The sequence below is a fragment of the Suncus etruscus genome, chromosome 2 (genome assembly GCF_024139225.1).
Source record: "Suncus etruscus isolate mSunEtr1 chromosome 2, mSunEtr1.pri.cur, whole genome shotgun sequence".
Taxonomy (NCBI): Eukaryota; Metazoa; Chordata; class Mammalia; order Eulipotyphla; family Soricidae; genus Suncus; species Suncus etruscus.
In genome coordinates this window covers 156,741,794-156,813,882 of record NC_064849.1, presented here as the reverse complement: position 1 = coordinate 156,813,882, position 72,089 = coordinate 156,741,794, and the positions used below count along the sequence as shown (strand labels likewise).

General features: G+C 35.4%; 1 protein-coding gene, 2 non-coding genes and 1 pseudogene across 3 annotated transcripts; 2 read left to right on the top strand and 2 right to left on the bottom strand.

Moving 5' to 3' along the window:
• Nucleotides 1–17,683: 17,683 nt before the first annotated feature.
• Nucleotides 17,684–17,815, top strand: LOC126002565 (small nucleolar RNA SNORA51). The gene has a single exon (XR_007493251.1). It is a non-coding gene; the product is annotated as a small nucleolar RNA SNORA51 (small nucleolar RNA).
• A 21,618-nt stretch (nt 17,816–39,433) lies between these two features.
• FAM174A (family with sequence similarity 174 member A) lies at nt 39,434–62,795 on the bottom strand. Its single transcript, XM_049769096.1, has 3 exons — nt 62,428–62,795; nt 49,169–49,303; nt 39,434–39,941 (listed from the first exon to the last, which is right to left on the bottom strand). Exons 1-3 carry the CDS (start codon nt 62,793–62,795, stop codon nt 39,938–39,940), a joined length of 507 nt encoding a protein of 168 aa, XP_049625053.1. The 3' UTR covers nt 39,434–39,937.
• On the top strand, nt 51,127–51,233 carry LOC126003066 (U6 spliceosomal RNA). The gene has a single exon (XR_007493610.1). It is a non-coding gene; the product is annotated as a U6 spliceosomal RNA (small nuclear RNA).
• Nucleotides 62,796–66,083: 3,288 nt separating the features above from the next.
• On the bottom strand, nt 66,084–66,200 carry LOC126002826 (uncharacterized; annotated as a pseudogene).
• Between the last annotated feature and the right edge of the window lie 5,889 nt (nt 66,201–72,089).

Sequence of the window (72,089 nt, the reverse complement as noted above, 5' to 3'; positions counted from 1 at the left end):
AAGACATAGATACAGAATGATCTTTCTCACTCACCCTTCATAAGAATATGGCCACTATGTGTGTGGTGGGGAATAGGTCAGGAAAGAAATGTTTAAAACTACAATAGGGGAAAGTGGTCACTTTGGATGCTGACTGGATGCTGAAAGAAATAAAGTAAAATACACATAGACCTTTTAGTAACAGCATTGTAAACAACTATGATTAATAAGAAAAAAATGAACCTGCCATAGAGGCAGTTTGGAAGTTGAAAGGGAAACTGGGGATATTGGTGGAGGATAGTGAACACTGGTGAAGTGATTGATGTTAGAACATTGTAAACCTGACTCTATTTAAAAAATAAGTTCTCCCTTATAAATAAAACTTAAAGATACACAAGAAGATAACAACAAAGGGTCAAAGGCAGCAGAAACAGAAAACCGATCTGCAGAAAGAATTTGTGAGGACTGTCAGGGGTAGCTGAAAAGTACCTTCATGACGTTGAGTTGAGAAACAGGTACCCTGATTGGTGTGATGTTGGGATTACATCAAAAGCATCATTATTGTAACTCAGAGTACTTTAATCAATAAAGATAAAAAAAGTTAAAAAAATTAAAATATGTTTTAAGGTGTTTAAGGTTAAGGAGGCTATGTTTTGAAATTTTGGATATTTATATTTCACATTGTGATCAGATCCTCCATGAGCAGTACTTTTTAAAATGCCTTATTTCTGATGTCGATTCTGCAAAAGAAAAATAGCCTCATTTCATGGTCACTGGGGCACAAACAAGAACAGACCTCACTCCGCCTCTGCACAGAGTACCCTGAACACTGCCAGGTATGAAAAGAAACAAAACTAACACACATTAAATGAAAAGTCCTTTGGTTCTATTCATCTGCTTTAGTTTTTTTTGTTTTGTTTTGTTTTGTTTTTTAAGAAATAACGGTTCAGGCTTGCCCTCTCAAGCCTGTGTTTTCTCTTGAACATAGAGTTCCTTTCCTCTCCCCTTACATAATTCTTAGAAAATTTCTTTCATAAAATTTATTTTGCTTTACCCAAATATAAAAAAGAAAGGCTGATCAGTTGAGGTTTTCATTGTAACACTGAATATAAGACTGATTCTATAAACAAATTAATTTCTTGGGAATTTAGTAGTGGAAATATTTTAGGAAAATTTAGAAGCTTGTGAAGAATGTTGAGAACTTCAGAGAGATCTTGGCAGAAGATAGAGTGACACAATCCGACCTTAGGAAGCATCTTCCTAGGATGCTGCCCAGGCTTTATTAACACAGAGTGATGGCAACAGACTTGGGCACTCTCGTCCATTAGAACTTCAGCAAAGCCATCAGAAACTTGTTTCATCCTTTGAACCATTCCCTCAAAATTCAAATTTCACAAACAATTGTCTAATAGATCTTTGAGAAGCAGAACCATTAGGTTACATTGATTAGGATGCATTAAAAGGCATTTATTGAGAGAGCCATATGCAATTATAGAGGCTAAAATGTCCCATGATTTGCTCTCTACAAAATTGACATATCAAGTTAATGCCATATCATGTCAAAAGTCCTTAGAATCAGTTCAAGAGCAGTAAATCTAATCTTTCAATTTAAGAGAAAAGAAGTGAAAAGGTTAAATTCCTCCTTTCTTCACCTTTTTGTTCTATTCATACCCTCTACAAATTGAATGATACAGGTCCACATTGGCAAGAATCACGTGTCCAAAATATATTAATTCAACTAATAATTTCTAGGATTGGAGTAAGAATGTAGCAGGTAGGACATTTGACTTGAATGTAGCCAACCAGGATGCTGGGGACTCCATATGTTTTTCTAAGCCAACCAGAACTGATCCTTGAGCACACAGTCAGGAGTGATCCCTGAGCACCACCAGGTTTGCCCCCCAAAAAAACTAAGAATAAATCAAATGGTAATTTTATTTGTAAGAACTCTCACAGACACACTCAAAAATAATGTTTAATTTAGACACCCTTTAATCCAATAAGGAAAAGAATGACAGATTTGAAACCACAAGCTAGTACTATAAATATGTACTAAAGTGAGATTCCCTGAGTTCTCTACTCTTGAAAACTTGCTTCATGTTTTTCTACATTGAAAATACACAGCATAGGACTATATCTAATATGTTTGCATATAATTTCCAACTAAAACATTTTACCTAGGCAATAACATGAATATGGCTATAATTTATACAGCTAATTAATATTTTACAAAGCCGATTTATTTGTATGTAAAATTTAAAATTAGAATGAAGTGAAACTACTCAGCAACAGATATTGAAATATTTCAATAACAGCTTTTGGAAGAATCTTGAAGTTAGAGACTGTGGAGGACAAAACAGTGACCTTTATAGAGGAAAAAAGAAAAGGGGAATTTCTATGTTCCAGCAAAAAAGTTGCTGAGTACAAGGAGAAAGCAATCAACAAAAAAAGACTAAGACATATAATATGTGAAATCGTTTTAAATGTAGTTTTCAGAACCTAAATAATAAAATTCCGTATAGGAAAATGGAAGGAAATATTCATTTCTACATATTTACAAAGTAGGGAGGAAATACTGCTTTGGCTCCCACATGACAATACACTCAGAGCTATGATTTGAAAGAAGAAACATAATCAAGGGCAAAGAATTTTCCTTCCATATTCAACTGTAGTACAGTCACTCTCTGAGAAACTTTTTCTAAACTAGAAGAATAGCAATCAGGTTTATGTTAGTTCATATTTATAACTACATTGGCATATTATGAACACATTTTTTTAAAAACTGGCAAAAATAAAAAGTAGTAGAAAATTATTCATTAATGGTCTTGAAGAGCTTCACAGTCTGGTATATTCCAATGGTATCAAGTATCCTTAAGTAACACATTTAAATCATTAATTTATTCCCCCTGTTCCTGTCACTTCATGTATAGAAAAAAAAAGATGTGTTTAATAAGTATTAGTAAACTAGAAAAATAATTGTATAAAATAACTACTTCAGGTTTTATAAATTTTTATTCTTTTGGAGAATTGATTCTGATTTATGTAGAAAACATTTTGCTTAACTTTATAAGTCCAGAGAAAAAATTTTAAATATAATTAATAATGCTGTGTTAGTTATAAGGAAACATGATGAATATTTCAGAATATACATAACTTCCAATTGTAGCCATATATAATTGTATAGGCTATATACTCTGCAAATATTCTCATCTGAAAAGAGAAAGAAGAGTTTGATCTGATTGCTATTGAAAAACTGCATGGAATATTCCCCCCCAAAAAAACACATTATTTTATCAACTCCATAATATCAAACTCAATTTATTCTTTTGTAAATATATAAATATTTATAAATATATGGAGGTATAAATCACCATTAATAAAACTGAGCATACAAAAGTATTGCTAATAAGCTGGATTTTGTGGAATGTTTTGTTTATAAAGAAGTAATATAAGGGAACTGGAACAATAGTACAGTGCAGGCGGTTAACCCAGGTTCAATTCTTGGAATCTCAAATCTCAAAAAATGGCTTAAACTCACAAGGAGGAGTGATCTCTGAGCTTAGAACAAAGAGTAAGCTCTAAGACCCCCACTAAAGTAATAAAAATACTCTTTTTACATGAGTATTTCATTAAGTAATATTCCTATGCATCATCAATTCCTCAAAAAAATCTAAAGATAATAAACATCTTAGCTTGATAAGATAACGTGTGTGTGTGTGTGTGTGTGTGTGTGTGTGTGTGTGTGTGTGTGTCTCCAGTATTCAAGGTTACTCCAGGCCTCTGGTCTCAGAAATAATTCCTGGCAGGCTCAGGGATGTGATGCCAGAGATCAAACCCGGGTCAGCAGCGTGCAAAGCAAACACCCTACTCTCTGTGCTCTAGTATAGCAACTCAGTGATATACATAAAGACCATATGTGCTCAGGGACTGCTCCTGACTCAGGAAAAAAGAGGAATAAAATCTGAGCTGGTAATGTACAAGTCAAGCACCATACCACTATATTATCACCTAACCCCATGTTGATTTTTAATTAATAAGTATATGCTGCCATTTTACTCTAGCTCTACATATTTGTATATTTGTGCCAGATTCATTTGTGCAGAATAATCGGATATATGTTTATATATAACTATATGTTATATATTTATGTTCATATAAACATATATAAAAATGACTACAGCTCAAGTAAAGGGTTGAATTAAAACAATCTTTTTATTTATACAGCTCTTGATTATAGCTACATACAAATATTTTTATTACCTAATTCAAATTATTAGCAACTGTCATATTGTTCATTCAACTTAGCATAAAGTAATTCCATAGATTAATACAAAATATTAATTTAATCCTGAGTTATATTTCAATCTGCACAAGTTCTATATGTACAGTGTGGGCCTTTTAATTTCTACATAATTTTTCTTTGTTTTCCATATATTTTATTCTTTTTTCTTTTTCCCCCGTCCCTCATATATTTTGTTCCTCTTCTATATTTTTGCTTTCTTCACTTTTATCCTCCAATTAATCTCTAATTTTGAACATTGTTAAACATGGAAAACATGAAATTTTTTGTAGCAATAACATAAGTTATAGTTTTCTGATGGAAACATATTTTAGTATAACTATTCTAAATAACAGCAATGCATATTTTTCAATCAAACATTAAACTAAAAATAGAGTGGGTGAAGGACAAATAACTATGAGTAACAGAATTTCAAATTTGATCATTTTGAATGAATGATATTCCTTGGAAAGTAGATCTGTGTCAGAAAATTTCTTCTCAGACTTTGAAACCTACTCAGACTACACAGCTGATAAACCTGATAAACCTTGAAAATCAAGTCCTCTCAATTCCAGAAGAATGATGTTAGCATTATCATCATCACTGAACTTCTCAAAAGCAAAATGGGGCCTTCAATAAGCAGGGGCCTTCAGTTACAAATATATGGTGTCAAAATGTTAGCTAAAAATCCTGATACTAGAATTTTTATTGCTGGTGATTATATGGGAAATGGAAAGAGCATATCTTGATTTTCTTATAAGTGGTTAAGCGTACACTACTGATGACATCATTACAATATATAACTTATTATCTGAGTGAGTATGACAGAGAAGTAACTGATGGGGAAGAAACTCCAAAATGTGTATGCTTTAGCAAGTTATTTTTTGGGAAAACATTGTATTTTAAATCAAAGGAAGCAGATCATGCAGTTAAATTTACCAGATAGTTATTATTGCAGAATTTATTAATAGATATTGTTTTTCTTTAGTGTTTCTTCTAATAAAGATGTTAACTGTATTTTCTGGCATATAAGATGACTTTTTTTAACCCATGAAAAATTTCTTAAAAATTGAGAGTCACTGGTATACAGCATGCTGAAACTTATTCCAGCTTCAGGGACGAGTGATCTCCCCACTCTTACTGCCATATCCCATCCAGCTGCCAGGTGTCATCATTCAGCTGAGTACTGCATCCTATCCAGGCACTGGGTGTCATCTCTGGTATGGGTCTTTCCGGCACTCAGTACTCTGTTCAACTTTTATGGGATACAGAGGAGGCACTCTGTCTCCCTCTAGCTGTCCTATTAATCATTGCACCCCAGCCAGCTGCTCTTGGAGGAGCCCCCTCTCCCTGTTCTCAATGTAGATCACAATTGAAAACTCACAGTCACTCAATACAAATGACAAGTGTAAAATGATTGTTGGCACTCCAAAATCTAGCTTTATTAAACATATACTGTTAACCTTTGAGACTTCTACTCTTTTATTCCTTACATGTTATTAAATTTCCATTTGCTGTGCATTAAAAGAGAGGTAGTCTTATATGGACCTGTTTAATAGACATGTTCTCAGTTCTTGTCCTTATATTTGACAAATCAGAGCATCTATATGTCCGCATCCCATCTCTTTTCATTTTTGATATTCAAGACTCTAAACTCCATTGTTATTATTTCCAAATCCCTTTTTTTTTAGTCTCCTATGATAGCATCTTTTCTTCTGTCTTCTGAAAGAGTGATTTAGGGTTCAGTCCTGGGGTCTCTTTTTGTTTGTTCTTATTATTTTCTAATCTTTTTCTAAATGCTCTTTGGTCTCATAGCTTCACATGTCATCTATATTCTGATAACTATTCAGAGCACATCTTCACCTTGTCCTCATCCCTGAGCTTTGCACACCTATGTACCACACAGGGATCTGAAACATAATAACTGTGAATACAAACTTGTGATTTCTCACTATCCAAAATGTGCTTCTTCACTTTTCATCATTTTATATCACAGCAGTTGTATTACTTAAGTTGTACTAGTTTCCTGTGATTAAAGCATTATTCTCCAAAAATGCTATTTACTTCATTTTTCATACTGATATATTATAAAAATGATATTTCAAAACAACTTTCCAATGCTGAAGAGAAATTGGTGTATTTTCAAATAATGTGTATATAGTTAGATCTTTCTAAAAAGATCTTTATTTCATCTTTTTTACATCTAATATATTTCTCTTAGTTGTAGAATAATAAACATTTTATTAGTACTAGCCAAAATTTATATGCATCAACTTAAAATTTGGTTAAAATTTTTTACCTCATACTGTCTCTGATTTTTTTAATTTTGAAATTTCTCTAACATTTATTAGGTTTGTTCTCTCTCTCACTTCTCTCCTTGATCTCTTGATTTTGAAGCCATGTCTGGCTATGCTAAGGGCTTACTCATAGTTTTTTCTCAGGAATTACCTCATATGGTGCATGCAAAGCAAGCGACTTATCTGACTTTATTATTTTTCTGATTCCTGAAATTTTTCAAGTATCATTTAGATAGTCATGTCTTAGAATTTTTGTTAGTATTTTTCATGTTATATTTTTCTAAATCGTACTTTCTTTGCAAATTTATTAAAGTGTTTCAAGTTTGTAGAATAATTTTCAAGTTCTTAGAATTAAATTCATTGTCTAGGAAAAGGATTAATATCTCTTCTTTTCTAGGGATATGTCTAGAAATCATATCCCTTATTTTTTTTAAATTTTGTTCATATTCCTTATTTTCTCCTCTGAATATTAAAAAAACCTATGAATTTATTTTGAGCATAGTTTTGAACAGGGTTCATAATTTTGAAATTTAAGATTAATAACTTTTCAAGTAAGTTATAGATTTTGTTGTCATTTCTCTTTGACTAAAACATTTTTACAGTAATTTAATTTTTTAGATGGACTAATTTTGGTAATTTTAAAAACACTTTTATTGGGGCTGGAGTGATAGCACAGTGATAGGGCACTTGCCTTGCACAAGGCTTCCCAGGCCAGACCTGGGTTCGATCCCTGGCATCCCAGATGGTCCCCTGAGCCAGGAGCAATTTCTGAGTGCATAGCCAGAAGTAACCCCTGAAAGTCACAGGGTGTGGTTCAAAAAAATCTCTACTATATTTAATTATCCAATATAGCCCACATTGCCTATACAATAATTTCTTTTTAATTAATATCTTTATTTAAACACCTTACTTACAAATATGATTGTACTTGGGTTTCAGTCATGTAAAGAATGCCCCTCTTCACTGGTGCATCATTCCCACCACCAATGTCTCCAATCTCCCTCCTCCCCAACCCACCCCCACCTGTACTTGAGACAGGCTTTCCACTTCCCTCATTCATTCACATTGTTGTGATAGTTCTCAGTGTAGTTATTTCTCTAACTGCACTCACCACTCTTTGTGATGAGCTTCATATCGTGAGCTGGACCTTCCAGCCTGCCCTCTTGTCTGTCTCTGAGGATTTATACAATAATTTTGTACTAAAATGTATTGAAGTTAGATCTTTCACTTGATTTCCATAACTGGATTATGTAACAATTCCTGTCAGCACTATAAAATTTATATTTATTGTTCATCTTTTGAATTCTCATAGATATTATTAATTTGTTACCCACTTGAAAATGGGTATGAAATATTTATTATAGCATTCAAGGTGTTGGGAATATAAGTACTAGAGTACTAGAGATATTTAAGTCTCTTTTCTTGAAAAAAAAATCACTCTACTGAAGCAATTTTGATGATCACATATTGAAATAAGTGAGATGAAAACTAAGCAAGTTAAGCAAATCAGTATCCTAAGACTTGAGAGAATATTCCAAGTCTACAGGCCCTCCTGGAATTTAGGTGAGGAGGTTGTGTGAGAGTGACTAAAAAATAAATCAGAAATATCTTTAGCTTTACACAAAATATCATTTGTAAATTTAAAGTATGTTGGTGACATGCTAACATTTTTTTTTTACTTTTGGGGGCCATACGTGGCAGTCTCATGGCTTACTCCTGGCTTTGTGTTCAGAGAGGAGAGCAACCCAAACTATTCCAACAGTTTTTGCAGGTAAGGCTTAAATTCCTCTTCACAATGCATTTGGGAACATGAACGTCCCGCAAGCTGATGACTGAGAAAGAATGGGCCACAGGCTGATGGTACTTTATTCCTTCCAACAATGCTTACATAGGGGAAGAGGAACTGGGATGCCTGAGGGTAACATTCCATAGAATAGCTTGGGGGAAGATAAGGCACTTGGGAGAAGGTAAGCAGGAACAATTGTTCTGGGATTCTCCAAAATAAATAGTTCTACAGGGGCTCCATCTGCCAAGCTTTTGGGGAATAGTATCACAGCAGGCTTCAAATTGGTAACAAAATAATTTTTATGCAGTTTCCCTTGAGAGGTCTTCAATATATTTCCATATTGAGAATATGCTTTTGTTCTTATGTGAATTATCTTTTCCATCCTTCACTTTTTCCTATTGACTGGCTTTAGTACATAGCTTTGATTTGGTTGAGTATTTTGAATAATGTTCTTAAAACTAATCTTTTTATTACTGTTTTATACCTAAAATCTAATATTTTTCTCAGTCTCTAACTTTTACATTGATTTTCTATTTGGAGCTTATCCTGCTAAAAAATTGGAAATTCAACAAGAAAATAAAAAATAAGGGTAACTATTAAAGAGTACTTATTTCAAAGAGAGAAAACTAAGTAAAGTGTTAGCTAAATCTAAAACAAATATGTTATCTCTTTCTATCCTATAACAACCTGGAAGTATAGACAAAAGTTTTTCAATTTTGCAGATTAATAAATTGAGGATCAAAGTTTAAGTAATATTTCTGGAATTAAAAACATATCTGAGTAGCTTAAATGCTCCTTCATTGCCATATATGAAAAAATTGCTGCAAATATATTCAATACTATCCTTTGAGCCTTTTACACAATATATTCTATATAACTAAATTTTGCTGACCTGCAATCTTTTATAAATAATAATTAGCTAGTATCTATTCATAAATAAACATAGTTTAGATTAAACATATAAATTTTTTCTTTTGCTCTAGATAGTGAAAAGGGAAATCAACAACTAGTTACACCAGCCTCCACTGCTGTAACTCATGGAACTTAAAGGTCAAGTTTTGTAACCAGAATTCTGTAATTTTCTATGTTTATACCTGTTTTTTTTTTGGTATCTAACCCTTTTTGTCCTAAAAAGGAAGTTTATATCAACCCTAAACTCATGCCCTTATAAGGAACCTGTATTACCTTAGCAGATCTCATGCCCTTATAAGAAACATGTATTACCTTAGAGTGTCTCAAGCGAATATTATGACCTTATAAACAAATCATCTTTACCCCCTTTACCCCCTCCCCTTCTTATGGTATATAAGGATGAACAAAGAAAGCCCTGTAGTCCTTTGCCTCTATTTGGTTCTGAACGAGCATTGGACCCTGGCTGGCCAGAATAAAGAATTCACTTGAGCTTTTGCCTGAGTGACTGTCTCTTCATTTCTCTGCTTCGGAGAAGCATCTGGACTTCTGAGCCTTACATTTTTGACGAACCAGCCAAGAGTCCTTGATCTGTCCTGAGTGGAGTGGTGAACCAACGACTCGGTGGGTTCTAAGCAGTGTGTCTTGTGTTGTTGATCGTGATTTGATGTGTGTTGGAAATAGCAGTGTGTCTTGTGTTGTTGGTCGTGATTTGATGTGTGTTGGAAATAGCAGTGTGTCTTGTGTTGTTGGTTGTGATTTGATGTGTGTTGAAAATAGAAATAGGGAAATGGTAGTGTATGTGACTAAGGGCTTAAAAGTTCACACTTGGGGCCCAGAGAGATAGCACAGCAGTGTTTGCCTTGCAAGCAGCCGATCCAGGACCAAAGGTGGTTGGTTCGAATCCCGGTGTCCCATAAGGTCCCCCGTGCCTGCCAGGAGCTACTTCTGAGCAGACAGCCAGGAGTAACCCCTGAGCACTGCCGGGTGTGGCCCAAAAAAACAAAAACAAACAAAAAAAAAGTTCACACTCAACGTGGATTCTGGGTGGTAGTGAACTGACGAGTTCAAAAACTATAGGTCACAACCCTGTAGGCGCCCCAGGAGTTCGAATTTGCCACAGCGGGAAGATGTTCCTGGGCTGCCATGTGAACCCTATTTCTTTTAATTGAAAATCTTTGTCTGTGATTCTGTGTTCCATGTTTTCTTTGTCTGATTTAAACATAAAGGGAAACTCTAAGAAAAAAAATGCTACCTCTCCTTAGGCCAAAAAATTGTGTATTAAACCGGCTTTGTTATTCTAGGGACATGGCAGAGGGTGATGGAGGTCGTAAACTCCAGATTTCTCAATGGCCATCGGGGATAAATTTTCCCTGGAGAATTTCTGGACTTTGCAATCGCCCAGCTTTTCTGCCATGTGTTAAGGCCAGAAAGAAACGGGGCTAACTGGCTGCTTTTTGGCTGAAGAAAAAAAAAAGGTGTTTTTTTTTTAACTCCCCAGCCTGGAGTTTATCTGAAAAAGGAATTCACCCAGCCCCCAGGGCAACGGCTATTGTCCTCCAGACTCACCTGGCTGGAAAATGTGGGTGTAGACAAAATAATTCCAGTGGGTCCTTTACATATCAAAGAAAGAATTTAGTTAATGGTTTGAAAGAAAGAGAAAATATATTTTTGAGCGTTTAAATTTCTAACTTAAAAGTTTCTTAATATGAACAATTGGGTGAAAAATGTTGCAAATTATTATGGTTGGCCTTTTTAAAGCAATATTGTTAATTTTGTGAATGTATGTTATTTTTACAGTATCTCAATTCCATGTCGAACTTATCTCACCAAACTTAATGGTGGGTTTTAAGGTAGCTTTAATGTGAAAATTTTGATGGTACTAGATTGGAAATATCTAAAAGAAAAAAAATCAATATAACTGTGTTAAATATCTTTAATAAGTGCCATAAAAATAATTTGTTCCCACTAGGTGCAAGAAAGCTCAGCAAAGTGGTTCCAAATTGGCAGTAAACAATTTAAAGCTTCTGTTCCTCGGGCCCAAGTGCTCGGGTCTAGGCTGTTAACATGAGCTAATCCTAAAAAAAGGCTTGCTCTAAGTTGGGTACACATGGTGGTCATTGGCAGCAGACTGCACCAGAGGATGAGTGAAAACGTTAGAAAGAGAAGGGGCCAAAAAAAAAAATAGCATGGAGGTAGGGCGTTTGCCTTGCATGCAGAAAGAAAAGTGGCTGATGTAAAAAGTTTAAAGATGTGCAAAAGGAATGTATACTATGAAAAATCTGTATAAACAAACTAAATGATTATTATTAATATGCCTTTAGGTTAACATAAAAAGTGTAAATATTTTTAAGCATGTTATAGTGTTTTCATGCTATTGAGTGGAGAATGGGGTAATAAAAATCTTATGAACATCTAAAAATAATAATAACAGCTATTTTTAAGAAAAATAGTCAAGAATTTAAAAAGAATCATTAATGTTCAGTTTAAAAGTTTTTGAAAATTGGTGGTTGTTAATTATAAATTCTTTAAAAGTCTAAATCTGTCAGAAGTAGTGAGCATTCTTCCTGGTATTCAGAATTAATTTGTGTAACGTAAATTGCTGGTGCCTTCTGCCTATAAACTGAAGCCAGAAGACTAAGTAAACTTCTATTTTCCATATGGTTAAATAATATTTGCCTTTTCTCTTTTTCTAGAACCTTTCAGTACCATTTTATGTCACGGCATCATGTTGCTTTGCACAAGATACAAGCAGATGGCCTTCCTCTCTGCATGAGGAGTGATCCCCATGCAGACAGGAAATCTTAAAATTAGTAAAGGGACCCCAAAGCACTCTTTCAGAGGAATAATTGGAGTTGAGGTGGTGTGACAAGCAGGCATCCTTAAGTGTTTGGCTGTAAAGGCCAGAAAGATACCAAAATGAATGGCCTGATTAAGAAATTGCAGATTTCCTAGAAGATTCTGAAGCAGCACTAACTGGCCACAGCCTGTGGGTCCTGCTCTCACCCTCCACCCTCAGTCTCAAGAGAAAAGGATTCAAGGTCAGTCTCTTCCAAATATGAAGAGAAGTGGAACAGACAGGCCACCTCCGGAAGTTCCTGCAAGAGGGTTAGATGCCCACAGCCACCCTCAAGATCATCATGCTAAACTGACCAACTCATCATCCAAACGTGAGTGACTGTGATATGATAAACCTGCTATGTCTACAACCTATCCTCAGAAAAGCTCTGTAAGTAGTGGGGGTGCCCCAGATGAAAATTTCTCCAACAATGCTGTATATTGTGCAAAAGGAAAAAGCCAAAAGTTATTCAAATATCTGGTAAGGTACAAGGTAAAGGTAAAGAGAAAAACTATTTTTGTAGCTAATTAAAATTTTAGTGGGCCTAAATTAAAACCAACTTCTTTGAAGTAACTTATGTGAAAATGTTCTTACTGGTTGTATTAGACCAAATCATAAATTGCAAATGCAAGCATTAGTCTGACTAAAGTAACTCAAAGCTGTGTTTATTAATAATGATATGATTCTTTAATTACTGGTGTTTAATTTGTGCTATCATTACAACAATAAGGACAGCTGTGCCATTCAAGTTGTTCCATTTACTGCTCTAGGGACTTATTGGGTTAAGTAATATTTCCCTACCTAATTAATCTGATTCTTTTCAGGTATTAAGACTGTAGAAGTAAACCAGTTAACTGCTCATTTAGAAAAATATGAGATTTCACCTTATCTAGAAATTGAAACTACAGTCCCTTGCCAGCCTGAAGTAGCTACAGAAAATTGATCTTCAACCACATTCCCTTTAATGACTTCTAGGGTGATGAAATCTCTAGAAAAAAATATGAAGCAGAATGGTCATCAGAAAAAGCTACCAGGGAAATATGGGGAAAAGAAAGGCCACAGAAATTCATAAGCCAAGTTGACAATTAAAAATAACATTGTGCCTATCTATCCCAGAGATTAAAGCAGATAGCAAAAATAAACCAACCCTAACATTTAACAAAGATAGGTAGTATAAGGAAAGGAGCAAAATTATGCTTCCCTTGGTAATGTTCAGAGTAAAAAAATTATTACTAGATATGAAATTTCTTCATCTCTGTCTAACCCAGTGCAGGAAAGTCAACTGAAGTTAGGGCTCTATTGTTCTCTCTACCCCAACAGTCCTTTAAGTTGCAAGATTTAAGAAAAGAAAGCAGAAACCTCCTTATCTTCATGGTGAAAATCACATCCTGAATAAGAAGAAAGCCCTGAAGATACAGCTAAGTCAGCTCATAGGACCAAAACAGAATGCAGACAGTCCTGGTCTTCCTATAGCAGCGACCATAACTGCACAGTAACTAGCAAGAATAACACCCTCTTACCCAGACTATGGATAAGGGGGATTGTGGGCCTGGCCACTGGGGGAGCAGGGCTAGCAATATCAATAGACAGGTATAACAGACTCTCACAACAGTTAATTTCAGATGTGGAGATAGTATATAAATCTATTAGTGATCTACAGAACAAGCTTGATTCCTTGGCAGAAGTGGTATTACAAAACAGGCGAGGGTTAGATTTAATCTTGGCAGAGAAAGGAGGGCTTAGCATGGCTTTGCAAGAAAAATGTTGTTTTTATACTAACAAATTGGAAGTAGTGTGGGACAGAATCAGACACCATCAAGAGGAGCTGGCCAAAAGAAGAAAGGAGCTATTAGACGGTCCCTTATGGTCTTTATGTGGTGGGATTCTCCCCTATCTAATATCCCTTCTGGGGCCCCTTTTGGGCTTCTTACTTCTGATAGCCTCCGGGCCATGCATAATCAATCACCTCACTACATTCATTTGGGCTCAGGTTGGGGAAGTCAAGCTCATGGTATTATGCCAACAGTACCAAGAATTAGCTCATGAAGACAATTCTGACCAGGAATATCAGGAGATGGAGGCCCCCTATCACACTGACTTCTAGGATTAGAAGCCTTACTATAAGAAGTAGGGATTGAAAAAGGGAAATCAACAACTAGTTACACCAGCCCCCACTGCTGTAACTCATGGAACTTAAAGGTCAGGTTTTGTAACCAGAATTCTGTAATTTTTTATGCTTATACCTGATTTTTGTATCTAACCCTTTTTGTCCTAAAAAGGAAGTTTACACCAACCCTAAGCTCATGCCCTTATAAGGAACCTGTATTTCCTTAGCGGATGTCATGCCCTTATAAGGAATCTGTATTTCCTTAGAGTGTCTCAAGCGAATGTTATGACCTTATAAGGGAGTCATCCCTACCCCTTATCCCCCCTCCCCTTCTTATGGTATATAAGGATGAACAAAGAAAGCCACGTGGTCCTTTGCCTGTGTTCAGTTCTGAACGAGCAGTGGACCCTGGCCGGCCAAAATAAAGAACCCACTTGAGCTTTTGCCTGAGTGACTGTCTCTTCATTTCTCTGCATCGAAGCAGCATCTGGACTACCGAGCCTTACAATAGCTATTAAATGACCACACACAATGATATGCACAAAAATTAAACATCCTTGTAAATAATTGAAAGTTAGTACAATAAGTCATGTAATATTACAAAAAATATTAATGTGTATTAAAATGTGATGTTCTAAAGGCAAATTTTGAAAGAATTTTCTTATAAAACAAATAGGTATAAAGAAGGAAGCTTGTACTACTATATTATCTATTTAAACATATGTGTTAAAAGACTTACTAATGCAAAGAAATTACTTTTGGTGTGCCATTATTTTCCTTAAAAATTAGTTAGACCTTGTAAATGTAATAATACTATAACTGAGGCCCTGCCTTATATCCTTATAGTATCTGAGTAGGACTGGAAAAGTGGTATGAATTCTCTAAGGATTTACTTAGATGCCGCTCATCTTATTTCTTTATTATTTTTGCCCATTCATAATTTCTCTATAATATTCTTTAAACATAGCCCACTGAAATATTCTACAGATTATTTTTCCTTCTGGTAATAAATTCCTCAATATCCACTAATATTTTTTTCAATACCTTAAAAATATTTTATACTCAAATTCTTGTCAGCATCAGTTTCAGGGAAAATTTTTCTCAGATACTTGATAGTAATAACTGTTCTAAAAATTAGATTTTTCTGGATAAAATTTTGAAATGGACATATTCTAGATACTTAAATAGTGTCAGGGAAATCAGAACTTAATAGTTATATTAGATGAGGCTATTTTAATACTGCAATATTTTTCTTACTCTGGTAAATTAGATATGATATAGGTGAAATATGGGAGTGCTGACCATTCAGCTGTGGAGGTGGTAAGAATGATGGTATTAAAAATTTATAAGACTTTAAAATCAAATGATTATTTAAGTAATAAAGCAAAAGACTTAATCTGGTTAATTTAGGCCATGGTGTGAAAAAGCCTATAAAGATTTTTTTGTAATTTGCATCAGATAGATTGGTTAGAAAATCAATATCCAAATAAAGTATTACTGTAACAGAAGTACAGCAAAGGCTGAACAAGGTGACTAAACAAAGTCAAGATCCTCTTATAAAATTTTATGAGAAACTGAGTCTTATAAATAAAATGCCTGGAAATGGATTATAATGTGAATCATATTAAATACTCAGACCTCTGAACATAATTATGTATTTTGCCTAGATAACATGCAGGGAGAACTCTGCAATATCATCATGACAAGTGCATATACTAATGAGTCCCTCAAGACTTCCCTAAAAGTCCCTCAAGATTTCTCCAAAAAGACTTCTTCTAAATTAAATTATAAGCCTAATTGTACCAAATACTAATACTCTAAGGCCAGAAGAATATAGAGCTCTAAAGTCATTAGATGCAAAATCCTAATTAAAAATAATCCAGGTTAAAATCAGAAACATAGCATTCTATTTAGCAGCATAGCATGCAGAGTCTAGATAATATATGAAATCATGGCTAAAATTTAAGTCTTATTATGTTCAATGTTCATGAATATAATCTATGGTCATTTTTCTAGGTTCTTAAAGAATAACTGGAGAGTATGTGCTAAGCCATTGACTGAACTCTTATGAGTTTTTATATTACTCCTTGACAGTTGGATAATGACTATAATTATAAAAAAGCTAAGAGAAGAGCATTGACCTCTTCCTTCTGAGATTAACACAATGCAAACAAACAAAACAGAAGCAATCTGAGATCCAAACTAGAATGCCAATTTTATACAAGTTTATGTTAGTGGTTTCCATCATATCCTTTTTTCCATTCCCATGTATGGCCTGAGCAAAAAAAAAATCAGATGTACTCATCAGATCATAACAGACTACCATGAATTTATTTAGGTGCTGTGATAAATATAGTTTCTTTGCTAAAACACACTCACATTATTTTGACCCTCATATGCAGCTATTATTTTGACAAAGACTTGTTCTTGATTCTATAAGGAAGGAGATGAAAAACGTATTTTACTTACTATATAGTATAGAATACATTTGTGGTCTTAGAGTTTTCTGATAACATAATACAGTCTCAAAGGAAATAAATTATCAGAATATTTCACAAAATATAATATAGTCAGAAATGAGAAGCAAAATTAGCTTGTATTCTGAGTGAATTGGAAAAGCACATGTAAATCTGTAAGAAGTAAAACCTTAATAATGACAGAAAATTTGAAAACAGAAAAGAATTCTTACTGAAGGAATAAAGTGGAAAGATTACCATTGATAAAGATTCTAATTTTTTAGTAGGCTAGGATATGCAACTATATTCTTCTCCTCCAAAGTATAAAGTAAATTATTGTACCATTTACCTGTTTTTACTAAATAAATAAAACTGATGTGTGAATGGTGTCTTGAGGGTTTGGAGGCAATGCATACCACTCTAGTACATGCTGATTTAGCCCTCTTATAAAATTATTTATTACATAATCCACGATATGCCACTAATTTCTGTGGCTTTGAATTCAAATTTTCTAATATTTAAAATATTGCCAAACATTCAGGAATATGGATTGACTCAAAAAAAGATAATGCCAAATTCTCATTTCTAAATATATATATGTTTTTTATTAGAGATAAGTGCATTAATATACAATTAATATATATAATTGTACATAATGGGCTTTAACTTGATAAAACAAAACAAGGTAATTGTTAAACATATAAATTTCAGAGAAGCCATAAAAGGGGAAATGTTAGTAGGGGGTAATTGAAATCATGGTAAAAAGTCAAGCATAAGTGAGCAAACATATTAAGAAATTGGTTCAGCTCAAAATCAATACATACTGAATTTAACAAGGATGATTACATTTTCACCTCAGTAATGTTTGGCTGTGTCATACACGGAAAAGGAAAAATAAGTAGTAAGATTACCCAACTAAATATTGGCAGTGTGAAACTAGAGGGACACTAATACAAGGAATAAAAGATGAAGTTGAAGTCAGTTAAGTATGGATTAAAGTTAAGTTTGGATTAAGAAGTGCCAATAAATAAGGCCTCCTAATTCTTACCACAGCTGTGTTCTTTACACTGACTGTATAGAAAGAGGCGGTACAATAAATGCACCCCATATACACCTCAACCCAGGCCCTTTGCCTGGTCTGTATTGAGAATTGGAGGACAAAAATAAAAAGAAAGATAAAAAGTGCCATTAACATAGAAAGTAAATTATGATTTTGAGCATCACTCACAATAAATAAATAAATAAATATCACTGTAAAATGCACTTTAAGGATTAAAAGACAGAAAATAAATATTTATATTTTTAAATTATTTCATTTATTTATTTATTTTGGTTTGGGGGCCACACCCAGTGATGCTAAGGTGTTAAACTGAGAAGCTTCTTCACCTCAAAAGAAATAGCACCCAGAATACAAGAGACACCCACTGAGTGGGAGAAACTATTCACCCAACACAAATCAGATAAGAGGCTAATATTCAAAATATTTACTTACAATATTCAAAACTTTACAAGAAAAAAACATCTAATCCGATAAAAAAAATGGGGAGAAAAAATGAACAGATGCTTTGATAAAAAAGAAATACAAATGGCCAAAAGTCACATGAAAAAGTGCTCCTCGTCACTAATCATCAGGGAGATGCAAATCAAAACAAGGATGAGATACCACCTCACACCACAGAGATTGGTGAACATCACAAAGAATGAGAACAATCAGTGCTGGCGGGGATGTGGAGAGAAAGGAACTCTCATCCACTGCTGGTGGGAATGCTGGCTAGTCCAACCTCTATGGAAAGCGATATGGAGATTCCTCCAAAATCTGGAAATTGAGCTATTATTCGACCCAGCTATTCCACTCCTAGGGATATACCCTAAGAACACAAGAATACAATACAAAAACACCTTCCTCACACCTATATTTATTGCAGCACTATTCACAATAGCCAGGCCCTTGGAAACAACCAAGATGTCCTTCAACAGACAAATGGCTAAAGAGACAGTCGTACATATACACAATGGAATATTATGCAGCAGTCAGGAGTATGAAGTCATGAAATTTTCCTATACATGGATGTACATGGAATCTATCATGCTGAGTGAAATAAGTCAGAGGAAGAGAGAGAGACACAGAATAGTCTCACTCATCTATGGGTTTTAAGAAAAATAAAAGTCATTTTTGCAACAATCCTCAGAGACAATGAGAGGAGGGCTGGAACTTCCAGTTCACTTCATGAAGCTCACCACAAAGAGTGGTGAGTGCAGTTATAGAAATAACTATACAGAGAACTACCACAATCATGTGAATGAATGAGGGAACTGGAAAGCCTGTTTAGAGTACAGGTGTGGGTGGGATGGGATGGAGGGAGATCTGGAACATTGATGATGGGGATGTTGCACTGGTGAAGGGGCTGTTCTTTACATGGCTGAAACCTAATCACAATCATATATGTAATCATGATGTTTAAATAAAGGAAAAATGTCAAAAAAAAAAGAAAACGCTAGCCTAGGATGGAGCACGGTTCAATCTTCTGGCATCCCATATGGTCCCCACAAGCCAGGAGCGATTTCTGAGCACATAGCCAGGAGTAACCCCTGAGCATTAAACAGGTGTGGCCTTCCACAAATCAAACAATAAAAAAGCAAAGTATTTAAGCATACTTTAGAATTAATTTTAATGTATTTATGTATTTTCTACTAATGCCAGTTTATTAAGACTCATTATTATAGAGGAAAGTAAATTAAATATATATGACACTAAAGTATTTTCACAGAATTTATAAATAAACTATAATCTCTTCACATAGTGGCACTTTGTGAGCTAATTATAACAATGTTAGTAACAAATAATCAAATATAAAATTAAGAAAATATTTGTATCACTGATGCCAATACTGTATTGCTAAAATTAATGTAATTTTAAATTTGAATAATGTAATTGTTAAAATTTATATGTATGTACAAATAGTATTCAAAAAGCAGCTTTCAACTATTCTTCGTTATTTATGTATTTATTTGTCTCTTTTTTGTTTGTCCATACCCAGAGACTCTTGAGGTTAACTCCTGGTTTTGTGTTCAGAAATGACTCCTGGCAGGCTCTGGGACCATATGGGAAGTTGGGAATCAAACCCTGGTTGGCTGCATACAAGACAAAAGCCTGACCCGCTGTGCTACTTCTCAGAACCCTATTAATTTATGTTTAATAAAATAATCAACTATCTTTAAATCATGAACAAACTTAAAAGTTGTTTTTCTATAATAACAGTTAATAAATCAATAGCACAAACATGAAAGAGCCTAAGATCTCAGCATTTATTTATTTATTTATTTGTAAAAGATAAGACAGTGGTCTTGAAATAACTTATGTGGCAGCTTGGTTGCTTAGAAAGTTACAAATATGTCATGATCTGTTTATGCATTTAAGGAAATTAGTTAATGTGCTTTTAAGGGGTGATGACAATCCCCCATAGTGGCAGTTGGATTGGGACATGAACCCTGCAACTGACAACTGACACAAACTATAAAAATGAGACTCCCTAGGCATCCAAAACCCTGCAACTGACAACTGACACAAACTATAAAAATGAGACTCCCTAGGCATCCAAAAACTACAGAGGCTCGGCTGGGCTCAGAGTACTCCGCATGCCAGGATTTCTGGGTGTCTTTGCCTGGTATGTTGGGGGCTCTGGGCAGGACAGCTAGCCACAGGTCCCCTGGGCTGAACACCTAGTCCAGGGGACCAAGGTCCCCCCAATCCTGGTGGGTCTTCAAGGCCACACCTGGTTAATTGGGCCCTGGGGGGAGGGGGGCAGAAATTCCTCCCTAGGCATCCAAAAACTACAGAGGCTCGGCTGGGCTCAGAGTACTCCGCATGCCAGGATTTCTGGGTGTCTTTGCCTGGTATGTTGGGGGCTCTGGGCAGGGCAGCTAGCCACAGGCCCCCTGGGCTGAACACCTAGTCCAGGGGACCAAGGTCCCCCCAATCCTGGTGGGTCTTCAAGGCCACACCTGGTTAATTGGGCCCTGGGGGGAGGGGGGCAGAAATTCCTCCCTAGGCATCCAAAAACTTCAGAACCGCGCGGGGGCTTATGCCCCCGCGCGTACTTCATATATTTCATGTTTTCAGAATATTTCTTATTCTTATGTTATGTTTTGCATATATAGAATGTTCACTTTGTATTCTACCCTTTCCCACACCCATACAAAACTCTTTTTTACTCCTTAACTCTCTAACCCCCTCTCAAACATCACTAACCTACATTACTCTTTTTAACTTCAGTAGTGTACAATCCTAATCACAGTCCAAAGCTGTCCATTGTGTGTGACAACCCCAAACTATTTCAAGATACATAAAATGGACACGTATTTCTTTAGAATATTTTGTGGTTTTTTTCGGACAGCTATAATTCTTACTAAATTTTGTCTTATACAGTGATGATTCTAACCACTTTTTATCTTCTCTTTTTGAGCTGTTTAACAAGGAATTTTGGTGGAAGAGTCCCCCAGTTTAATGCTTATGATTGAACCATGTCATGGGAATCATTGGAATTGTTCTTATGGCCCCCATATGCGCCAATAACACCACGTGGCATTGCTTTTGTATTTGCATAGGCACATTAAAATGGGAAAATACTATACATACAAATAAGATCCTATTTAATAGAAATTGGAACACACAAATCTTGTAGTGCAGAGAGACCTTACACCCTGAACATTGACATAACGACCTGGCACAGACCTCAGAAGAAAGGGCATAATCCATTCTCCCCTGAACCAGGGAAGCCATCCACGAAACATCCAGGCTGGTCTATAACATCACCTGGAAGCAATCCTCTACCACGGAAGACCTACACTGCTCAGACTTTGACCTGCTCAAAAGAGACTTCCCTTAACATTGAGAAGACTTAACAATGACAATGACCTGCTTACAGGACAGGGCTCCCTGCGTTGCCCTCTGATTGTGAGGTGAAAGGAGAGGATGCTCCACATCCTGACTTCAATGTAAGATATGCAGATTCCAGGATCTTTAATACAGAAACATGATACCAACAACAGAGACAGTGTGAAAAATAAAAGTGTGTTGGCACTACAGACAATGTATTGGATTGGACGATCTAGCTTGCCTGAAGCCTAGACTTGGTCTTGTGCCAGGAAACTTCAGGGGTCGGGTCTCTTTGTACTTAGGCCAAGGTTATTTCTTTCCATGTCCCTCATATTTTGGTGGGCCTATGCAAACAATTGCCACTCTAACACCATTTTTACTGTGCTCCTTTGACTCTAATCCTTAAAAAGAACTCACTTAAAATTTGAGGTTAACGTAAGCTAATATGCATGTATATGGAAATGTAAGAAAATACTATGCCTGTAATGTTTAAGGAGTTACGTAAGTTTTATGGCTTTACATTGCTTTGTGTACTGTTAAGAAATATTATAATGTGTTACAATCTGGGGACTTGAGGGACAAAGCAATTGTACATGGATTCTGTCTTATTTATCTTAATGTTCTTTGGCTGAAATTTCAAAGTTAAGATATCAGCGAGGGGACTTCTGAGAATTATGTTATGGGTGATTGTCCTTCCACTGTAACTTTACCTTGTCCTCTTTCTTTGCACCCTTGTTCTCATAATTAAAAATAGAAAAAAAAATAAAAGAAGGCAAAAAAAAAAATATGGAGAGGGCAGATTTTCAGGAAGGAGCTGCAGCCTCTTCCTGAGCTGCTGCCTGATGCCAGAGAAAAGTGACCCCCATCACTCCCCATGACTGGCACTCTGCTTTATGGGGCCTGAGAGCAGAACCAAATGGACTGACAAACAGACACATTTAAATCAGTGGAACAGAACAGACCTCAGCTTGGCCTTCCCGGAGCACAGTCCCACCTAATATATTATTGACAAGGCCAACTTTCATCAAGACATTCTGGCCTGCTGGGTAATAAATGTGCATCGCCCGCTCTTTATCACCCATTACCTCATTAAAATAATTGTCTTAAAAAAAAAATGAGACTCTGGCAGTTATTGGGGGGCCCAGGGAATAGACCTGAGGAGAACCTGGTGTGGAGGCACAGGCTCCCTGGACCTGGGTTAGAGATAAAGTATTGGAGAGATGCTGCCTGCTCTGCTTCTAATTCCTCATTCTCCTCTTCTCTGTCTCTGTCTCTCTCTCGAATCTAGACCTACAGGTCTCCCCTAACACCACTCTTGCTACATTCCCTGAGTGATCCCTCAACCCATCCTCTAGCCAGGTGCGCTGGCCCTTGCAACCTAGTAGATTTGTGACTTTTGCAATGTACAATCTGCTAAACAACTATGGTTCTCTATGAGAAAGTCTTTTCTTATAATTTTCTTTTTAAAAAATAGAACAATACTTTCTGATTATGATACCCCAGGGATGGGTGGAATTCCTATTGTTGTCAGTCCTTAAAAATAAGTTATTATTTATACTTATAATTTCCAAAACTGTCATTATCCAAAAATTGTTTTACATGTATTTACAAAGACTGATTAGCAAAAACAAGGATGACAAATGACAAATTCCTTGTATAGCTATATAACAAGTAAAAATCACTTCCCAGTAATATTAAATATATGTGATAAAAGTGTAAAGAAAATCAAAGTGGTGTCCAGGATTCAGCACCCTCCTCCCAACTATTTCTAATGACATAAAAGGGACATGCATATCTCCTTTGAATATTGTAGGTATATTCCCTCAACTGCTAAAACTATTATTGAATATCCCCTTAGACGGTGACAATTGTGTCCACTGTCTTATGTTAAATTGTTTATTTTCCTCACTTTTTATCTTTTCTTCTCTTTGTGAACTGTTCAATAGGCAAAAAAAAGTGTAAAGAAAATAGAGAGAATTCAGATTTTTTCAAGGTATTTACGTGTGATGCTATTTCCGATCTTTTATTTTTCTTTGTTTTGTTTTTGGGCCACACCCATTGACGCTCTGGTTACTCCTGGCTATGCACTCAGAAATTGCTCCAGGAATACCCCTGATTCAATATCACTATATACTTAAAATATTACTGTGAAAGATTTTTAAATCACTTTGGTCAAAATAAACATTGTAATAAAAAGAAATTTCTCCAGGCTTGGGGGACCATATGGGACGCTGGGGGATTGAACCGTAGCCCATCCTAGGCTAGCAGGCAGACGCCTTACAGCTTGCACCACCACTCCGGCCCAATGCTTCAGATCTTAAAGCATATTAGAAATACCCTGAGTAGAAAAATTAGTCAAATATAGCTATGCAAAAATAAACATGAAGTATGTGTGCTCACCTACATGCTACATTAAGGGAGAAGGAATTTCTCAAAATAAAGAAAACTTTTAATGTTTTAAGACAACTTGTTTAATGAGTGCTATAAGGAAGATACAGCTAAAAGGAAAAGGGATATGCTGACAGTGCACCTTTTTATGCACTTTTAAAAGTAGTACTTTTTTTGTGAAGACATATAAAGGACATATTGTTGTGGTTTTGACCCACATTTGGCGGTGTTCGTGGATTTCTCCTGGCACTCTGCTCAAGGAGCAATCTTGGCTGCGCTTGGGGGATAATTTGTGGCTCTGGGGATCACCAGCTGGGTTGGCTGGTAGAACGCAAGCACCCTTCCATCTGTAATCTCTCTGGCCCCTGAGAACATTTAAAATCAAGAGCTGAATATTTAATTCTCTTGAAGAGACTAAATCAATTTGGTTAGTTAACTGATTAGCATTTAGGATATAAGCTAAATTTTATTCTATTTTTTCATTTCAGTATTTCTCAATTTTGAGAAATGTATACATTAAGTGCTCATTGATGAATTATGCTCTATGTTCATATATATATATCAAATCATCATAAGATAATGTAATGGAAAAATTTGTTTATATGTAAAATACATTTCCATATAGGTATGAGATCATAAGAGACATGTGATTAACATGTAAATTGATGTTCTATTGAGATTAAGCAAATGAACTAAGCAAGACTTAGTTAAAAGGGAATAGTAAATGGGTTGAATGAAACATAAAATGCACCACTTAGGCAGCGCCATTTTAATTGGATCTAAATTGTAACTATACCTGATTAGCTAAGTAAAAACCCTATGATGAAAATCTGCAAATGGCTCATTTGCTTATGACCGTTTCATTAATTTATTTCTTCTTTGTTCCCCTCTTCCTGTGAGATCCCCTCAAGAGAGTTGATCTTTAAAATTTGTGTCCTTTCCAAGTGGCTTACTAAAACTTATGCCTTTTGCAATCAGTTTCATCTCACACGTTAAACACTAGCTATCATCTGATAATCTAACTGTATTTCTGAGTCTGTGTCTCTCTTTGATTTTCTGACTGATGTTTCTGATTCTCCGAAACTGTGATAGCTAGGGCCAAAGAGAGACAGTACAGCAGTAAAGGCACTTGCCTTGCATACAACTTTCCTGGCACAGAATATGGTCCTCTGAGCATTATTACCATGAGTGATCCCTAGAGTAGAACCAGAAATACAACTTGAGCCTTGTTGCTGTGTGTGAGCCCAAAACAAAAAAGTAAGACTAGACAAAACAAAACAAAATAGTGATGTCTGTTATACCTACCAAGCTTAAAAAATCAAGAAGACTCTGGATAAAAGCCACAGTATAGCATGTAGCAGACCTAGTTCAATTGCCTGCACTCTCTATGGTTCTCTGAACACTTCAGGAATGATCCCTGAGCATAGAGCTAATAGTAATCCCTGAGTACTACTAATTTTAGCCAAACAAATAACCAAATAAAAAACAAAAACACACACCCAAAATCTAGAAATTAAGTACTGGTAATTCTTTTAGGCTAATTCTACATATGTTAAATACAATATCATGCCTCCCTTCTCTAAAGCAAAACACATCGAATATATAATTTTATTTTATGTATAGTGTCTTCAATTTATACACACTATTTTTATTTGATGATAGTTAAAAAGAATATCTAGCATATTATACTTTTCCTGTATAAAGGCAATTTTCTGTATAAATTTTCCAGTTTTAAACATGTGCATGCAGCCTTTTAATAAATGGTTGATTTTCTAAATTGGCATTTTCCCTATTATCCAATTCCACTTTACCTTCAAAATTGTCTATACAACTTTTATTCATTTTTTTTATAATCAGGTTTGTATTTTCTATAAGTGTATTTGGGGCAGGTCTGCCAATTGGTTCTCAGTAGGCAAAATATCCTCACCCATGATGGTCCACTAGCAGAGCTCAATAAAATGGATCATATCAAATTAAAAAGCAAAATAAATTAGCAGACAAAGAAGACATCATTTTAAATGGGAGAAAATATTTATGCACCACAATACAAGTTCTAATATCCTACATACATAAAGAACAAAGAAAGAACAAATACTTGAAGTATGCATGTACACATAAGCGTAAACAAAAATGTCATGGGAAAGACATAAGATTGCACAGTGATTTGCAATACTGTTACTGAAAGAGTATCATGCATATTACTTTATCACCTTTCAGCTCTCATTTCTTATCAAGAATAATCAATTTCAATAGTCATGGTCATAAAGTCCCTTCTCTACTCTATAACTGCACTCCCAACTATTTGTGGCTATTTTCCTACCATGGACTGGTCTCCATTGTATGACTAAAAATTATGAAAAACTTTATAACTGTTTTGTACGGTAATTGAATTAAGTTTTTTAATTTTTGAGGGGTCTAGATAATAGTATAGCCAGTAAATGCTACCCTTGTATGTGTCCAGCCTGGGCTGGATCCCTAGCATTACATTTGATCACCTGAGTGCAGAACCTGGAGTAACTCCTACTTATTGCTGGGTGTGGCCCAAAATAAAAAACAAAAATTATATGGTTTTATGTAACTTACATTTCCTTGGGTCATCATTCTGCATTTTAAATAATTTAAATAATATCAAGGCATTGTTTTACATATATAAGAAAGCAAGCAAGCAAGAAAGAGAAAGAAAAGAAAAAAGGAAGAAAGAAAGAGAAAGAAAAGAAAAAAGGAAGAAAGAAAGAGGAAAAGAGGAAGAGAGAAAAAGAAAAAGAAAGAAAGCAGGCACAAGGAGAAAATGATCATTAATGAATATTTCTAAGGCAATGAAATCAAGACAATATTGTATCAACTCACCACTGTGAGAATAGCCTATATCAGAAAGTACAGAAACAAGATGTTTTAAGGGACACAGAGAACAGGTGACACTCATTCACTTTTGGCACCAATATAAATTAGATTGGCCTTGCCGAGAACTATATGAAGATGTGTATAGAATTAAAGAAATAACTACCATGTAATCCAACAACCTCATTACTAATTTTATAGCCAAAGAAAACAACATTTCTAGTTCAAAAAGAATTACATACACCTATATTTATTGCAGCACTAGTTCAAGAGCCAAAGTATAGAAATACATACAGCACAGTGAGAGATGTGTATCTACACAATGAAATACTATTTTGTTGAAAGAGAGATGATATCTTGATTTTTGTTGCAACATGAATGAAATCGAAAGGGTGCCATGTTGAGTAAAAAAAATCATAAGAAATGTATAAACTGGGTAATCTCACTAATATGTGGTATATAAATAAAAATGAAGAGAATAAACAATGACCATTGAAAATACATGCAGATTCTATCTACAGAACTAAGGTTACTAATGAAGAAGGACATGGACTAAAGATTTGGATGGAAGCAGGGCAGAGTAGAGTGTTATTGGCACTTCAGTGGTATGGAAATACTATGATAATGTTTTAGCTCTAAAACAAACATTCACATGTTTGTAAACCAATGTCACCTCAATTTAAAAAAATGGTCATTAAATCATTGATGTATTGTAACAATGAGGAAATATGACCAGGTTAAATGCAGGAAAGAAATTCATTGTTTTCTTGGTATAACTATTTTCTCCTAAAACCATTTTGCATGTAAACTATGTTTTCAAATTCTTTAATTTAGAATATTCTTGTTTTATTTTTTCTGTAATTTTCATTTACCCACTCTTGCATTTTATCTTATTCTCTAAAAACTGTGGATATAGAAATGGATCTTTTTTCCAAAGTGAAGCTGTTTGAATCACCAAAGTTCTTGAATAATTAAAGCATTATAGCATAGAATTTAACATGAGCTGGACTACTCAAAGAGATTGGCTTTCCCACAGGGTTTGTAGAGGCAGTAATAGCTTTTTGCTTTTCATACAAAGAGAAACAATAAAAGAAAAGGGAACTCAGAGTAGGGACAGCTATGTTTATGAACCCAGATGCTCGGTCAGTACATATTTTTGCATAATACAAGGCCTGCTAACCATAGAAACATAAATGTAAATTGTGTTAGTCAGCCAACTTTAATAGTGAAACACAGCTGTAATGTAGAATCTAAGGACAACCTTGGCAAGTCTTCATGTAGCTTCAGCTAAATATGCATATTTATTCTACAAGAGAGCATACTAAAAACCAAAAGCATCATGCAAAGATATAAATACAAAAGGAAAATGAGAAAAAAATGAAGGATCTCAATTTAAGGATTCCTTCCTGATCTGTTCATCAGCATATTACTACTGAATACTGATTCTTTAGCCAAAAGTATGTATAATGATATTTAGTTTTTAAGGGGACTGTTTCCCTTTGAACACATATCTCGCTTGTTTGTAGCTTTGCTTGCTTTTTCCAAATTGGAGAAGACCATGGACTCTCTTAAACATGTACTTCCCTCACATTTTTTTCTAAGTAAGTTTAAATAAAAACTATCTCACTTCACAAAGAAAAGAATAAAATAAAGGGACTATATTAATGAGAAACTTCAAAAAGGTTAAACCCAAGATCACCTTATGTACCATGTTTTATATTTATGTATATAATAGACATTTTGCATATACCCTATATTTTATACATGTTTATAATATTTTAAGTATTCTCCCATTAAATTCTCTATTTATTCGTCTATTATTTCCTGAGACAACCTCCAAGTGCTAATAAATTGAATTTCAACATCAGTGCTGAATTTTCTAACAACTGAAACCTTTCTTCAAACCCAAGTTTGTACCTAGAAGAAAAACTGTCTTTGGCTCTATCACTCATTTGATAAATGACATCCTATCACAGAAAAATCAGTGTTCAATGATAGCTCAAAATGAATACATAGTGTTTATAATGCTTCCAATAAGAATTTCATGCAGCTCATAATTCCAAATTATCTGTGCCAAGACAACATTTTAAATATTTTTACATCAATGCAGTTACTTAATCAAGATTAACATCCCATCTTTTTATTTTGTTAACCATTTATTTCATTTCTAAAATAATTTATTCATTCTTTTTTGTTTTGTTTTGTTTTTGCTTTTTGTTTGTTTGTTTGTTTTTGGGTCACACCTGGCTGTGCTCAGGGGTTCCTCCTGGCTCTATGCTCAGAAATCGCTCTTGGCAGACTCGGGGGACCATATGGGATGCCGGGATTTGAACCACCGTCCTTCTGCATGAAAGGCAAAAACACCTTACCTCCATGCTATCTCTCCACACCCCAATTTATTCATTCTTAATCATTTATTTCATATATGTTCAAATATCCTGTCATTCATTATACCCGATATTATACTGAAAATTTAATGGCTACGAAAGTGTGATTTTCCCAGTCTATTTAGACAAAACTCTTTTTATCTTCTTACATATACCATCCAGGATCAGATTTTAAGAAACTCTATCTAAATCCCAAGTAAGGATTCCAGTTAGACTAAGTCAGTCACATTCCTTTGCTGGGAGTGGAGCAGTAACTGAAGCACAAAAATATGATAGAATCATAATGAATGAAAGGAAACTTTGGGGCCTAAGTACAGAAGGGTGCTTGTCTTATTCATGGCTGACCCGAGTTCTAAATCTGGCAGCACACAGCATCCCCAGAACCCACTAGGAATATTTCATCTTAGAAAAGGCCAGTGTTTTGATAATGGGAAGTTTCTTATTCCTAGTTACGATCAACTATTAACTCAAAGAATTCTGAAATAATGCTGTATGGGGAATATTTTTTCTTTTAAAATTAGAATATTTAATTTCCTGTATTGATTACATCAATGTGAGATTCTGCCAAAAATATTCAGAATCTGACACAATGAATTAATAACATATCATTTCCATTACAAATGATCTATAATTTTAAATTGACTTTTTATTCATTTGTTTTTGGTTTTTGGGTCACACCCAGCAACGCTCAGAGGCCACTCCTGGCTCCACGCTCAGAAATTGCTCCTGGCAGGCTCGGGGGACCATATGGGATGCCGGGATTTGAACCATTAACCTTCTGCATGCAAGGCAAATGCCTTACCTCCATGCTATCTCTCCGGCCCCAAATTGACCTTTAGTGAGTTGCTATTTGTTTTTGTTTTGGGGCCACACCTGGTGACACTCAGGGGTTACTCCTGGCTATGCGCTCAGATATCATTTCTGGCTCTGGGGAACATATGGGATGCCAGGGATCAAACCCAGGTCTGTCCTGGGTTAGCTGCATTCAAGGAAGGCAAAAGCCAGACTGCTGTGCTATTGCTCGGGCCCCTTAAATTGACATTTCCTATTATTCATCAATCTCATAACTTTTTGTTATGAGAGAATAATTTTCTTTATTGCTTAGAAATTAGAATCAGTATTTATAATCAAATAACAACCCAAACAATCCTAACCAATGCAGTATGCTTGACTTCCCTGGTCACAATGAGGCCGTTGTATGCAGAGTTGTAGATCATGCTGTTATACTAGAAAAAATCAAGGAGTGAGATGTTTTTTGACTGAAGTGTTGAACATTGAAACCTGCCATCCATTGCTAATGTGAACATCTAGATACGGAAATGGGTAGAGGTAGGTCATTTTGAAATAAATCTGTGCAGAGATCTCAACGTATTGAACACTAATTGCTGTGACTGTTCCAAGCTAGGTATGTTCTTTTCCCTGACTTGTCCCTTACTGGTCATGGAGAGACCTGCATCATCAGACCAATGGGATTTAGACTAATCTCATAAATTTTATAATTTTTGCTTTTCTATTGGCTCACATTGTTATTTTACACCTTCTCATTAAGATTCTTCTCATTTTCTGTTTCATTCTTATGAAAATCAGCTGTAAAAGATCTCATTTCTGGTGGGGGGAAGATCTCATTTCCATGACTAATTTTTCAATCCAATTTTTTTATAAGAAAAACGATTTTTTTCTTTTAGGAAATAACACTTTTTTGACTTCTACATCCTCATTACCCATCTTTCTAAAATACTTTAATAATAATTAATAATAATTTTCTACATTGTCCCAACTCATTTTCAGCCCAATTTCATCTTACATTTGCTTGTTTTGATCTGGTTTGTTTCTCCCACTTATTCTATGCAAGTCAGACCACCATTAACTTTTTTTTGAAACTTAAAATGTATAAGTCTGACATGTTAAAAAAAGATTTTGGCAGTTGCTGATCCAGTGAACTTTCCATCTGTCTGAAAGGTTTCTACAATTTCTTTCCTTCCTGTTTATGCTTCTTACCCCATTAAGGGATATTTATCAATGTTTCTGTGAACCTTACTCCACAAAGTTTTTAAAAGTTTAAGTTTCACTGGTGGAGGGAAATTGCCTTTTGGTGGTGGGACAGTGTTGGAATGACTTATTCATAAAAAGTATGAAATCAATACTGTAAATCCCAGGACCTAAATAAAAATGGTTTAAATCAAATCAGTTGAAGTTTCTCAGCACTGTTTATACAGCTTTATGTTTCTAATCTTCAGTGACGTCGTCCATTCTCATAAATTCTTTAATTCAAATCATTATTTACCCTGACACACACTGCACCTTTTCTCAGAAATCTGTAACATACTAAGTCAAGAACACACATAAACAAGAAATCTTCACAAACTCAATAAATTGAGTTTTCTCACAGAATGATGTCATGATTCTCTGTCTAGACAATTCCCTAGCTAATTTTAAGTTTTTATTATATGATAGATAATATCAACTTATGTTAATAATGTACAATGTAATTTTAAAAAATTTCCAGCCTAGAGCTAAGTGCTTTCTCATTAAACTCAAATGCATCCCTTTCTATTCTTGAATTTCTGACCCATCCAAGTTTCAATCTAATTATCTCATTGAAATCTTCTAAAACCAAGCATATTTGCTTTCTGTAAATCTTCCCTATCTCAGCATTCTACTATTGCTCTAATTACTGAAGCAGGAATACTCTGTCATTTTTTTAATTGTACTTAAGCTACTGTGCTGAACAATTTTACAATACTGTCAAATGTAGGATTTCATGTATTTTAACACCTCACCAATGTCTAATTTGACTTCTCCCTAATCTTGATTTCTCCTATGAATCTATTAATAAATTCAAACGATAGGTTTCATAACTGAATTATTCCAGGTATTATCCATGTGATTTAGTTTCAGCTGTCAACACCTTCTTCCCTTTCAACCTCCTATTTATTTCAAAATGCTTCTAACTAGTTTTAGCAAATTTCTCTTACAAATGGGCTACCATTTGTTCTAAGTGACACCAGGGGGAGCAAAAATTATGTTAGACCACTCCCTATCCTAAACCTTTTGATGATGTCCCCTTTCCATTTGTTATTATAAAATGAAAACTTAACAGGCCTTTATGATCTTGCCAGGCTCTGCATAATCAGTCCAGATTAGCCTTCTAATTTTGTCCCAGTCTCTACTCGCTTCCAAGCTCCAGGCACCACAAATTCTGTTTCTATAATAGTTCAACTTAGTTCCCATTTAGAGAGCTTTGAGATTTTAATTTCCTCAAATGCTTTCCCACTGTTTGTTCACCCATGTGTCTGTTTTATTTCCTCCAGGTCTCATTTTAAAATCAACTCTCCTTGCAAAACATTTCTTGAACTCCATGCTAAAGAGCTTAACTGTACTTACCAAAACTACTCTAATAAAGTCATTATGAAGGTACTTCACTTATTTTCCCAGATAGGAATAACTTAACTATGTTTGTTAACAGATTTAATCTGAGTTCCTTACTGAGTTAGAAGCTCTGTTTTTTGAAGTCTTAGAAGTCTTCAACTTTTTTGTGCAGAGTAACTATAATATAGTAACCAGCATATTGACTTTTGTGAAATTAGTGACTATTAAGACTTAATAATATGCACAATACAAAGAAAAATGAGGTGCTAAACTGTTTTATGGAAGTTTTTATTTCTCTCAGAATATTTTGAGAGACACTAATTTGTCTTAAATTTTCATGCCATCTTTTCAGGATCAAAATACTCTGAATTATATTTATCTAGGCCATGTCTCATTCCACAAAAAAACTTTAAGTCACTGAAGTGCCCTTTCAAAATAAATATAATAAAAATTTCAAAACAAGTATAAGAGTGTGCTTCAAAGTGGAAGTAATACATAAACAGTGATAATTATCATCTAGAATTGACTTCATGTGTGTGTGCACTTGGCAAATAACTAGTCATATTATCCTCTGTAATTGTCACACTATTTTATGGCATAGGTATTCATCCAATTTTTCAATCGGAAGAGTAGAATTCAGAAAAATTGAGTAATACTCAAGGGCATAAAGCCAAGTGGTATAAGGACACCACTGGACTCAGGACCCAATCATGTTGAGTGCTAAATTATGTGGTGTTTGCTACATGTTGATCCTTAAAGAGGAAGAAAAAATTACAATAAAATCAGGTTTGGCTCAGCCAGTGTATCCACTCAATAATCCTTCCTTGCATTCATTTTAGTTTGAAGTTTTTGGTAAAATACACTTGCAGCAAAAGACTATAGTCCCTAGACAAATTTGCAGCACCAACAGATTCTGGCACAGAAGAAAGAAAACTGAACTGAGTCTTTGGGTGGGATGAGATTCATCTTCTGGCCTGTATAAAGAATCGTCACCTGCCCTCTCCTACGAGATAGCTGTAGTGATTTTTATTGTCTGACTTTAGTGTACTGCTATCGAACAACCCACCCTTCAATCTCTGACTCCACACTCACAAGATCACTCCCCAGCTCTTCTGAGGTTTTAGGAACTGATGCTGCCTAAACTGGTTAAACCGTATTGGTCTTGCACACAAGTGCCATAGTTAATTCAGTAATTCTTATTTAAAGGGTGGAATTGGCATAATGGAGAAAGCACAAAGATTAGGTGTTTGAAAACTGATCATGATTTCTCTACAATGGAGACTATTTGATCAACACTCAGTAAATTTTTAAACATTGGCAAGCTTTACTGAAAAGGGGAATTGATAAGATTAGTGGCTGGTGATGACTGTCCCTTTGAGAAAAATTCTGTAAGAGCTAGACCAACGCAAGTTGAAGATACATGCAGTAGTCCTCAAACTATGGGGCCCGGGCCACATATTGTATTTGTATCTGTTTTGTTTCTTCATTGCAAAATAAGATATATGCAGTGTGCATAAGAATTCGTTCATAAGTTTTGTTTTTACTATAGTCAGACCCTCCAATGGTCTGAGGGACAGTGAACTGGCCCCCTGTTTAAAAAGTTGGAGGACTGCTGGAAGCCTTAGAGCAAATGGAAGAAATCTCTCTGGTCTCTATTCCAACAACAGAACAACTTCTGTCTCTGAATGGCACAAATGGCACAACTTCAGTTGAGTGCACTGAATGGCACAGATGAGATAGGACAATCATGGAATAACCTACCTAACCCTTTTGCATCTCTGTGCTCAATTTCCCCACCTCAATTAATTTTGTCTTTGAGCATGTATACCCTTTTAAATAACTATCCCTTTCCAGGAGGAAAAGATTAGCAACAAGAGCTCTCTCCGATTCATACTCAGTAGGTCAATCTGACTTTTTTAAGTGTCCAATTTGAGACTGCTTTCATCTTTAACCTCACTGTCCTTAGATAAGTTAGGACATTATGTCCCAAGTGAGGACAAGAACATGTCAGTGTGTGGACTAAGTACATTTTGAGTCTTTAGCACATCAGTTTTCAGATAGTCTGCCTAGGCACTGTGTGTGAAGAAACTAGAAAATGTTAGTAAATAAAGCATTTTTGAGTTTAGTATCTTTATTTGCAAAATAAATAAATATTGTATATTTATCTATTTATTTGCAGCAGTGCTAAGGGAATATTCCTGGTTTAGTGCTCAGAGGATTATGCAGTGTCAGGGATCAAACCAGGGCCTCTCAAACAAAAAAATATGTAGGCTGTCACTGTGGTATCTAGCTGTCAAAAATGTGTTTTAATTAAAAAGGTGGGGAGGAATGTTTGATGGGCAAGAAATATATTTCCTGTACAAAAAGTACTGAGAAAAGTCACCTCAGTACTTTCCTCAGCATGTTCTCTGAAGTTCCTTTGATCCTGGGTAACAGTTTTGGCTTTCAGGTCCCCAGAAACAATCTTTTGGGTTTGTTTTTTTTTTTTTTTTGGTACAGTTGACAGTGCTGAGAGCATATGCCTAGCTCTGCACTCAGGGAACTCTCCTGATGAGGCTCAGTGTACTGTATGAGGTGCTGAGGGTCAAAATCTTGGTGATACATTCAAAGCAAGCATCACATCCACTGTACCATCTCTCCAGCCTGAAATACTACTGCGATTCACCAAATGTAATAAAGCAAGATGTAGTAAAAACTGTGAGCAGATATCCAGATTGTGTCTTTGCTAAAAAAAATTTTCTATTTAAGTACTTTCTTAGGCAGCTTTTTCAGGATCAAATAAACTTGGTTAACCATTTCTATCAAACTTTACCATAAACTGCTGGAACAAATACAACTTTTAAATTAAATTCAGATTTTTAAATCAAAAGGATAAACCAAAATATATGGGACTAGAATTGGAGTCTAGCTTGCTGAATTCCATGAAAGAAATCATTAGCAGCACAACTTAATGCAGATCTTCTTTTCTCAAAGGCTCCATTGATTTTTCCTTATACCTTAGGATTTGTTAAATCCATAGCTCTGAAATTTGTATATCGCAAGTCTGCAAGCAAGAGCAATTAAAAAATCAAAGGTCACAGGAATGTTGCTTGATAATAAAATAAATCTGCAGACCTCCTGAACCTTCCTAATGATACTAATTTACCTACAAGAAAACTGATTTATCTATGAGAACCTAATGATCCATAAAAAGATAACTGGGTTAAGCTGTGTTGGAAAACTGCTCTTAAGAGTTTAGTTAATTTCAATCTCTCTCTCTCTCTCTCTCTCTCTCTCTCTCTCTCTCTCTCTCTCTCTCTCTCTCTCTCTCTCTCTTTCTCTCTCTCTCTCTCATTAGGTTGGCTAGGTGGCATAAGTATGCAATAGAAAAATAAAAACAAAACTGAACTAAATTAGTTTGGTATAGGACCTACATGAATGACCAGTAAAAACAGCAATGCAAAAATGGAATAAAATAAAGGGCAGTACAGAGCAAGCTATAAGGTCGAAGTTTAGATTGACATCCTTCATGCCTTACAGACAAAAGAAGAAACAAAACTAAACGTGATTTCAATTATGTTATTAAAGCAATGGGGTGAACAATATCCATGAATAAAAATATATCTAGGCCTTATAAGGAAGAAATCATTATGGAACTAGAAAATCAATTTCCACCCAAAAACTTTGATCCATTAAGAGGAATAATTATCAGAGATGTATAGTTTACTTCAAATGGCTATTCCAGAATGGAACACTTCTGCCTCATTTTTTATGAGATGGCATAGGTACTTAAAGGACCAAATGATAGAAGGAAGAAATATCTAAACACATACATTTAGAATTAGAAACAAACAAAACCAAAATCCTACATTAATCATATTGTGGCTCTATGTAAATTAAGTCTAAGGTGTGCATGAATATTAATTTTTGCTGAACATGTAAAAGTCACAAAGGTAAAACTGTTTATTGGAGTCGCCATTAAAATTAGTGATGATGAGGCCGGCGAGGTGGCACTAGAGGTAAGGTGTCTGCCTTGCAAGCGCTAGCCAAGGAAGGACCGCGGTTCGATCCTCCGGCGTCCCATATGGTCCCCCCAAGCCAGGGATGATTTCTGAGCTCTTAGCCAGGAGTAAAGGAGTAATCCCTGAGTATCAAATGGGTGTGGCCCGAAAAACAAAAACAAAAAAAAGGAAAAAAATTAGTGATGAGGCAGCTGAAGACTATTCAAGGAAATAAATGCTCCAGTATGGGATTATGAAATGCATTATTTTACTATATTTATCCCTTCAGTCAGGTCTAAGTTCTTTTTTATCTCTCGATATTACCTTTACTGCTTCTCTCAGAAAAAGGAGGGAAAGTTATAGTAAATAAATGAAAAGAGTTAAAACTAAAGTAGAAAAAAAGTGAGGACAATTATAGAGAAGTAAGAAAAGATTAGATGCTTGTTTAAAGCAATTAACCCAGAAATGAGTTAGGAGCCAACAAGGTGCAGACTGAATACTAGCCCAAAAGCTTATTTCAGAGAATCAGTAACCTGCCTAATATTTAGGAGAAATAAAAGAGGGAAGGTGGAGAGGAAAAAAACGTATTTGAATTTGTAGTCCCATTTAATAGTTGGTCAAAAGCTTCCAATTTAAGAGTAGTGCATCTGGAAAGTATTCTAAATTTATCCCCTTTCCTTTGTTTATTCCCTTTCTGAGCTATGAACTCAGTTCCACTGGTCTCCATTGATGTGCTTAATTCCTGGAATTGCCGTTACAAAAAAAAAAAAAAAAAAAAAGGCAAAGAACAGTAGCCTTTTCATCCATAATGTATCCTCAGCTATTTTTCTAAAAGAAAATCAGTGCCGTTCCATCAGAATGCTTATAAAGTGTGGTGTGTGTGTGTGTGTGTGTGTGTGTGTGTGTGTGTGTGTGTGTAGGATATATATCCAATGAAGCTAAAATGTGGCTTATTATGTGACATTTTCCATTCATGTGTGGCTTGTTATGATCATTATAATAGATTTGTAGTTTTGAAAAACAGTAAGCCTTTGTTTTGTGGTCACACCTTTCTGAGTTCATACTCCTAGCTCTATGCCTAGGGATAACTTCTGGTGGGCACTGGGGATTATGTGGGGTGCCAGAGATGGAACCTTTGTCAGCTATGTTGCAAGGCAAGTGCTCAATCTGGTTCTAGTAAAAGTCGCTTATACAAGACTGATTTTCAATAGTATGTTGAAAGTCATTCTTTTTAAAGTAGTTCCATTGAAAACATGGACTAAGACAATTTATTTCAATAAAGTCGATACCAAAATCTGAAAAGATTTTGTAACTTTTAAAGAACCTAGAGATCATTTATAAAAATTATTACTTTAAGCTATCTTCATTATTACTTTCCTATTCTCTGGCATAATAGATTCCTAACTCCACATTTAGTTTTAATGCAAAAGTCAGCTTGGGTTCTTAACTCCATTTAAAGCATTAAAAAAAAATCAAATCACCATGAATTACAAAGTTAAAGATATTTCTAATTGAGTCTCATGTGTACTTTGTTCCAACATCAATCCCTTCACTGGTGTGCACTGCCCTTCATGCATTTAGTTTTAGTTAAAAAGCCAATTTAGAAATTACAACAATGGGGGCTGGAGCGATAGCACAGCGGTAAGGAGTTTTGCCTTGCAAGCGGCTGATCCAAGACAGATCTCGGTTTGATCCCAGGCATCCCATATGTCCCCCAAGCCAGGAGTAATTTCTGAGCACATAGCCAGGAGTAACCCCTGAGCATCACCGGGTGTGGCCCCAAAACAAAAAAAAAACAAAAACAAAATAACAACAATAACAACTATTTTCTAAGTAAATAATTTTCAGATAGAACAAAATAAAGGTATGTGGCAAGAATCAATACCCAAATGTAATGTTTTAAAATAAGGAAACTTCATAAAAGTAATAGGGAGTCTTGGTTCTCAGGAAAATTAAAACAAAAAGATTTTATTTAATCAATTACTGCCCCAAAATACTATAAATAAAATGAGTCCATTTTAAAAAGGAAATGTATCTTCACTTTCATTTCTGTTTCCACAGTTCAAAAAGAAATATGACTCATTGAGACAAGCCTACAAGTCAGTGTAAATCTAAAACTAGATAGACATTTTGTGTGGCCAAAAACTTACCTTATTACTTGAGGAGACCCATCCTTGCCAATTTGAACTATGATGTGGTCTTTGGGTTTGTTTGGGCCAATGAAATGAAATGTATTACTTTGACACAGAGCCCTTTAAATTACCATGTAGCTCTGAGACAAAATTCTCAGCAGAGAATTCTCTATCTCTATCAGCGTTAATCCTAAAGAAAGGACAAAAGACAGCGGAACCACAGTATGTGTAAGTCACGGGCAGCACAGGAAAGATAAATCCTTGTTGTAATCCATGCTTTGGAGACCATCTTTTGGAGATAAGAATGCATCTTTACTACTTTATAAAGCCACCCATCTTGATTAACATAAAAACATGTCAATTTTTTCCCAGGCTTGGGTAAGCACTGAGTTTGTGAATCATGCTTTTCCTTTAAAATTTCTAGGTCTCAGAATGTGAGAAAATAAAACTAGTGGGATAAAATTATTCTGGAGAAAGTTAATGAAGTGAGGCTCTGAATCTGGTCTGGGTGATTGTACAGTCTATATTTGTACTTTACCTTTACTCCTTACTTTACAACTTACTTTACTATAGCAGAACTAGCTTTAAACCATAAGGAATTTTCCACTATTTCTGTCATAATAATTAACAAAGAAGATGACTCTAATATTCATGGGATACTAAAATATCTAATTCAAGCTGAAATCTCAATTTAACAAATTGATAAAGCACACTAACTTTTTCACATAAGCTTCTAGAAATCATAAAATCACATTATTATGTCATGCACAAACTTGGCTTATTTTGTAAACATTTTCAGTACCACTTTAAGAGATTTTAAATCGTATTTATTGTTCTGCACACAATAACTCACATTTACTTATATTAAAAAACTCAAATGCAAGGTAATAAATTTGGCTTCTTTTTCCCATAAGCATGAAAAAACTTTTGGTAAAGAAAATTTTAATTATTTTATACAAGTTTGTTGTTGCTATATTTTTGTTCTTTAAAATACAATACTAGCAAAAGAATTATTACTAACTGATTAGTACATAACGCAATTTACAATGATAGGAAATGAAAACTGATCAAAAATGACGGTTAAAGTAATTCTCAAACATTTATCTATTATAGTACAGTTTACTCCCAAGCCCATTAAGAACTTTTTTACATACAAACATAACAAAAAGATACTTTTTTTGCAACAAGAAATTAAAGATTATCATAATATATGTAACTTAAATACCCCCCCTTGATAAAGTGGCTTCTTATTCCTTAAACATAGAAATTCTCTTCATTGTAGAAAGACGAAATCCTCTCATCAAAAGGCACATTCTTATCTACAATAAAAAAGAAAGATATGAGTATCCTGTAACATATGACACATATAAATATTTTCCAGAGTTGGTGTATATTAAAAATAATAAATAAAATTGAATGAATAGCACCAATAAAAGATTACTTTGGCAATATTTAATTATTAAAACAGCTCCTATATTTTGCATTACAATTTTAATTTTTGTAAAAGGATTTTATTTACAACTAGTATAGATAAGTACTTCATATTGAAATTATAGTAACACCCTCAAGTAATATCCATGACACTCTGAATTAAACAATTTCTCAAAAATATAATTTGCAACTGCTTTTATTTTGAAATTTTCAGTTATAGCATTAATTGAAGCTGCATGCTTGAGTGGGTTATCGTTGGAAAAGATATGCTTGCAATATTTATAGTACAGTAACAAAATTTACCTATATATAGGACTTGGTTTTATATAACTAGATAAAATGGGGGACTTTAAAAAATTATTGACTTTTTGTGATACTATGCTATATTTTAGTTACACACATTTTGATATACTTTTGCCTTAATTATATGCCAGGCTTCTCTGCTACTCAATTCACAGCTTCTCAATTAATAGCTTCACAGAAAATTCTGTTAATTAGAACCCTCTTATCTGGGATTTCTATTTTTATTTTTTATTTTGTTTTGGGCCACATCCAGAGGAGCTCAGGACTTAATCCTAACTTAGCGTTAGAGACCAAATGGCCTGCTAACCATTGTACAACCTCTTCAGCTTTTAGGATACTTTTATTTTATTTATTTTTTTAAATACAAGTATACAACACAAAATAGTAGCTAAGGAGAATAGATGTCAATGAATAGTTCATAATGACTATTATCATTGAGATTTAAATTGGAGATGGATACTAGCTGCTTTACCCAAATCAATAAGCAAATAGTCTAGGTTTGTTTTCGATTTATGGATGATTATCAGCTAATAATATTCAAATATATTTTGACTAGAGGGTAAATTCAAGCTTTTAAAACAAATTTAAAGTTTAACGAACACCAATGTGATACTTGGGACATATTCTCACATGAACCTTGTTCTCTTTGCACTAGGGATAGAACAATAGTAGAGACATTAGGGCATCTGCCTTAAATGTGGCCAATCTGGGTTTGATCCCCAGTATCCTATTTGTTCCCATAAGCCTGCCAGGAGTGATTTTTGAGCGCAGTAAGGACTAATCCCTGAGCACAGCTGGATGTGACCATAAAAATGAAACAAAAGAAAAAGAATCACAAAAAGACACTCTTGACCATCATTACATGCTTAGATATAATAATTAAGCTTTCTTATATTAGAATCTAGTACACAATAGTTATACTGTATATAATATATAATACATAAACATAATTTAAAACTTATTTAAAATTAATCAGCAAAATCAAAACTGCAACTACATTTAGCACAGTAACGCCACAAAAAGAGACACCTTCTCTACCAGTGAACAGCAATGGATTCTGTGTCACCTAATGAGAACCTAGGAAACATCTAGTAATGGCAATATTTTAAGATATTATATGATTATGAAGTGCCTGAAGCATAAAGTAGCCAGTATAAAATTTCAGAAGCACATTTTGAGTTAAAAAGAAAAACAAAAAAACAAAAAACAACTGAAATAGGGAACAGAGTGATAGCACAAAGGGTAGAGCTTTTGTCTTGCACACAACCAACCTGGGTTCTATCCCCATCATCCCATATTAGAGCCTATAAAAAGTAATTTTTTTCTTTTCTTTTTTCTTTTCTCTATTCTTTTCTTTTGGTTTTTGGGCTACACCCAGCAGTGCTCAGGGTATATTCCTAGCTCTGTGCTCATAAATCACTCCTGGCAGGCTCGGGGGACTAATATGGGATGCCGGGGATCAAATCCAGGTCCATACCAGGTCAGCCATGTGCAGGACAAACACCTTACTGCTGTACTATCACTCCAGCCCCTGTCAGGAGTAATTTCTGAGTGCAGAGCCAGTAGTAATAACCCCTGAGCATCACTGGGTGTGGCCAAAAAAGACCCCACTAAAAAACCCTTGAATATATACTTAAACATGTATAACTCTACTATGATTTATTATGTTACCTGAGTAACATTTTCTTCCATCATTTTTATTTCCCATCTCTGTAACCAGTTCTCCCACTGAGACTATCACATATCATGTTATGACTCCCACAACTTCATACCAGATGTGAAAACATCTTTTAACTAATGTGTGCTGTGACATCACCCAATTTCTACCTGATGTGACTAAACTACAGATCTAAAAAAACTGAAGGTGAAGTTATTTATCTATCTATTATCTTTTAACTAATGTGTGCTGTGACATCACCCAATTTTTACCTGATGTGACTAAACTACAGATCTAATAAAACTGAAGGTGAAGTTATTTATCTATCTATTATCAGGGCTTGGAATATTTTTAATTTAATATTTTAAGTCTTTTAAACTCAAGCATCATCTTCTAGCCCTACACTAGGTCTTTTCAATGAATTGTTGATTAAATTAAAATTTCACCAAGTACCTTTGTAACCCACCCAGAGCTCTTTTCTGATGTTTCTTTGTCTATTGGGTTAGCTGACAATTATCAGCTTCTTGTCATTGTTTTCATTTCTTCTCCCTCTTAAATAAGCCCTTATCTCTACTTTGACACCCCTCACTCCCAATAATGCAAAGTGTTATAAATTCCTGAACTTTGGGGCCGGGCGGTGGTGCTCGAGGTAAGGTGCCTGCCTTACCTGCGCTAGCCTAGGAGACGGACCGCGGTTCGATCCCCCGGCGTCCCATATGGTCCCCCAAGCCAGGAGCGACTTCTGAGCGCATAGCCAGGAGTAACCCCTGAGCGTCACTGGGTGTGGCCCAAAAAAAAACCAAAAAAAAAAAAAAATTCCTGAACTTCAGTTTCTTCCCAACATAAATTTATCTTTCACATGTCAAAAAATTTCAAACAGTTGATCAACCACCATTTACACAAATGATGATATCCTCATGTTCTTCTCTATTATTTTCTATTCAGTGGCTCTCCCACACATCTTGGCTTCCAAAAAGAGTTTATAATTTATACATATCCTCATACAGAGCAGCCCTTGACTTGTGCTTTTTTACCTCTTCCTGAAATGCAGCAAGGATTCTGCTTATGAGTCCTTAAACAATAAATACATAACTTAGTTATGTATAAAGTTCATCCGAAAAGGGAATTTCTTTCTCTTTTATTTTTGGTAAACTTCTAAATTTCTAAAAACAATAAATAAATAAATAAATAAGAAATAAATAAATAAAAGAAAAAAAATAACTAAAACTCAAGCATCAATTACTTGGTGAAATTTCCTGTCTCCATCCCTAATTCAGCTTTTAGAGGTTTCCAACGCAGTTTGGAAAACACAGCATGTAATCAAGGTACAGGGGAAAAAAAAAACAGAGATGACCCAAGAGATGATCCAAAAATTGTAACAGGTGAACAGGCAAGTCATAGCAGCTTGGAGACATAGCCAGGAATCCCTATCAACCAGAGCAGACCTGTATTCTCATTTCCCATAATTCAAATCTCTTAATCTGAAACACTAATGCTAGTTGATGGCATATTAGCACTACTTCAGGAATGGTGCACAAGATGGGTAGAGCCTTTTATACTGTTGTTACTTTTAACTCAATTATATGTATTACTGATGTTGGAAGGGATGGCTTTGTTATTTTAAGGCTTCTTCAAATGGTTATCCTATAATTACTGAAGCAGATGTTACTATGAATGTAAGGAGAAATAAAGGAGAATAGTTTTCACTGGATATTAGAGCAAAACCAATGAGATCACTTGAGCAATGGTGTCAATACCAAATTTTTCCTCAAGAAAAAAAATTCTATTAAATTGGGAAACACCTCAAACAAAATAAAATCGAAAAAGGAAAACACTACTATTTTCTGTTCAAAGAAATTATTACAAAACAAGAAATATGTCTAGGGACCGGAGTGGTAAGGCATATCTATCTGCCTTGAGCTCATGAGTCTAGGATAGACCGCAGCTCCATCCCTCAGCATCCACATGATAACCAAAGTCAGGAGCGATTAATGAGCGCACAGTCAGGAGTAACAAGAGTGTCACCAGGTGTGGCCAAAAAACCAAAAAAAAAAAAAAAAAAAAAAAAAAGAAATATGTCTAAAAGGAAAAAATAAAACCAGCCAATTTTTTTTTCAAAGAAAGAATGAATAACACAAATGTGTTGAGAAGCTAATTAGCATTATGGAAAAGAAAATTTATTTAATAATTAAACTTATGGTACCTTCTCTTATATCTTAAGACTAAGTATCTTATGAATAATGGTGCAAATTTGTACAAAACAAATCATTTAAGACTGAAGGAGAAGAAAGTGTGCAAAATTTTTAGCTGTTAAAATCTTTCACTGACAATGTTCAAGCTGGAAATAACTACTAAAATTGAGATATCTGAGTTCTGCACCACTTGAGGCTCAATGTTCATGAAAAAGTAAAACACGTAAAACCTAACATGTATATTCTCTGATTTCAACATAAAAGTGTTTTAAGAATAAAACCAAGTTTCAAATTGTCAAATTCTTTCTTAATAATGAGGTTTTCTGATTATATACTTATATTAATATTCTTGGCCAACTAACACTGAACAGAAATGTAATGAACACATACAATACTATGCAATATTAAACTTAATGAAGTGAGAGACAAGTAGTTACAAAGGAAATTTAAAATTTTTTAAATTCTATAGTTGGCAGAAATAATTATTATAACTGAAATGCTAGAAGTACTAGCTCCTAAAAGCTGCTATCAAAGCTGTCAAATGTCCTTTTATACATCATTACATCATAATGATAATGAAAACTATAATAGTAATAATGGTTTCACTATTCAATAGAAATCAAAGAGAATATTGTTTGATATTTTTCTCATTTTGTTTTGTGCTGTAAACCTCTCTCTTTTTTTAAACTGATGACTAACTGCTTTGAGAAAAAGACAACTATTTCTTGAAGAAAAATAAAAGTTATTTTTAGTTAATATGCTCTCTGCTTCCTCATTAGTGCTCCAATCTGAGAAGGCAAAACATCTTAAACGCAAGTTAAACAACAGATAATTGCATTTTCATTTTTATAATTCATTTGTACAGTGTTTTAGTAACTAAATAAACTATATAATACAACATTAGAGTATCAATAGCAAATTAAAAATAAGTTATTTTGAAGTTTTTCATTATTATTCACACATATCTAGCCATTTCCCCAACTGAATCATCATCAATGCTTGAATTAACAGCTATAACTAGTCAGAGTAGAGATGATATTCTTCAATGTTCATTCACACCCCCCTCCCAAATACTAGGTAGAATTAATTTAAATTAGAATGAATGGTTTAAACCAGTGGTCCTCAAAACTTGTTAAACAAGAGCCAGTTCACTAATCCTCAGACCACTCGAGGGCTGGACTATAGTAAAACAAAAACTATGAACAAAATGCACACTGCAACGGGAACAAATACAATATGTGACCCACGGGCATAGTTTGAGGACCACTAGTTTAAACAAATGATTTAAACAATCTAAATCAGATTACTTCTGAGGTAATCAGTTTTCTTTAGAGATATTAGTTTATGTTGATCACAAGACCTGGAATATAGAAAATGGAAACCAAAACTAATTCTGTTAAGATTTTCTGGAGAACATTTTTCTCAAGAAATACAAGCCTGGTATTCTCTACTTTCTCTGGAAAGCTTCCACTTGAGTGTGACTATAGCAGAAATTTGTGACACATCCTATTATCAGACTATAAATAAAGGCAATAAATGTAGAGTCAAGGGAGTCAAGAGAAGAGCCCGTTTTGTTCACTCTGAGCCCAGAGTACTGCGCCTAGTCAGTCCCATTTGTAAAATAAAGTAAAAATAAATTCAATCTAGAACATTTCAATGCAATCATATAATAGCATTTTCAAATGGTTCAATCTAAGAAAAAGAAACTATAAAAATATTTTTTCCAAATCCGACATACCAACAAAAACCATCAATAAAACTGATATAGTAAAAGCTGCATTTAAAAATACCCTTACAAGAGAGAAGTGACTACAAAAAGCACAGTTTCTTATACTGTGATAAAATTCCAAGCATGGAAATTCACTTAGGTTTTTGGAAATGACTTGCTTCCTGTTATTTTATGGACAAAATTTGGAAATTGAAGAGGAACTAATTTTAGAAAGCACTTAAAACAATGAAGGCAGCACCAACAAGAGATGATTCAACATGATCATCAATTATACTGTTGATAAGTGACTCTATTTCAGTTCCCAAAATTAACAAATCAAAGTATTTATATTCCTTACTTGGGATTACTTGATAGAAAAATGAAAAAAAATCAACAAAAAGAGCTAATATAGAAGCTATAATAATGTTTATGGCATATAATTTTCTCTTTGAAGAAATATAAGAAATTAATATTTAAAATGTGGAATGAAATTATAGAAAGAAGAATAATTTATCTAAACTCTGAGAGATTCAATTTTTCCATCTTTAAAAAGACAATGAGAGGAACTACCTGGAAAAACTCTCTTGATTTCACAGTATATAGTTTTTCATATTTAAATGTTTAGTATTATCTTGGACAATCTACTATTGTAGACATTTAATAAGTGACTAACCCAATCATGTCTTTTGTAGTTTTATTGTATAACTCAACAATAAATATATTTAAACACCTTGATAAAAAAACGTGATTGTAATTGGGTTTCAGTCATGTAAAGAACACCCCCCCTTCACCAGTGCAACATTCCCATCACCAATGTCCCGAATCTCCCTCCTCCCCACCACAACCCCACCTGTACTCTAGACAGGCTTCTACTTCCCTCTTTCATCCACTTTGTTATGATAGTTCTCAATGTATTTATTTCTCTAACTGCACTCATCACTCTTTGTGGTGAGTTTCATATAGTGAGCTGGACCTTCCAGCCCTCCTCTCTTGTCTCTGAAAATTATTGCAGGAATGTCTTTTATTTTTCTTAAAACCCATAGTTGAGTGAGGCTATTCTGTGTCTATCTCTCTCCCTCTGACTTATTTCACTCAACATTTATTCTTTTTGTTTGTTTTGGGGCCACATCCGGTGACACTTAAGGGTTACTCCTGGCTATGCACTCAGAAATCACTCCTGGCTTGGGGGACCACATTGGACGCCAGGAATTGAACCCAGGTCCGCCCTGGGTCAGCTGCGTGCAAGGCAAACACCCCTACCGCTGTGCTATCACTCCACCCATCTGATCCATTTTTTATATTTCATCTACAATGCACAAAGTTGTCCTGGGAAGTGAATTCTCTCCAAGCCTAAAAACCTTATAATGCATGCTCCATGTATATACCTCCCATTGTTTCCCCTTGACTGGAAAAAAATAAGTACATTTACCATGATTATTATTTGCTATTAAAGTGTAATACAGATATGGCAAATATCTTTCAAACAAGATAGATTTGAAATGTTGAAGAAACTGATGGTAAAGGCATGCTTAAGCTCTAAAATACTCCACAAAATCAAAATGGCCTGTTCACTAAATTATTGAACTATGACTATATGTATTAGTTAGAGCTATATATACTCATTATAGAAAATAATTTCTAATCTAAGCTACAGAATGGAACTGTATCTTTACTACACATCTTTGAAATTGCTATGTATTACTAGAAATTCACTTACAGTCTTCACTGTTAAGAGAAAAAAGGAAATTCACAACTTGGGGAAATAATCAGAGTAATTGTCTCCAATCAGTGCAGTGTTATTTAAATGATGTTTAATACTGTTTGAAGTAGAAAGTAGAAGATATCAGAAAGTACTTTTGGTGCTTTTTGCTTTTGGTGTCCTGAAAAATCGACCTTCAATCATGTTAAAAGAGACAAAAGGAGGTTGAGCACAGACAGGTTGAGCTCCTGTCACTGTAGCCAGGTGTTTCTGAGCACCATAAATGAGCCATGGTGAGAACAACTAGAAACCTGGGAAGACCATGACCAAAAATAGTGACCTCTACTGAATGTGTGTGTGACCATCCATTAATTCCCATGAGGACATAATCCCAGCCCTCAGGCCACAAGATAGAGGCCAGTCCCATCAGCACACACGACAAGTAAGGGTGGCACCGATTTCAACCAGGGTTGTAGCTTGAGTATGGACACTGCTGCCTTATATGCAAGCACCAAAACTTAAAACAAAAAAATAAATAAAGAGTGAGAACCAGATGCACAGATGCCTTGGTTGTCACAGTAACAGAGTTTAGAAAAAAGGAAGGGGATAGAAAATTAAAAAGAACAACAAAGAAAGCCACCAACAATGAATCTCTGGCAACTAAAACCTAACATGTACTTTTTAGCTTTTCTTTTTGAAATCCTAGATTTCTGTATTCTTGCATTTGTACCTGATTCTGCCCTCACCTAAATAAACTTCTGCCACCTAAATAAGTCATCCTCTATTTCACGATGTCTGTTCTATGGAGTGTGATCTTTTATTGCCTGCTTTCCTCATTTCATCAGCACTGAAACTAAGTCTTTATCTGTGTAATCTCCCTTATCCAAACCTCTTAGAAAGATTTGAACACTCATGAGAAAGATCTGTGAATAGACATCATAACACCATCAGACCACAGACCATTAGTCCAATATAGTTCAACAATTTTTGCAAGGAAGAATTTCAAATTGAATAAGCCAGATTAAAATGAAAATATCTGGGGCTGGCGAGGTGGCGCTAGAGGTAAGGTGTCTGCCTTGCAAGCGCTAGCCAAGGATCAGGACCGTAGTTCGATCCCCCCAAGCCAGGGGCAATTTCTGAGCGCTTAGACAGGAGTAACCCCTGAGCATCAAACAGGTGTGACCCGAAAAACCAAAAAAAAAAAAAAAAAGATATCTTCAGAAGGCAAAAAGAAAAGCATGTTTGTTATTATTTTACACATTAGATTAATATATATTACCAATAAGCAGCACGTCACATAGCAAAACCTTGAAATAAGTTGAACCATAAAGATTTCCTTCTGGGATGAGAGACTACTGCTTTTGCCTATACTGACCAAGTGACACCAATGCACCCAATTCCTTGGGTCGCACCAAATAGACATTAAATGAAACCAAAGCAAGTCTGGAGGACAAAACCCAACCTGTTAACAATTAATTTTACATTATTTTATTCAATTTACTTGCCAAAGTACTTGCCTTCTGATGCACACATGGAGTTAACCCATCAAAATTTACCTTCGAGGATGATTGGCATCAAACAGAGTGTTATCTTCCTCATCATCATCTTGTTCCAAAGGTGTAAGTTCCATGTTTTCTATGTTGGTGTCCAAAACCCCGTATCTCCTAGTCTTTCGGTTTCTTCTTCGCATTCTGTCAAAAAATTAATAAAAATCATCTGACTGTCAAATATATGCCATCATAGATAAATTCATAGATAAATTATTTGGCTATGTTATATATGTAGAATAGACACAATCAGAAATAAGCCACTTAGACTGTTGCCAAAAATATCCTAACATGTTTGAATTAATAACATTCCATTTGATACTGAGTTATTATTATTTTTTCTGCCAGTCTTCTCTGACAACTTAGGGTACTACTAGGTGAACCTTTTAGCTGCATCTTATATAACAGACACTATTGGCACCATCTGTGGGTATTGGCACCCACCTTCTCATGCCTTCTTGTCAACCTGCAAGGATGATTAGGAACTGTTCTTCACTCAGCAGCTCTATTTATGTACATTCACAAATTCTACACTGGCTGCACAGCAGAATCACTCCAAGGTGTTTTCCAAAGTTCCATACTGAAGGCACATCTCCACACAATTAAATAAGAAGTTCTAACAGATAGTGTCAGTACTTTGCCAAGATTCTTTAAGCAATTCCAATATAATATGCCATTATCCTAAATCAGTGTGGTTTCTAAGTGGTTCTCTCTGCATCAGCGGACTGACTCACTAAAGTCCAAATTTATTAGAAATGCAAATCTTCATGCACACTCACACCTAGTAAATAAGAAACAACTGAGGCTGCAGCCCAGAAAGTCAATCAACTCTTTGAGTTTACTGCAGTCTTAATTAATGTTCTAGAGGGACCAAAATATTTCTGAGTGTTATTTATTCTTAGTATGCATATAAGAAAATCATAATTTAGAACCTTACTGTCTCTCAACACAAAGTCCCATCTGGAGTGATCCCTGAGTGCAGTGCAAGGAGTACGCCCTGAACACAGATGGTTGTGATCCAATCAACAGCCAAATAAAAGAGAATATACAATTATAATTTCTCCAATCCTTTTTGTTAGCCTGTTTCTCAATTTTTTCAAATACAGGGTATCCTAAACAGTTTGGCATTTTCCATTATCAAAGATATAATGTCATATCAAGTTATTTTTTAAGAATAAATCAAATTTTTCTAGACCATATTTTATGTATTAAATAAGCAATAGGACCATAATCCAGCCATTGTGAGCAACAGATTATTTTTGAAAATTCCTTAAAATATGAATCTAAGAACTAAAGGACATATGGAACCTAGACCAGCCAACACTTTTCACTACAAGGTCTTTACTATACTTTGCATAAAATTCCCTCTTTTTTGTAGTGAATGGCTAAAATCTAGAGTGCATCTGTCTGAGGGTTGGGTGAGACAAAGCTCTTTTACTGGGTATAAAGCACTGATTTTAACATGTTATTTAAATATAAATTCATGTCTTTTATGTTATTGATTCTAGACTATATTGTCCTTTAGCTGTGTATATAAATGCTGACTTCTAGGGCTGGTACAGATATACATATGGCATTGGTTGCAAGCACCTCCAGAGGTTACTTTTGAGCACAGAACCGCCAGAAATGAAAACAAAACTAAGGCCATACAAACATCAAATATAATAAATCACAAAAATGTTCAAATGCAGTGCTTCTCAGAAAATGACAAAAAATGTTGTCAAAATTTAAATCTACTGATTGAGGGGCCGAAAGGATGTACAGTGAACAGGGCATTTGCTTTTCAAGTAGCTACCCTGGTTTCAAACATGGTCCCTAAGCCCATAAGGAGTGATTTTTGAGCACTCATCTAAGAGTAAGACATAAGCACAGACATATGTGGCCCCCAAACAAACAAAAACTAATGAACTGATTGAGTCACCCATTTAAAAATACTAACATAGGTAAGCATAAAATATAGATAAGGAGTGCTTGCTTTGGCAGCACATATACTAAAATTGGAACAATACAGAGAAGATTAGCATGGCCCTTGCGCAAGGATGACACATTAACTTGTGAAGCGTTCCATATTTTTTAAAAAGAAAAAAAAGAAAAAAATATATAGATAAGGAATATTAAAATTCTAAGTAATAAAGGTTTTTATTTTATATGCATTATATTTCAAATAAGAATAAAGAGCTTAAAATTTATTCAATATTTTACTGTGCTCTTCCTAAACATGTCTGCATTTAACTCGTGACACATTTGTCTGTGTGCCAACAATTACATTCATGAAGTTACAATTATACATTCTTTTCTTCTAGACATAGTAAATGCATATTGCAATCTAAATACAAGTTTGGGCTAGAAAGATAGTACAATGAGCAGGGAGCTTGCCTTGAACATGTTTAACCAGTTTTGCTCACCGGTACCCTATATGGTACTGTGAGCACTGCATCAGAAATTATTCAGGTGTACAGAACCACTAGTAAGCCCTGAGAGCATTGCAGCTTGTGGCCCACACCACCCAAAAAGTCTATAAGTAAATCAAGAAATTAACAACAAAAACAACATATTTTGTTGGCTCTTATTTAACAGAACAGTAAGGAAATATGGGTGCCCACGAGAGTTAAAGGAAAGAGCTGTATCTTATATACCGAATTACAAGTGAATGATAATTTCCTTCTAGGTATCCAAATCATTTCTCAAATATTCATATAAAGTAGATACCTATTCCTCAGTGTACCATGATATTCAAGTTGTTTAGATTTGTTTATATAACATATAAAAGTTACAAGAGAAAAATAAAACTAAACCAAGTAAGCTTTATAAAATTTTATGTGGTATGTATTATGAGACATAAAATAAACACAATGAAGTAAACCTTATTCCATAAACTATTCTATGAAAGAGGGGGAGAAGGGTCAATGTAATGTGCCATATGTATCTATTTGCTACATTTGTTTTCTTTTAATTGAATAAAGTATATTAATTATGGATTAATATAAGAGTATTTCTAATTTCTCCTACCATACTCAAAGTATGACCGACATTATCTACAGAATTCTGTATTCAGGGATTTTCTTGTGATATTAGCTATCATGACAAAACCAAATAAGTATTCTTAGCAAATGTGCAAGTACTGACGACCATTTTTTGTTTTGATTATTTTTGACCCGAAACAGTGAACTGTGATCAAGAATGATCACTAATATTATTAATTTTTTAGTTTATAATTTGATTTGGGGCCACAGCTGCCAGTGTTCAAGTTACTCCTAGCAGGCTTGAGGGATCAAACAGGATGCCAGGATTGATCCCGGGTACACTACATGCAAGGCAAATGCCATATCTGCTGTGTCATTGTTCTGGCTAACTATATTAATTTTTTACTAATAAAATAATTTTGAACCATAACTTTAGTTATCTAGAAATTTACTAATAAATACAACCCAAAGGGTATATTTAACAGAGTAAACATTTTTCTGATCTCTCTCATCTTTCATCACCCATTCCTAAAACCCAAACAAATCTATTAATTGCCAATGAAAGTTCTTTTAAGAACTTTCTTTTAACAAATGAAACAAACAAAAATGGTGCCATCGAAGATGAGTACATCATAGGATGTACTGTGTCCCTACCCAAAGTATTGTTGAAATTCTAAACATTAGTTGTCCAGATGAGACTTTACTTGAAGATGCAGGCTTCACATAGTAAATAAGGTTTGAATAATATTACCATAGTGGACCTTAATGCCAAATAACTAGTGTACTTGTAGACAAGCCCTTAATAGGAGCCTCCTACACAAACTACCATGATAAAATGCCATCAGGGCAGAGATCAGAGAATAATGAATATGGGGTCGGCTTTGCATGCAGCTGAATCCAATTTAATCCCAAACCCTGCATATGGCTCCACCAGAAGTGATCTCTGAGCACAGAGACAGGAATATGCCCTAAATACAACTGGGCATGGCCCAACTACTGGGAACCCCCAACACCCCTAAAATTACAAAAACAAAAATGCCACTATCTTAATGACTTATCAAATGTGCAATTTTATTAGACTGAGAGCAAGGTAGATTTCATCAGGAGGATAATTATTTAGGTATACAGACAGCTAGGTGTGCTTTCTCTGGGTCTCTTCATGTGTGAAGGAGACCTGAAATTTCCTTCTCTTCTATGACAGTCTGAGAACAGGACACCACCATGTGCTCCTTATCACCTCACCAATCCTGTCTTCAGAATCACCAATGCACTTGCAGGAAACAGACATTTAGTCCAAAGCATTTCCACATGGCTTGAAGAAAGCAATCAGTCACTACTGTGAATCTTTGGATGTCTTAGCCTTGAAAGTCAAGAGGTGACAATGTTTTTTTGTCTTGTCTGTTTGAAGCCACCCAGTCTGTGATACTTCTCTATAGCAATCCTAGCAGGTGGATATCGTGAAAGCTTTCGAAATACAATAGCGAAGGGAAGAGGATGGAAAAAATCCTACAACAGTATGGAGTCCTAACAGCTGGGAATCAGAGGCAAAAAAAAAGATGGTCATGCAGAAAGCTCAGCAGTTTCTGTGAAAGTACATCATGAAGAAGACTGCCACCGGTGCTCCACAAAATGTGCACTATTTAAGCAGGGGTTACTATGTCAATTAGCTAGCCCAAATTGGTCACATTCAGCCATGGCTGAGAAAAAGCCCATGAATCTTGGCCCTGAGATTCATTTCCCAGATGGAAACACACAACATAGTGAGAAGAACTACAGAAAGAGGCTGCCTGGCCCATCGGCTCCCTATGGTTGTTGTGCCTACCAATATCCAACTGATAGCCTGTTCTGAGACTCCCTGAGGTGCACAACAGGGCTCACCACTAATAGTGCTATCACCAACTATTGTGACTTTTAAAAAAGCTTTATAATTTCTACCTCTCTCTACTCAGACCACCTATTTACCTCCCTTAAAAATGGACTTGAAAATGACTTTTTCTACTGCTTAGTATGAAACAATGACTTATTACAAATTAGGCCCATACAACTCAACACTGGCTGAGAGAACTCATCAACCAGGCTTCAGCTTACTTTTAACTCAAAACTGTGATTTAAAATATCCCGCATCCCAGCCAATAAGTCTTCTCTCATTTAATACTAAGGGCCATGTAATTTCTCTACTGTTTCCAGCCACAGCAACACTGATGTGTCAATACCTACACATTTATCAGTATAGTTTAAACATCATGTCCACAGAGAGACTTTCTGATGGACTTAGCTAGCTCTGAGAACCTAGTATTACTGGCTTTCACAGCACAAATGGACATCTCTTCCAGAGAAATTATTTAAAATGCACTTGCCTAATTACCTCCCAACCACTTCTTTCCCTTACTAGATCATTCATATCATGAGTGCAGGAAATAACTATGTTCTGGCTTACCACTATACCCACAGGATACAGGCATAGGCATATAGAAAAGTTTAATAAATCTCTATTAAACAATTTCACTAAAATACATATACCCACAATACTGTTTACATTTTCTCTACATAACACAGATACAAACAACTTCATATGCATAAATACAAGAAGCCTGAAGGAAAGTCAACTCTAGAAGGGCAAACAGTAAAACTGAGGTGAGCAAATCTATTTTTAAAATCATAATACATAGATAATGGTCTTTTGGTTCAAGGCAAAATGAGAGCACAATAATAATTAAGCCTATTTAACATGCATTCACACTAAGGCACACTCTTTTTGGCAGGCTAATACAGGATATAGATAAATTTCTTTATGCTACTCAGATTAAGACAGCAATAGTCATTTATACCCAAGATTTTGAAGTCTTATTTTCATCTTTTAGATCTGTAAATATTACTTCATTCACATACTAATTAGTTTAAACCTGTCCTTTAAAAGGTCAAGGTCATAACTACAAAGTAAAATATGGCCCTAATTCTGTCCATGTAGACTGATCCAGGCTGACACTTTTGTAGAATTCTGAGAATAGATGGGAACAGGTTCAGAATCCCTTTTTTGCATGAACCGTAACAACCCAGCACCACACCGTGCATTCTTTTACAGTAAGGGCACAGCTTTGTGACTTAATCTTATCAAACTGCCAAGACACCAAATTTGTTTTATTCAGATCTATAAATCCTGGACCACACAGCCACTTGCCTATAAGCTATAAAATTACAAAATTTTATAGTAGTGGCAGCCCAGTAATATCACAGAAAATCGGATGGGAAAGTTATGTAGAAATCTCTCAAGTTCAGTAGCCTAAATACAGAAGGCTCAATTAGCACCAACCACAGCCCAGTAAATCTGTAGACACTGAATTTAGTAACTCCAGAGAGATATAACAATAATTTCAAGTTAATCCTTATTGACCTAAATTTTGATAATTAAATTTGTCTTTGTGCTGTAACAAATAATATGAAGTAAATTAAGTTGGATCTACAAGGAGGCAGGCTAGGTTGGTGACTGGGAAATTGGAGAGACATTGGTGATGGGATTGGTGTTTGAATATTTAATGCCTGAAATGACTTTATTATTAACAATATAGTAAATCATGGTGTCATAATAAAAAAATTAAACAATAACAAAAAACCTAGCTCATGATCCTTCCTTTCCTTTAAATTTCTAGTATTCATATGAAAATATATCCAACACTGAAGACATCTCTGATTAATTACGCAGGCATGACACAATGAGTTACTTCAACCCTTTATCATCTCTGCTCAGGAAATACTGTTCCCTCTAGATACAGAGCAACAGTGCTTTCAACCAGGATTGATCCCAAGTCAAAGTTTTCAGAATACAGTATTTTTTTTAAATTCCTTTGAGGTCTTTTCATATTATTCTTAAATTCTCTGTTGCTCAGTTACCAAGCATATCACTACAACAACCCTGACCAAGTGTAGCATTAAATAAAAGATTGCCCCCATCAGAGCTTTATGCCACTGCTCTTCACCAAAAAAATAAATTCACTGTTAATACCCAATTTAAAATAGAAAAGATCAAATATTCATAAAATAAAAGTTAATTTCTGTAATACTGCGATTTTCATTCTCAAAGATCCCTTTCTCTCAACTTCTATTTAACTTGGCAAAAAGAGTCAGTTCTTTGTCTCCCATTTGGTGGTATTATAGTGGATACCCTGGAGAAAGTAAATCCCAGGTAAATGTCAAAAGCTTAAATGTGAAGAATGCTATACATAGCACTATTGCATAGCACACAGCTACTGGGCCATCTCATCTCTGCATTCACATGGATTCACTATTGATTTCTTAGGCTCGAAAGCTTAGGATATGAGGGTGGATTAACAGTATAGTGTTGCTTTACGCCTAACCAACTTTAAAGTCCTATTTAAAGCTCAGCAAGGGCAAGATAGTATAAGGTTTACAGCACTTGTCTTTCAAGCAGTTGACCCAGGTTCATTCCTGGCACTGCGTATGAGCCTCTCAGCAAGGAGTGATCTTTGAGCACATAACAAGGAATAAGTCCTGAGTACTACTTGCTGTAGTCAAAACCTCAAAATTTGAAAATGAAATAAAACCCAACATCCCAATCATACTTCATAATTTACTCGTTATAGGACTGGCCCTGTAGATTTCTTACAGTATGTCTTTCCCCTCTAGCTCCCAGTCCCATTTTTAGTCTGTTTGGATCTGCCCTCCTGTTGATTCATTTAAAAGAACAAAGCCACCTCAAGAATAGTTCATTGTAGGAGCTGTAGATATAGCACAGAAAGTAGGGCACATCATAAGCAGAAAGCTCTGTATACTACTAGGTGTGGCCCAAAAACGACACAATAAATAAATAGCATGTCTTCAATATAAATTCCTCAACAATATTACAACTGTGCTTCTAAAAAGTCACTAGAATAGTTAGGATTTACTAAGCATATATGCAAGCCACTTACTAGGCCCAACTATGTACAAATATAATACCTTGAGTTGAAGTAGCCATCTTATAAGAAAACAGCAGGGTTGGAAGAAGTGGGGCTGCTTGATATTCTCAGCCACAAGTTCAACTGAAGTTCAATATTTTCAAGTTGATTCTAAAAATTACCAATTTATACAATTTCTTTTTTGTTTGTTTGCTTTGTTGTGTTTCACTTTTTGGACCACACCCAACAGTACTCTGTGCTTTATGTAACACGGCTTGGCATTCGGGATTATTCGGAAGATTGAACCCAGGTCATCTGCATGCAGGCCAAGTGCCTAACCCATCAAGTCAGCTGCTGGAGATGTGCAGATGGAAACCAACAAAATATCATCTGTTCCAAACTTTATGACTCGCATATGCTGGCTATAATGTTTTCAGAAAACTGCAATCACTTACCAGATGCACTTAAAACAAATTTCTCCTTCTTGTCCCTCATCCAATCTCTCTCATCTACCAGAAAATAAAAAAACTGTACCTCTTGATTTCACATTGAAAAGTCCTGGCAGAGTTGAGTTCCAATGCAACTTTGCAGGGTTCTCTACATACCACTAGAGAACTTATTTAAGCTAGCTAAGACTTTATTTCATCACTTGGACAAGAGTATTACTCTTTTTAAGGTTTTTGCATAAATCAGAATTTAAAATACAAATAAATATGTAAAGCCTAAGCAAGCAGCTATAAATGGTCACTATCATAGCTCAAATTTTTTTTTTTTTTTTGGTTTTTGGGTCACACCTGGCAGCACTCAGGGGTTACTCCTGTCTCTGTGCTCAGAAATCGCCCCTGGCACAGGGGACTATATGGGATGCTGGGATTCGAACCACCGACCTTCTGCATGAAAGGCAAACGTCCTACCTCCATGCTATCTCTCTGGCCCATAGCTCAAGTATTTTAAAAGAAAACTAATCTGTCAACTCCTATCAGTTAAAAAAACAATTCTTTTTTTGGTTTGGGGCCACAGTTGGTTGTATTCGGGGGTTATTCCTGACTCTGAGCTCAGGAATCACTCCTGGCAGGCTCAGGGGTCCATACTGGATTCTGGTGAATCCACGTGGGTTGGCCACATACAAGGCAAGTACCCTACCCACTGTGCTATATAGCTCTGGCACAAGAAATAATAGTTTAGACCAATTCTTCTCCATTAGTACAAATTACTGATGCTGATGGTGATCCTACATTCTAAGGAAGAGATTGCATCAAAATAGGCACAACAACAAATGCTTTTCATCTCATAATTCAGAAACAGAACAAATCTGCTATGAACATTGCCCCAGAAACTATTAGCATCAATCAAACATTGAATACGAAGTAGCCAAACAAAGTTAGGATTTGGACAGAACAAATACACTACAAGCTGGTCAAAGAGTATAGCTTTTATTAGCCAATTTCAAATTTGGTTGTTGACATTTAATATTTCTTATTTAAGAGAATATGCTTGAAAAGACTGTATTCTCCAAGATTTATGGAAATTAAGACAGAAATGCAAAGGCAACAAACATTTTGCTATAAGATTATAAATAATATGGAAGCAAAATTATCATCCAAAATCATTAAAATTGACACTCATTAAAATATTAAAAATAGTATTCAAGACATTCTGGATATGTATAGGAACTATACATAGTATTAATATTCAGTGATAAAATGTTTTACATAAGAATTTACTTCTGATTTTTATATCAAATATAAAAGCTGTCAGTTTGGTAGTAACAATATTTCAATACTTGAAAAACATTGAACAAAGTCCAAGTCTGAATTTTGTGAGCTTTTTTGTTTGTTTGTTTGTTTGTTTGTAATTGGAATTTTTTGGTTTTTGGGTCACACCTGGCAGGGATCAGGGGCTACTCCTGGCTCTATGCTCAGAAATCATCCCTGGCAGGCTTGGGGGACCATATTGGACAGCTTCATTTTTCCTATTTGTTTCTGTATTCAATTATGTGCATGTACTGTTCAAAGGACTAAAAAAAATCAGCAAAATTCTGGAAAAACTATGAACATTTTTATATATTTTCAAACACAACTCATAGCTGTTCTTTTTGGACACTATAGCAAAACTCTACAACAGGTAGTTTCTTATCTAAGTTGTGATGTGAAATCTGAAAGTATATTAAATCCTGCCTTATCAGTTTCTTATCTAAGTTGTGATGTGAAATCTGAAAGTATATTAAATGCTGCCTTATCAAAACTTACAAGAGAATGTCTTTTGTTTGGTGTTTGAGTCACACCTGGCAATGCACAAAACTTACATCTGGCTCTGCACTTAAATGTCACTCCTGGAGAGGTTCATGGGATCATATATGGTACCAGGAATTAAACCTCAGTCAGTCACATGCAAGACAAGTGCCCTAGCCACTGTAATATCTCTCTGATCCTAAAAATGTCTTATTTTGAATAGTTCAGATCTCTGAGACCCTCAGAGACCCCTAAAACTGCCCAGATAGGAAACATATGATTACTGACTCATTCTGTATTCTTTAACCAGTCACTAAAGCCAGAGGATGTTGATTTTTTTTTTAATTTTATTAAGACCATTGTGAATTACAAGTGTTTCATGGTTGTATTTCAGGCATATTGTAGACAGTTAATTAGGGCCATTCCCACCACCAGTGTTGACCTTCTTCCACCAGAGTTCTCAGCATGCATCCCATACCTCTACCCTTAGCCCCCTGGTCTATCAGTGTTAACAGGTCCATTTTGTGTTAAAACAACTTTTAACTACCCTTTCTTTATTTAGACTCTAGATAATAAAAATAAAAAATATAAGAGAAAAAATTTGGTAAAGTTCTTAAAGTAATATTATAGACACTAATAAAAAATATCACACTAAAGAAAATGTAACCTTAAAGTTTTGTTGTCAAACTGATATTTAAGAACTGAATAAACTTTCACCTAATATGAATATGTCTTATTACGTTCTTACTTTAATAAATGCAAGTTATATTTTTGGTAGACATAGCTATCTTTTCCACAAATAACTTAAAGTGATAAAATAAGATATAAGTTACTAATTGTCATGGACTGATAAATGACTATTCATTATGTAGGTATAATTCATCAATCTCTAAACTCTTTTTGAGTTGATAAATGTTAACCTATATTTTAAGCAACTGTTGCTATACAATTGATAGGCAATTAAAGCAGCATAATAGTAATTACTTTAACAACTGAAAAGGCAGGCATTTACATGAGAAAAAACAACCTGGAATGGTATTTGTAAGCTGTAATATATAAGAACACTTTTTTTTAAATATTTTATTTAAACACCTTGAAACATGAAAAACAAACCCAAAGAGATGCATCTATTAAAGTAGCTTGGCAGTATGAGAGATAAATTGTGGGAACCTTTGAGAAATATCAGAGCAGTGCATCTTTGCACACCTCTGAGGAGGGAACTACCCAGAGAGCTCTGCGGGCAAATCCTTTAGTTCACTTCCAAAAGTGTAACTTAGTTCTCTCAGTTCTCTCTTTGAAAGTAGTGGCACCCACAGACTTACCCTAAAGACATGTAGATTTTCACATATCAGTCTCATTGCACGGTTGGAGTACTTTAGTATTAAATCTGATGCCACACAGCTACTTTACTTCAGTAACAAAGAATGTATTGACAACCGTAAAAATCATTAACCGAATTACAGAATTGCAATGATTATTATAAAATAAGTACTTTGATCTTTCTTTATGACATGATCAGGCATTTAGTAGAAAATACAGTGACCATTAAAATCTTTGCTTATATTTTGTTGCTTAAAATTACCTCGCCTACTTAAGAAAAAGGTGCCTCATAAATACCTTGTGAACAAAATAACTTATGACTGGGGAAAAAGTCAACAAGTGGACTGTCCAGTCACATATTATCATTAAGTGGATCCAGGAAGGCTACTGAAGTACAGGAGGGAAGACACGTGCCTTGCACGTGGCAGCAAAGCTGCATCCAGGTTCAAAGCACTAAAATGATCCTTGAGTCACTCCTAGGCACATTAGCCAGGAATCACTCTTGAGTACCTCTGGGATGCACATGCACCAAACCAAGCAAACCCAAGTCATGCAGTATAGACAAATCACATGTCGTTTCTGAGGAAATTTCCTTTTATCTAAAATTATGTATATCATTTATTCGTTCCAAATAGGAAACTCAAGTAACTGTATAATCTTAGGTTGAATGAATGTGTTAAAAATATTTATTTTGCAAATCTGTAGGAGGAGCAAAAGTAGAGCAGTTAGACACTTGCCTTGAATATGACTGACCCGTGTTCTAGCCTTTGCATCCTGTATGGTCCCCTGATTCCATTAGGAGTTAACCCTGTGTAGAGCCAGAAGTAACTTCTAAGCATTGCCAGGTGTGGCCCCAGGTGTGTATATATGTATAGTGTAAATATGTATATACACACATATAAATGTGTATATATATACAAAAATATTAATAGTTGAATTCATTTTAGAATATGTTTTGTATGTGGAAATCTCATTCATTACATCATTCAAGTTTTGGAAAGTTTAAACAGTATTCAAATATTAAAACTGAATCACTGGATCATATTTATATTTTTGCTTTGCTTGTAGAGGATTCAATGCTCTGTTTCATCATACAAGTGATACTCATTCTGCGCTGAAACTGCTTGCATAATGCAAAATCAACACATTCGTGATGGATGGTGACTTTAGGAATAATAGGCAGAACCCTACCCACTTTTCGAGATCCCCAAGTGCAGAAGACAGAAAACCTTGGGTGTTATCATCGAAAAGCACATCAAAGTCCCTACTAAGAAACTGCTGGTAAGGAGGGAGAATGTTCCTTCTTTTAACTTTTTGTAGTAGGACATATATATAAATAATCCATCCAATTTTATTAACTTTCCATGAAGTGGCAACACCTCAGAACTTTAGAACTTGCCAAGGTGGGAACCTGGTTGCATCTGAAGACGCCTAAAAGTACTAAGAGCACAGTGCTAAAAAAAAAAAAGTCAGGTTGCAGTGGTGAAGGAGGGGTGTTCTTTACATGACTGAAACCCAACTACAATCATATTTGTAACCAAGGTGTTTTAAATAAAGATATTTATATAAAAAAAAAAGTCAGGTTCCTTCCACTTCAGGGCAAGAGTGTCCTTCTAGGACCTAGCAGGGCCAGGACAAAGTTTGGAGAGAGAATTCTAGGCAGGGGCGGGCTGTCTCCACCCTCGGGAGCACAAGAGCGGGTGGTTTGCAGAGCCCTAGACTAGAGCACCCTGCCCTGGACCGAGCAAGCCCCCGAGTGGGCTGGCAGGTAGGTGCACCAGTGGAGCAGCTATCCACCCATGCAACCTTGCATCCATGCATGCATGCCATCGGGTCCTAGGCGGCCGGCTCGGGGGCCTCACCTGACGGTCCTGACCACGAAGTACACGAGCACGGCGCCGCTCACCACCATGAGCACCGTCAGGGCGCGCTGGGTCATGGGCTTGTCGGCGGGGTTGGGGCTGACGGCCAGGCCGCCTCCCAGGGCGCCCTCCTCGACGGGGCTGCTGCCGTTGGCGCCGGCCGCGACGCTGCCCGGGGGCCGGGCCGCCGTGGGGCCGGGCGGCAGCGGCGGCAGCGTCCGGGGCGCGCTCTCCGCAGGCCCCGGCCCCGGCTCCGGCGACGCCTCGGCCGCCCGCGGCCCCGGCCAGCCGGGCAGCAGCAGCAGCAGCAGCAGCGGCAGCAGCAGCAGGACGGGAGGGCGGCCGGAGCGGCAGCGCGGGGCGGGCATCGTCCCCGAGGCGCCCCCTCAGCACGCGGGAGCCGCCGGGCTCGGGCTCGCAGCCCCGGCGCCGCGAGGGAGCATGGGCGCGGCGGAAAGGCCAGGGAGAGGAAAGCCGAGGTCGGGGACAGATGCTAGGGATGGCAGTGGCGGCGGCGGCTCCGAGAGAACCGGAAGTTCGCGCATCTCAGCCGCCGAGGTAACTAGGGACGCTTTCGGTTGCTAAACTGTTGGGACGGCGCGTTTAGTGACGTCAGAGGAGCGAGACTACTGCGCATGCGCTGTTCCTGAAGGCGCGTTGGGGAGAACTGGCAGCGGTCCCCGAGAGAACCGGAAGTTCGCGCGTCTCAGCAGCCGCGGTAACTACGGACGCTCGTGGTTGCTAACCTGAGGGATTGGCGCGTGCAGTGACGTCAGAGGGAAAGACCGCGGCGCATACACTCTTTCTTAAGGCGGGGGAGGGGAGATCTCAGGGTGGAGTTGAGAAAGGAACTAGGCGGGATAAACTGCGCTTGTGCCTCGCTCCAGGTCACTGGGAATTCCTCAGGTGCATCCTGGGAGTACTTAGGAGGGGCAGTCTAGCTGTGACAGTCCAGTAAGGCAGCTGCCACCACAGTTTACTATCTCTTAATTTTACTTGTCTTACAAAATGGTGGAAATGGTTCATGTAGAAATGGCATATTTTTCCCTTCTGCCTTAAGGTTCTTGATCTCCTTTGGAGCTTTTTAGGAAATTTAGGAATTTTAGGAACTTTGCTATTGTAAATAATTTTCTTTCTTTGGAAATGGAACCTCTTTAAAACTGCCTAGTTTTTACTCACTAAGTTTCTTGGAGCAATCTTTTAGTATGTAGTAAGTTTGGTGGCTCCAAAGTCAAAAATCAAAGAAATTAAATATTCAATAAGCATATGGAGATTCAGGCCATACTTTAGGTGGGCATCATGCCCGAATTTAAGTGAAACGACTTTCTATCATGGAAGCTATGTTGGCAGAGCTCTTAAGTAAACCTACCTCTTCAATGCAATGCTGGGTTTTGTGGTTGATAAAGAGACCAGAGAAGGGAATGAATTCCCTGAAACCTGAAAGTCAGACAAACACCTGGAAAAGAAAAACGAAAACAGAAGAACTTCTCTGGAAAGAAACTTTCATTCACTGCTGGTGGGAATGTCTTTATGGAAACCAATATGGAGATTCCTAAAATAAACCTAGAAATTGAGCTTCCATTTGATCCAGCTATACCACTCCTAGGGATACAAAAATACAATTAAAAAATTCCTTCCTCATACCTATAATCATTGTATCGCTATTACAATAGCCAGACTCTGGAAACAACCAAGATTTCCTTCAACAGATAATGATTAAAGAAACTGTGGTACATGTACACAATGGGATATTATGCAGCTGTCAGGAGAGATGAAGTCATGAAATTTTCCAATACATGGATGTACATGGAGTATATCATGCTGAGTGAAATATGTCAGAGGGAGAGAGATAGACATGGAATAGTCTCACTCATCTATGGAGTTTAAGAAAAATTAAGGACATTATTGTGATAATCCCCAGAGACAATAGAGATGAAGGCTTTAAGGATTGGCTCACAATATGAAGCTCACCACAAAGAGTAGTGGTGCAGTTAGGTAAATAACTACACTTGCAACTATCATGACAATCTTAATTAGAGAGAGAAGTTCCAAATACAGGCAAGGGATAAGAAGGAGGGGGGTGGGCATTGGTGGTGGGAATGTTGTGCTGGTGAAGAGTGTTGTCTGTTTATGACTGAAACCCAACTTCAATAATGCTTGTAATCATGGTGCGTAAATAAAGATTTCATATATTAAAAAAAAGTTCCTCTTTGTATACAAGAATCTGAGATTGGGCTAGAGACATAAGGGAATCAGGACCAGTGGTGGAAGGCCCATTTAAGTCTTTTTAAGTGAGTTGTTTACTTGAATGATTATCCAACAAACATTTGACTTTGAATTTGTTTGTTCTGTCTATTCAGATGTGGGTTTTGTAGGGAATAAATGTTGGATTCAGCTTTTTGATCAATTTTGCCAATCTGTGTCTCTTAACTGGTACATTTAGTCCATTGTCATTGGGAAAAATTATTGTCATGGAATTTACTACATCTTTTAAAAGGAGTTTGATGTGTCTATTGATCTGTCTTGACATAAAGCAGACATTTTAGTTCATCATTTAAGAGTGGTTTTGAGTTTATAAAGTATCAAAGATGTTGTTTCTTCATGAAGCTGTATTCTTTCTTTATATTTGAATGTAATTCTGGCTAGATGAAGTTATCTTGGTGATGCATTCATTTTGTTGAATTTTGTCATTATAACCCACTACTGTATTTGGGCCTTGAGGGTTTCTTGTGAAAAAAAAAATTGCTGTAAACCTTAGGGATGCTCCTTTGGATGTAATTTTCTTTTCTGATCTTGTTACTTTCAGCATTAAACCTCTATTTGTGGGGTTTGTCATTGTGACTGGGACGTGTCTTGGGGTCCTTTTCGTTGGATCTCTTTTGGCTGGTAATCTTAGGGCATGAAGATTTTGGTTGCATTCACTCTTTCCATATGGGAGTTTCTCTGCAATGATGTCCTGGGTTGGTGATACTTCATGGGGGTTTTCTTCTTTGGTATCTAGAATTCCAGTGATTCTTTTGTTATTTTTTTTCTGCTGAGTTTATCAAAGACTTCTATTTTCTGTTCACATTCTTTGAGGACCTTTTCCCATTGCCTAATCATTTGATTTAAGGCTCTTATCAAACTTTTTATGTTAAAAGAAATTGTTATGCATCTCATCTTCCAACTCACTGATTCTCATCTCTGTTGCTTTTACTCTGTTGGAGTGGCTTTTCAGTAAGGTATTCATTTTGCCTACCATGTTTTTCACTTGTTTTATTTCAGTTTGAATTTTTCCCTTTTTTACTTTCACATTGTCTTGATTCTTAGTGTTTTGTTCAATTCATTCCATGCTTTGTTTGAGTTCTGTGAGCATCTTCCTTATTCTTTAAAGTTCTTATCTGAGAGGCAAAATAGTTGGTTGGTACTATTTTTGTCATCAGAGATACCATCTTTATTCATGGAAGACTGAATTTTCCCCCCATTGTCACACTTGCAGTATGGTGTTTTCTACATGCTGTGCTGGGGGTTCAATGACTAGAAGTGTGTGGCAGCAGAGTGGCTCCACTTTTCTGATGGGGTTTCATCACCTGGGGGCAACACTCTTACTGGGCACTATCAGTGGGGGAGGGTTTCAGGCTCCTCTTTTCATTGCAGAATCTTGACTTTCTTTTTTAAGCCTACAACACCTGGTATTCTCAGGTGGTCTCCCATAAGTACTAACCAGGCCCGACCCTGCTTAGCTTCCAAGTTCAGACAAGATCAGGCACATTCAGGGTGGTATGGCCATAGACAGAATCTTGACTTTTTAATCAGTTCTGTTTTTCAGACCACAAGTTATAGAATGGAGATATAACAGAGTTAAAAACAATTAGTACTTATATGCTTATTTGGAATATCACCATCTGATAATATAAAATTATTCCACTATATTTACTACATTCATAGTTAGTGATAAACCATATAAGCTAACAAGTGTTGCTTAGGTACCCAAAGTGTCCTTATTATCACTCTATAATGATTGTTATTTTGTAGGTCTCTGTTCTTCCACAACATCCTTTTTTGTTTCCCTTTCACTAAGATAAATAGGTGAATTTCTTCTAAATTTCTTTCTTACATATCAATAATTTAAATCTCCAAAATGCTTAACTGTTTCCATAGATTCAGAGATGAAGAAATGGCTATCATTTACACCAATATTGTTAATATTTAGAAAATTTTCATCATAGATTTTCATGTTTCTAGAAACATAATTTATATGTGTTCACATATAATATGTATATCAATTATAGATAGATATAGTCCAAAATAATTCACATTATCTGAAATGTATTTAAAATTAAGTTATCAATGTAGCATGTCTTGCATTTTCACAAGTTCATCAATTGTATTACATTTTTCTCTTTATCGCATCCACTTTGTCTTTTGACAGAAATCTTCTATATACTACATAGGCTGGATACCTTAGCATTGATATCACACTCAAATAATAAAGTTAGAATGACTCTCAAGTGAAATACTTGTATAGTTATTGTGCAGGGATTGAAACTAATGAGACCAAAAACAGTTATTTCACATGTGATCAAAGAGAATAATGATTTTATGTAAATTTAAGTCATTAATTTTTACATAAATTAAGTCATTATTAATTATCAGTGGTTATTTGTCATTGGATCAAAAAGTCTAAGTGGATTTTTAGAAACAATATCATAAAGCATGTATATAGTACAATTATTTTCAGTTAGCAAATGAGTTCTATAGAAATATAAAGACAGAAAACTGTATTGCTAAAATTGCTTGATCATGGAAACATATCACAGCTGTCCATCTTACTATTAGGCAATTTAAGCTTCTGTGTAAGATCTTTTCAAGCAAGAGTTTTTTTTTTTTTTTTTGTGGGGGGAGGTTCTTGGCCACACTCAGTGATGCTCAGGGGTTACTCCTGGATATGCATTCAGAAATTGCTCCTGGCTTGGGGGACTATATGGGATGCTGGGGGATAGAACCACGGTCTGTCCTAGACTAGCAGAGGCAAGGCAGACTCCTCACCACTTGCTTCACCTTTCCAGCTTCTGGAGTGTATTTTAACACGAATCTTCATTATATGACTTATGCTCAATAGGAACTTCTCAATTTATAAAATAAAACATAAAGTGAAATTTGAATTTAAATACTTATGATTCTTTTATTGATAGATACAAATATTTGAACAAAAATAGATGGAAAGTAGAGCCTAAATTCTTTGTTTAATCATATTTTTATATAAACAAAGAACATAAAGATAATCATTTATTATTGTAAAGTTTTAGAACTATAATGTACAACAGAGATGTGGTCCACTAACTACATTTATATAAGAGAAGAGTAGTGTCTCAGCAATTTATGAGTTTTCTAGCCTCCAGGCATTGCCAGGTGTGGCCCTAAGGCCAATATAAATAAAATAAAAATCCTCAGCTATCTAGTCTGGCATCTAAATAAACTATAAAAAATGAACAAAGGAAATAATAATTCTTTCAAATAAAGAAGAAAAATGAGAGAAAAAATAAAGACACTTGCATGGAATGCAGATGAATGGATACACAATGTATCCCTCACACCTCACACCCTCACATCCATGTCTACTCAGCATTGCTAGGTATTATTTTTGAGCAAAGATCCAGGAGTAAGCTCTGAGCACTACTGACTATAACTACAAGAAGTAATAAACAAACAAACAAAAAAAACAAACAAAAACACAAAGAAAACCCCAAACAAAATACAGTACTCAATCCAAATCTTAGTAAATGACTTAAGCACATTAAAAGAATAATTTATTAGGCCAAAGCAAAGAGGTAATTCAGGAGTTTCATTGTTATTTTTGAATGCGACTCATCCCAGATCTCTGGCACCAAATGTGATCTCTCAAGCACTGCCAGGAGCTCCCCTGGGCACAGAGAAGGAATAACCCTGAGCACTGCTGAGAGTGGCTCTACTTCTTGTTTTACCACGAAAAATGATAACATATCAAATAGGACTTTATCCAGGAGTTTAAGAATGGGTAAAAATATGCTAGTACATTAATTTTCATAGCAAATAAACATTAATTTATATAATATACATTTTTATTAGACTGTTTTTAAAATTAGATATATAATGTCTATACATATTACAACATGTGATTAACAAATGTAGTTTATTATACATCCAAAAAAGAAAAATACAAATTATACAATCAAATAATTACAGGACAGTAGTTGACAAGATGCAGCATCAATTTATAATAAAAATTTTAATAAAAGTGTATACGAGGAATATCACTCAATATAATAAAGACTGCATATGACCAATGCTAACATATATATGGTGACACACATAAATACTTCCTTCTTATGCCAGGAGAGTAGGATGTCCACTCTCAGTAGAACAGCTCAACAAATTAAGTAGAAGTCCTAAACAGCAATTATGCAAGGAAAAGAAAAACTGGAAAAGAAATAAGGCTATTATTTTGAAGATGACGTTATAATGTGTGCAAAGAACACTACTCCAATGATAATTATTTAAATTTATTAAATTTAGTAATTTATTATTAAAATTATTATATTAGAAATAATAAAATAAATATATAAAATTTATTGACTTTCTGTATGCAATTAACTAGGAAATAAATCAAGAAAAAAATCTGTTCATAACGTAATTTAAAAAAAGTACTTGGTAAGACAGAGAAGTATGATGTTTGCCTGCCTTCCATGCTAACCCCAATTAAATGTTCAGCACCAAATTTCGCCCCCAAACAACACTAGGAGTGATTTATGTGGGAATGTTGCACTGCTGAAGGGGAGTGTTCTTTACATGACTGAAATCATACAACTATAATCATATTTGTAATCACAGCATTTAAATAAAGATAAAAAAAAGATTTATCTGTGCTGCCAGGTGTGGACCAACCCCTGTCCCTAAAAGTAATCAGGAATCAGCCAAATAAATGAGACTTAAAAAACTCATAAAATAGAAACTCTTAACTTTTATTATAAGAAATAGATGACAAAGAAATGCTGAGATATCTTGTGCTCATTTGTAGAAAAAAGTTAGATTTGTCAAAGTGACCATCCTACACTAAACAATAGGCGTATTCAAGACAATGTTTATCAACTATGCATTGATGTTCCTCAAGAAGAGAAAACATTATTGAAGTTTGCAAAAATCTTGAGGAAAGACCCTAAATGGCCAAAGCTCTCCTAAGAAAAGAAATGAAGGGATCATACTCCTCAAATTTAAACTAAAGTCAGTGGTTTTCTTTGTTAATTTTTATAATAATTTACCTTGCCATTGAACTCAGATTTCCAAAGAATACTGAAAATAGTAGGTGGAATGAATTATTAATATTTTCTTCCACTATTTTATGATCTCAAGGCAGGTATCTCAACTTCAATACAATGTCCATCCTCAGTCGTTAATTTTAACTATAAGTTTTCCAAAATGCATCATCACTGATTTTCTACAATAAGAATCTAACTTTACCAGGATATAAGTTTGATAAAAATTATTTTCAACTAATTCAATATGCATGGTATGTAAAATATTAAAATTATTATATTAGTTATAAGCCCCCCATTTAATACTTAAGACTATTATATATTACATATAGAGATTTCTATTATCAATTTTAATCTTTTAGCTTTCAAGTATGTTTACCCCACATATCAACGTTCTTTGACCATTCCTGACATTAGCATAAATAATTCAATCAAAAACTATGTAATATAAACTTCATAAACTTTATTATATTCTTTTTTGATAACACGAATTAGCCGATTAGATTAACAGAGTAACAGTATTACACCTAAATTTGTCTTTCTTTTCTTTTTTGAGGGGGGGGGCACACGGGCTTTGCTCAGGGTTTACTCCTGGCTCTGAGCTCAGAAGTCACTCCTGGCAGAATTTGGGGACCATATGGGATGCCAGGATTCAAAGTGCACTCCGTCCTGTGTAGGCTGCGTGCAAGGCAAATGCCTTATCACTGTGCTATGCCTTCGGCCCCTAAATTTTTATTTCTGGGGCCCGGAGAGATAGCACAGTGGCGTTTGCCTTGCAAATGGCCGATCCAGGACCAAAGGTGGTTGGTTCGAATCCCAGTGTCCCATATGGTCCCCTGTGCCTGCCAGGAGCTATTTCTGAGCAGACAGCCAGGAGTAACCCCTGAGCAATGCCGGGTGTGACCCAAAAACCAAAAAAAAAAAAAATTTTTTTTATTTTTGAAGAGAAGTATGTTTTAAAGGTACAATATTTTGTTGCTTTTAATAACATTTCTTTGGTGTTTGGGCCACACATCTCAGAGGCTACTCCTGATTTGGGGCTCAGGACTCACACTCCTCATGGGCTTGAGAACCAAATGGGACGCTGGAAATCAAACTCAGGTTGGCCAGGAGCAAGGCAAAGGCCCTACTCACTGTACTATCACTCTGGTCACAAGATAAATATGTTTTAAACTAAATTTTAAATTAGATTTTATTCACCAACATTACCCCAAATTACATTTGAAATAATGCAGGTGAAATTACCTGAAATGATATAAATTTGTCTTATTTCTATTATTGACCCATGTTTTACAATACTGTTCATGATATTTTTATTTTATTAATTTTAGTTATTTTAACCAAAGATCAAATTGAAAGAAAAACATATGATTCAGAGTGGTGATCTCTTAGTCTTCATTTTAGTTAATCACATGACTAATTTTAAAGAAATAATGAACATATTGTCAACTTTTTGAACTATATAATATTTTAATTGATTTTATTTTCAAATAATCCTTTGGGTTTTGCTTAGACATTTTTTCTTAAATTAGCTTTTTAAAAAATAGTTCAGTGGCCGGAGTGATAACACAACGACCTGCGATGGACCCATGTTAGATACCCAGCATCCCATATGATCCCCACAGCCTGCTGGAAGTGATTTCTGAGCACAGAGCCAGGAGAAACTCATGAGCACTACTAGGTGTGGGCCAAAAATAAAACAAAGCAAAACAAAACAAAACAAACAATAAGAGGTTCTTTAAGGGAGAGGGGCAAATATAAATGATCACACATATTTGTGACATATAGAAAAACAAGAGACTAGAAAGTGTTGAATGATGATAGATCCTTGGTCTTTTATTATAGATCTGAAATTATCAAATAGGGTGGGGGTAAGTGGAGAGGTTGAAGAGGTGGACACGAAGTAATAATGGTGGGGCCTCTTGTGTACTTTAGTGGAAATGAAGTGTAACTGTTTACCACACCATGAATGTGACTGGAGTAATAGCAGAGTGGGTAGGGCATTTGTTTTGCATGCAGGAATCCTGGCAACCCATATGATCCCCCCGGCCTGCCAGGAATAATTTCTGAGCGCAGAGCCTGGAATAATGTCTTAGCACTGCTGGGTATGGATCAAAAAAACGCCAAAACATACAAAAAATGCTGAAGCAGAACTGTAAGTGCCAATAGTACTGTAACTGTGTTACATAAACTGTAACTGTATATTTAATTAAAAGGCATCATGTTGGAATCAAAGAAGGGAAGCAAAAGATTATCTTCAAGATTGCTTCAAACTTTCCTTCTAGAATGTGGACTTCAAAGGAAAGCATAACAACTAGCAATGCTTCTTGTTTTGTTTTGTGGGTGAGTCTGTGATTCACATTCTTAAAGAATTACTTAAGCTACTTGAAC

Coding starts and splice junctions, on each gene's coding strand:
- FAM174A (XM_049769096.1), bottom strand. CDS start 62,795: ATGCCCGCCCCGCGCTGCCGCTCCGGCCGCCCTCCCGTCCTGCTGCTG. Junction 49,304..62,427: donor TTCGTGGTCAGGACCGTCAG/GTGAGGCCCCCG, acceptor ATTTTTTGACAG/AATGCGAAGAAGAAACCGAA.